The sequence below is a fragment of the Phyllobates terribilis genome, unplaced genomic scaffold (genome assembly GCF_046119375.1).
Source record: "Phyllobates terribilis strain yellow unplaced genomic scaffold, ASM4611937v1 Scaffold_8__6_contigs__length_399053987, whole genome shotgun sequence".
NCBI lineage: Eukaryota > Metazoa > Chordata > Amphibia > Anura > Dendrobatidae > Phyllobates > Phyllobates terribilis.
This window is the reverse complement of record NW_027362768.1, coordinates 186,126,623-186,198,711: the sequence shown is the minus strand read 5'-3', so window position 1 is coordinate 186,198,711 and position 72,089 is coordinate 186,126,623. Positions and strand designations below refer to the sequence as shown.

The 72,089-nt window shown below is 42.1% G+C and overlaps 2 protein-coding genes and 1 long non-coding RNA gene across 9 annotated transcripts in view; 2 read left to right on the top strand and 1 right to left on the bottom strand.

Moving 5' to 3' along the window:
- Nucleotides 1-15,475, top strand: part of SLC44A5 (solute carrier family 44 member 5) — a 160,594-nt gene extending 145,119 nt beyond the window's left edge. For 5 of the 6 annotated variants that reach the window (XM_073643911.1, XM_073643915.1, XM_073643913.1 and 2 more), the window contains 5 exons: nucleotides 127-200; nucleotides 1,649-1,719; nucleotides 1,804-1,892; nucleotides 2,295-2,379; nucleotides 7,545-12,627. In XM_073643911.1, coding sequence (XP_073500012.1) covers nucleotides 127-200; nucleotides 1,649-1,719; nucleotides 1,804-1,892; nucleotides 2,295-2,379; nucleotides 7,545-7,657 — 432 coding nt within the window. In that variant the 3' untranslated portion in view covers nucleotides 7,658-12,627. Of the gene's footprint in view, nucleotides 1-126; nucleotides 201-1,648; nucleotides 1,720-1,803; nucleotides 1,893-2,294; nucleotides 2,380-7,544; nucleotides 12,628-14,830 lie in introns of those variants that run through there. The other variant, XM_073643912.1, reaches the window with a different exon arrangement.
- A 4,965-nt stretch (nucleotides 15,476-20,440) lies between these two features.
- LHX8 (LIM homeobox 8) lies at nucleotides 20,441-40,777 on the bottom strand. Of its 2 annotated transcripts, XM_073643916.1 has the most exons (9): nucleotides 40,455-40,759; nucleotides 37,715-37,792; nucleotides 33,476-33,643; nucleotides 28,660-28,781; nucleotides 27,559-27,779; nucleotides 27,373-27,476; nucleotides 27,102-27,197; nucleotides 23,311-23,494; nucleotides 20,441-20,980 (listed from the first exon to the last, which is right to left on the bottom strand). In XM_073643916.1, exons 1-9 carry the CDS (start codon nucleotides 40,527-40,529, stop codon nucleotides 20,904-20,906), a joined length of 1,125 nt encoding a protein of 374 aa, XP_073500017.1. In that variant the 5' UTR covers nucleotides 40,530-40,759; the 3' UTR covers nucleotides 20,441-20,903. The 2 variants fall into 2 exon arrangements, with proteins under 2 accessions (XP_073500017.1, XP_073500018.1); XM_073643917.1 differs by lacking the exon at nucleotides 37,715-37,792 and having other exon boundaries at nucleotides 40,455-40,777.
- An 854-nt stretch (nucleotides 40,778-41,631) lies between these two features.
- Nucleotides 41,632-60,914, top strand: LOC141156477 (uncharacterized). The gene is made up of 3 exons (XR_012247634.1): nucleotides 41,632-41,956; nucleotides 46,082-46,146; nucleotides 59,911-60,914. It is a non-coding gene; the product is annotated as an uncharacterized lncRNA (long non-coding RNA).
- Nucleotides 60,915-72,089: the final 11,175 nt, after the last annotated feature.

Below are 72,089 nucleotides of genomic sequence, written 5' to 3'. Positions count from 1 at the left end.
ATTATTCAGCTATGAAATTTGAGCTGATTCAGATAAACTAAAATGCTATTATTTATTAGTGATGTGCATCTACTATGTGTTATATAGACATGATTACACAGAGCCAATAATCACTCTCTATTTCAGATTGCCATCTATGGAAAAAACTTCTGTACTTCAGCTAAGGATGCGTTCTTTCTATTAATGCGTAATGTCGTGCGGTATGTCGCCAATTTCCATTTTTGAACCTAATTATTGTCTTTGAATGATAACGCATCTCCGACAAAATCTCAAATTTACATGTAATTAACCCCACCTCAGTTACAATTATGGGAATCCTGTGTACATTATCCCTCCATACAGCATCTAAATAACTCTACTATATAGTGTGTAAATAACACCGCATACGGTGTTGAAATAATACCAATATACAGACAAGTAATAACACAATATAGTGCCTAAATATTACTTCCATAGAGTTCCTAAATAATACCACCATACAGAAGAGACACCATGTCATATAGTCCCAAATAATAGCAGCATGCTTTGTATAAATAATATCACTGCATTCCCTAAATAACACCACCATACAGTTCCTAAATAATATCAACATATAGAACCTAAATAATAACATAATACAGTGCCTAAATAATATTCCATAGAGTTCCTAAATAATACCACCAGAGGCTAAACAATATCATCATATAGTTCCAAAATAATACCAATATAATTGTATAAAAATGTCACTATACATTCCCTGAATGACGCCACCATGCTGAACCTAAGAATTACCATCATACAGTGCCTAAATAATACCACCATACAAAGTCTAAATAATACTACCATATAGTCTCTACATAATACTGTCGTAAAGTACCTAAAAAAAGCATCACAGAGTGTCAAAATAATACCACCATACTGTATCTAAATAATGTGTACCTTAATAATGCCGCTACACAGTGCCTAACTAAAACCACCGTACAGCAGCTAAGCAAAAAGTTATATAATAGAACGGAATCCTAATGTGTCACTCGATTCTTCAGGAAATGTTTAATCATGGCCCAAACCCTCTGGCCTTTGAATTCTTGATTCTTAGTGATTACATGGTGGGCTAAGGCAGACAGAGACAGAAGGGGGCCCGTGAGCAAGATCAGTATATGGGCCCTTTGGAGTCCACTATCTCATGATAATGCCGCTCTTCATGTGTCTGTGAGAGAAGCTGCTTCCTGCTTTGGAGGTAGTAGTGGCCCCCTTACATCCTGGGGTCACCATGTCACCGCCCCTGATGGTGGGTATTAAAAGGTGGAGGCCCAGGGGCAGTTTCCCCTTTAAAAATCCAGTTCTAGTTTTGAAGCATCACGGATAGGATCAGATATAAGAAAGGAAAGATTTTTAAGGGAAGAAGACGACTTATAGACCTGGATTGTGTGACGGGCCCCCACCCACCATGCGGCATTCATGCTGGTGGCTTTAAGGCCCCCCAGGCTTCAGGGCTCAGATGCAGTACTGCACCCCTGCTCATTATAAGGCAGGTGATGCTGCACAAGCCACCTCCGGAGGTCTTCATAGTCCAGTCTGTGGGCGAATGGAGGCAGTCCGGAGCTGATATCAGTATACAGACCAGTGACTGACACTCCTGACCCTTCACTTTTGTCTCTTCTGCCCCCAGGGTCGCTGTTCTGGACAAAGTAACCGACTTCTTGCTCTTTCTTGGGAAGGTTCTTGTTGCGGGTTCTGTAGGCAAGTGATTCATACATTCGTACCTCTTTCCTACACACGACATATGAGCTCGACCTCACATTGTCTTGTATATTCCATGTCCAGGTGTCCTGGCGTTCTTTTTCTTCACAAGGAAAATACCAGTCATCACCGATGAAGCCCCCGCACTGAATTACTACTGGGTGCCGCTCCTGGTAAATCTATATTTGTTTTCTAGAATAATGATATATATCATTCCTTTATTTTGGGTACTCAACCAGAAGCTCCTTTTCTAATACAAAGCTCCAAATCCCCTGCATAGATATAAAGGTAAACGATCCAATTCTAGCTTCCTGCAGCTGCCACTAAGGGGAGCTCAGGAGCTCACTGCATACACGTAACTCCATGATAAGATAGTGTGCAGGGAGCTCCCCCTAGTGGTGGACTCAGGAAGCATTAATTTTCTCTATTCTTGCAGGGAGTTTTGTGTAAGAATTCAGGGCACAATTTATATTTATTTGGATAAAAAAAAAAAAAAAAAAACTCTTACTTTTTTTATCTTTTGGCAAATTGTGTGAGAACAATCAGTTTCTTAGTTTTCCTCTTGTTTCCCACAGACGGTGATCATCGGATCTTATCTCGTTGCACATGGATTTTTCAGTGTCTACGCAATGTGTGTCGATACACTTTTCCTGTGTTTCTGTAAGTATTGCCTCTTTATGGTTTTATGGCTTTTTTTTTTTTTTTAAAGGAATTGTCCAAGAAGGGTGTAGAAATAGTTAATATTCCCAGTAGTGCTTCCCCGATGCCCCTCACTGGTATACTGTATGCATTGGGTAGACATCACAGCCCGTATACTCCACGTATTGTCCGCAGCCAACCACCGGCCTCTGCCGAACCTTCGCCAGAATTTACCGCTATAAACCGTTGCCTCCACTTTGTTATAGAGCGCAGTCAGCGCCCCAAACCTGGTGTGAATAAACTCCTGCGCTGTAAATGACCACTCAAGTGTCCGCTGCTGTGTCTGGATAAACTAAGGGTTCTGCTAAATCTTCATTCAACCTTCCCTCTGGTCATTTCATCGACTTGAATGATGCTCTAACGTTATCCAGTGACAACCGACCATCTTGCCCTTGCGTGGTAGAGCTGAGGAGTGGTGCACGCTCATTGTTAGTGCACCCTTGTGTGGGTACCATAAATGTTTTTGATCTGCAAATGCTAAGACAGAAGGTGAGTTCAGGAGCTGCGCGTACGCAGAATAAAATAAATGATCGCTATGGCCACAGAAGAGCAAACATGTTGCTGGAACAGGCGGCCACGAGAGGTGGTGAGGTCTCCTTCAATGGAAGTCTTCACACAGAGGCTGGACAGACATCTGTCTGAGATGGTTTAGTGGCTCCTGCATGGAGCCGGGGGTTGGACACGAGGACCCTGGAGGTCCCCTCCAACTCTACCATTCTAGGATTCTATGATTCATGCGCTGTTTTTTGGTGTGTGAGATCTTAGATCTGCGCATGCGCCAGTACCAAACTCACACTCGCTTTCGAGAGGGAAACACGCCGAAAAAATGATTACTCAAGTGAACGCCCGGTCCTGAAGCCACTTGCAGGTCGTTGGTTTCCCTATTCTTTCTTTATGATTACTCTGCCCACAGTAGAGCAAACACTGCGAATGCTCCATTTTTTGGCTCTACCGTGCAAGTGCGAGCTCTTTGTCCTCCGCATGCGCCAGGCACACAGTCACTTGCAGGTCGTTGGCTATTACTCTGCACGCAGAAGGGAACAACTGCAGAAGTCTCAGATTTTGGGGTCCTATGGGTGATGCTGAAGGTGAGTGAATATTCAGCAGCACTCGTCCTTCACTCGGACTCGCCCAGCTGACACTTGAGAGGTTATTGGCAATCAGCGCGGGAGATTTTCAAGCTTCAGTATGTAAAGGGTTAATCGACGCTGCACTCAACTAATCTCTATAACCTTAAAGAGATATTTTCAGTTCAGACTAAGTGGTGGCGTTGGCTTAAAGGGGTAAATCCTGGTGACAGGTTACCTTTAAAGGGGTATGCCCATCTCCAAGATCCTATCCCAATTTGTAGTTGGTGTAATAATAACAATAATATTGGAAATTCTTCCAATTAGAAATGTAGTATAGTTCTTCTGATTCCCTATGTCTCTTTCCTCATGTGCAGGCATTGCAGGACCTTAGGTATCCATGGTTACAACCACTGATATAGTGACAGTTAGTTAGTTAGTTAGTTGCTAGTGGTCGTAACCATGGATACCTAAGGTCCTGCAATGTCCTGCACATGAGGAAAGAGACATAGCAAATCAGAAGAACTATAGTACATTTCTAATTGGAGGTATATGCTATTACTATTATTACTACACCTACTACATATTGGGATAGGATCTTGGAGATGGGAATACTCCTTTAAGTCACCTGTCAGGAGGACTAAAAACAACAGGATTTCAGCCCCTTTTATGATGGGTTGTCCCTTGATCAGACCCCTCCAGAGCTGAAAGCATCCATTGACCTAACTGATGTCCACTTTTTATATGGGGTATTGTGGAATATAATTTATATTGCCATTTCCTGATTAAAAATAGCTCTCTTAAATACTTTGTATTTTTTACAAGATCTCTGCTTGCTACCAGTGAGTGAAAACATTCAGAAGCTGAATCCTATCCTGCCGATCTGCTGCTTTTGTAGGATCGCTGCTGCTGATTTCGTGTATCAGAGCTTTTACAGTGACAAGCCGGGTAGCTCGGGGTTAAACCGAGTATTCAGCTTCTGAATGTAATCAGTGAAGGGTCCATTTTACTGAAAGCAAGCAGAGATCTAACAAAAAAAGGAGCAAGAACTGAAATGCTAAATTTATTAGAAAGTTACAGAACTTTTTTAATTTCTCAACAATAAAACTTTACTGTATGAGATTGGAAGGAAAATCATATTCAGGTGAAGTCGACAAGAGCAGAGCTGTCACATTACGCTCATTCTCCGCTGACTGTCTCTTTGCTTTTTTGCGCTTGCAATGATTTGCTTACTTGAGGCTCTTTCTCATTTGATGCAATTAATCTGCAGACTCCGGGGCTGATTTACTAACACAACCTGTAAGTCCTGGGGCCCAATGCACATGGCTCTAACATGGATCCATTAGCCGTAAATTGACATGGACCCCAATTGTGCATCTAATTTGGTCTAAATTCATAGGTAGAAACAAGAAGGATTCTAGCAACAGACAGATCCGGTAAAAGATTCCAAAATGTATTGACATAATCATAAAATCCATAGAAAAACCTACCGCACCACCACTTATAAAACTAAAAGGACTAGCAGAAGTGTTTCAGATACATGTCCTTCGCCCCTTTACAACCTTGGAGGTATAGGAACGTTCAAGGTCGCCTCCCCCTCTTTAGTGCAGGCTCGGGCTATGAGCCCGCAATCTTTCCCGACACATGATAGCTGACCTGATCATTTCTGCTACACATAGCAGAACGGAAGCCCTGCTATGTGTAACACCGGCGATCTGACGATCGCAGCTTCAAGTCTCCTGAACCAAGTATAACATTTTTTTAAAAAAAATATAAAAAAAATTTAAAAATAAATATAGTTCAAATCACCCCCCTTTCGCCCCATTCAAAATAAAACCATTTAAAAAAAAATCAAAAATACACATATTTGGTATCCCCACGTTCAGAATCACCCGATCTATCAATATATAAAAAGAATTAATCCGATCGGTAAATGGCGTAACGAGAAGAAAAATCAAAACGCCAGAATTACAGTTTTTGGTTGCCGCAGCATTGCATTAAAATGCAATAACAGGTGATCAAAACATTGTATGTACCCCAAAATTATATCAATAAAAACATCAGCTTGGTGCAAAAAAAATAAGACCTCACCCAGCCCCAGATCCCGAAAAATGGAGATGCTACGGGTCTCGTAAAATGGCTCCATTTTTTTTTATTTACAAATTTTGGAATTTTTTTTTCACCACTTAAATAACAAAGAACCTATACATGTTTGGTGTCTATGAACTCATAATGACCTGGAGAATCATAATGGCAGGTCAGTTTTACCATATAGTGAACATGGTAAAAAAAAAACAACAATTGTGGAATTGCACTTTTTATGCAATTTCACCGCACTTGGAATTTTTTTCCCGTTTTCCAGTATGCGATATGGTAAAACCAATGGTGTCATTGAAAAGTACAACTCATCCCGCAACAAAACAAGCCATCACATGGCAATATTGACCGATAAATAAAAAAGTTATGGCTCTGGGAAGAAGGGGAGCAAAAAACTAAAATGCAAAAATGGAAAAACGCAAGGTGGTAAAGGGGTTAAATGCACTAGACAGAAGTTGTTTATTGAGACACCTGTCTAAGGCCTCTTTCACATGTCAGTATCTCCAGTAAGAGTGGTGACAGTTTCCACACGTGCCGGAGAGATTGACACACGCAGACCCATTCAAATCTATGGTTCTGCGCACATGTCGTTGTTTCCATGGACTGTGTGTCCGTGTGAGCCACCCGCTGACATGTCCATTTTTTTGTGAATACACGGTCCGCAAAGTGTCTCATGCTGAACACACACGGATGACATCCGTGTTTGTCATCAGTGTGACTCGGTCCAGCGCCTGGGAATCAGAGGTACAGTTAGCGTTGTTCCCAAGAGCCAGGTGCTGAACGTTGCCCTCATCATGGTTTCCTGCCGGAGCTGCGATCAGCACCAGCAGGGACAATGATGAGGGTAGTAGTGTCTGCTCCCACAGTGTCCACCTGTAAAAATAAGAATAAAATAATAAAATCCATATACTCACCTGTCCTAAGTGTCTCCCGCTGTAACCCTCTGACCGCTGACGTCGAATAGCCGGGGAGAATGAGCCGCTCCAGCGAGTGGGCCCCAGAGCTGCGCTCAGTGAGTGACAGGACACCGCTCCTCAGCGCAGCTCCGGAGCCACTCGCTAGAGCAGCTTATTCAGAGGATTACAGCGGGGGACACTTGGGACAGGTGAGCATAAGGATTTTATTATTTTATTCTTATTTTTACAGGTGGACACTGCAGGAGCAGACACTACTACCCTCATCATAGTCCCTGTTGGTGCTGACCGCAGCGCCGGCAGGGAACCATGATGAGGGCAGCGTTCAGCACCCAGCGCTTGGGAACAGCGCTGACTGTAGCGCTCAATCCCAGGCACCGGTAAGTGTGAACCTGATACGGCACATGGTTGCCACACGTGTGACACACACGGACACACAGGACACGGATATCTCCAGTACCGATTTTTCCGGTACCGGAAATATACGGACGCGTGAAACTGGCCTAAGTTTACATGCAAAAGTTGCAACAAGCAGCAATTAGCTAGAAGTGAAAGAATTTTCAGATGTGTCCATCCTCACCTTTTCTTGAATTTTGGTCAAGGATTCTATTTTCCCACAATACAGCATTAATACAATATCAAACATGTTAGAAAAACTCTCAACAGGCTGCAAAATACATATAGACACATGTAGGAGAAACATCTCCCAACAGAGTACTACAAAATCAATTTACTTTCTTTTAAAACCTGGCCATCTTGTGTCACACATCTCAGGACATGTCGAGCCAAGAGGAAAGGTAAGGAAAGTCACATCGTTCTTTAGTGCGCAGGTTTTGCATTGGTTTCCATTGTTAGTAAATGAGCCCCCAGAAATCAATTGTCATAGAAACTGATGCATTTCACAGCCTTGGATTTGATGGCTGAGAAATCTCCCAATCTTCTATGTTACAATGAATTTCTGTCTGCAGATCTTCTGGAAATCTGCTACTCATTTTCTTCCTTCTCCTCCCCCTTTTCTGTCCTTTCACTTTGCTACTGCAACCTCTAGGCGAAGATCTCGAGAGAAATAATGGATCCTCCTCCAAACCTTACTACATGTCCCCGGAACTCCATAGGATCCTAAGAAAGAAGGAACTTGGCTCTAAGAAGGCAAAGCGTTAATTTCTTGCACTTGCTTTCTCTAAACTAATGCTCTTTCTAACCAAATAACTAAGCATTGAAGAGGTACTTCGCGAAGGAAAGAAGATACTTTTCCATGTGAGGCCCAGAGATGTCTGTGGGAATCTTAGGAGGTGATGGGTTGCTTGGTGGAACAGAGATGAGGACCTGGTAGTGTGAGGGAAGCGAGGAACACCCATCTGGAGGCAAAGTTTTCAAGTTTTACAACAACTTGTGAGGGAGATTCATTGAGCGAGGATCTTCTGTTGAGGCAGAGTAGCTGGAATCTGGTCTTGGGAGAAGACCAGGAAGGACCTTCTATCAAGGGTGCCCTTGGATGAGGAACACTATGGGAAGTGCATCTGGCATTGTAGACCTTGACTTACAGACCTACCGGTGAGGAAGGTCTGGACTACACAAGAGTATGACCCTCCCTGTGGAGGAAGTCCATCTCCACCATCTAAGACCTACTAAGAGAGTCCTTGATGCAAATCATGAGAAACCGTATTACATTTTAGTGCCTATGAACAGGAAAAAAAATGTCAATATTATAGCTTTTCCTAAAATTGCTTTTAGGGTTTTACTATTTTTCTAGAGCCAGCGTCTGTACGAAGGGCCGGCACTTTTTATAAATATAACCTTTCACTTTTCATAGAGGGAGATAACAATACTTGATATTATGGTACATCAATAGAATTAGCCATATCTGCTTTTCTTTCCTATTTTTGTCATTGGTTAAATTTCTTGCTTTTTTTTTCGAATGAACATTTTGGCTACGCAAACTTGACTTTTTCTCTGAACATTTGGTGCTAAGTGATATTTGCACTTCACAGTACAACCATTTAAACTGTGATGTCACGTTCTCCGGTTGGGTATCTGCAGTCGGAGGAATTGTATGGCGCGTGCTACATTATCTGAGGGCTTCTCTGAAGTGTCCATGTTGTGTCCGTGCGGTCGGGGCAGGCAGCCGTTTTGTATGCTCCGGTGCAGCCTATTAATGCACTAGGAGCTTGGTCATTGACCAGCGTCCATCACAAACCGATGACATTTCTCGTTTTACTGCCATTGACCAACCTAGAAAAACCCATTTCTATACATCCAATTACTAGAGAGAGTGTCCTCAGGATCCTCATCTCGTGGCCAGAGTGGAGAGCGGTTATAAAGAGCGTCTTTCTCTGGAGGACCCGTCCTGTCCTGCATTACTCAGACAACCCATTGATATGAATAAGCACAGTGTAATGCTTCATGTCTCCTGTGATGGCGCTGCAGGAAAACTGGACACTTACTGCCATGTTTTTGCACAGATCATCGCTGATCACTGGAGGACCCACTTTGTGGTTTGCTTACTGTCAAGGGATCCTTCACTACAGATCTAGCAAAAATTACCTTGACTCAGATCACTGGGGTACCACCACACAAAAGAAATGTAATTTGTCACATGTCTTGACATTGTGTTAATGTTATCTCAACCCCTCCAGTGAGAGAAGTTTCAGTGACAAGTTATCTACTTGGTGTGTTGTGAGTCATGATAACTGTTGCTACATTTGAGGTTATGGCAGAAAGTGGACTGCCCCTTTAAGTAAGTGGTTCCTGCCCCCCCAGTGTAATACCGCAAGCCCTGGTGCAATGGTGCTGGAGCGAGGGAGATTAAACAGGTGAGTAATGTATTCCCCCTGTTTAAAAGCATTACTTTCCTTTATTAAAAATTAGCAATTTCTAAGATTATCCCCGGTCACAGGCTCCTTACCAAGCAGTATTGCCATAGTACATTGGATTTGGGTAAATAAAAGGCTAAGTTGAAAACCCTGAACTTACTTTTTAATAAGTGCTACGACTATTGTAGAAAAACAAGCACCTGTCAAGTAAGCACTTGCTCTTCCCCATGCTTCATAATGCAGCTCTGATTTTTCATATCGGCTCCTGTGTTTGAGCAGCAGCCCACCATAAGTTGACAGTAAGTTAGAGCATGGAGGGCTGAAAGTAATGACAATGTGATTATAAATCACAGTTAAGTAATCCACCAGTGACACAGATCTGTGATGTGGGTCATTTCTTGTTAATTGATAGACTGAGGCACAACACACCACCTCTAAAACTGGCTGCCGCAACCGAACGCGAGCAACAGGTAACAAATCCAAAAAGGTGCGGTCAGATTGTTTGGGGTATTTTTTCAATTAGGCCTTAAACTACTGTGATGTCTATCACATTTTGCCATAATTACAAGAAAAAAAAACTCAACAAGAATCTACATGAATTGGGCAAGTTATTGACTTTTTTTTTTTTCAAATTTAGCGTGCAGCGTACAGGCTGCCGATTACAGTCTACAGTCTGTAACGCGACCACTGCAGAATAAATGTAGTATTACATGTCAGCCATTCAACTAAATGGGTAACCGTAAGCAGTATAACGACGGACCAAGTCCACAGGAGAAGAGAAGAGAGTACTACTGTTTATTAGTGACTATCTGCAAAGGCTACTATGGATTGGAAGAACCCACCTCTATGACATCCGTGTCACTTACACACATAGACAGAGGTTTATTTATTTTCTAATCGCCCAAATATATTTAATTTTATGCTTTACAATAAATATTTTAGTACACCATGAATACAGCACACGTGTGTGAAAAAAGATACTTTGTAATATTGAAAAAGTAGACCCATCAACGGGCAACAAAAAAAAGAAACACATCTAAAAATGTACAAACAAAATGAATAAACCGAGGCTCAAACTTATGTTCAAGTTAAGAACCCCCAAGTGGAAGCGTAAAACAGGTAAGAAAGAAGTAATCAGTTTGTGTAAAAAAAATGCTAAATAAGTAATCAATGGACATAGTAAGAAATATACCAAAATGAGAAGTATAACCATGAAGAGTACTGCCAGTGGGATTCCTTTATCACATGGTGACAGGAATGAGCTTTCCTTCTGGCGACCATGCACCTGCTATTTAGGGCACATATCCGCCTTTGTTTTTTATGCTTTATGTTTCTCGTATGTTTTTTTGTATGTAACCTATTTATTTTTGCATTTTATTTTTGCATCTCTCACTTTTTTCCATATGTTATTAATTTGTTATTTATAATTACCAAACCTTGCATGTATCGATTGCTTCATTAATACCTACATTTATGTTTCCATGTGTGCATTCCGAACTTCCCCTAAAGTTTCCTACTTTATGTATATTTTGTGCATTTTTAGATGTTTTTGACTTTTTTGCCTACTGATGTGTCTAGTTTTTACAAAAATAGATCAATCTGTATCAGTGGATGTGCTTTATTTTTGGTGTTCTAGGATGGTTTGTTCACAAGAATTGTTGTGCACTCCATTGAATAGCGGAGCTCACTTTTAATACAGTTTACATATTAAATATTTTATTCCGGAAAGTCCTGCATGTGGTTTTCGGTAATAAAGGCTATTCATAACATTGATACTTACACGAGATCGCTGCACGGAAAAATTTTGGTGAAGAACTTTCATAACTTCATATTTTTTATAGCGTATTTTGTTGGTTTCTATTATTGTTTATTCTACTTTATTTATTAATCACCTGGTTTGGGACATGGGGGCTCACAAACCTTTGTCTGTGATGCAATTACTTTTTTTCTTGGTGGGATGTAACTTTTTCTTCTCACAGCTTCTAAGGCTTTTTTGTGTTTTTGTATTCAGAAACATGTAAGACATATTTTTGTGAGGCTGTTTACATGGGCTCCATAAAGGCTTAATAATTGGTTATGAGATATTACCAGTCCCTTAAAAGATAAAAAAAAAAAAAAAAAAAAAAAAGGAAATTTAAAGGAGAACTCTAGCAATTTTTTTTGGGCACATATATTGCTAAGTCACAAGCAATATTCTAGTTGCATAATTCCTTTCATCCCAGCTCAGTTCCTTCCCTACCTTTTCCTTCTTTCATTATAGGCAGTTGTGTCATCTGATCCATCCCCACCCATACAAGCCTAATGCATAAAGAGGAAACCAGTCACCTCTTATATTAGATCCATCCTGGCAGCTCTCAGTCTCTTCTTCCCCTTAGCTCCGCCATCCTTATTCCTCTATATGTCCTCCCATGCTAATGAAAGGATCATTTCCAAATTTTTAAAGGAAACTGTGACATAATTGGTGGATTTCTAGCATGTTTAGCTACAGTTATTAAACTCTGCTAACCCATGCAACCAGTCTATTTCACTGACTATTGCTGTGTGCTGATTCTTCAGTGTGTCCAATTGATGCAATTCTACACTCCTCTCCTCTGCCTCCTGCTTGTAAGTGCTGATGGGGAGAAACCTGTTACAAGTGGGAGGCAGAGGAGACAGGCTGAAGTTGCATCACATAGAATACACTGTGTACTAGAAGTCACTACATTATTATTTAATAGCCTATGCTGGAGTGATACTCTAAGGGACTTTTTTTTATCTATACTCTTGAGGAAATTGTAATAACCTTTTTTCCCTTTCTTTCCTTTTTTTTTTCTAGAAAACATGGTGTTACCAGTTATGTATTTTGTAGTTTGCAAACAAAAATTGCAATAAATTTTGTAGCAAAAAATAAAAAAAAAAGCATTATTTTAGGATTTAGTTATAGTTAATTTCAATACTTGCCTATGTATCGTATCCAAACCTTAAGGAGCAATGTTTTTTCTTTCCATGTAAGCCTGACGATTCAGTGTATCCCAACATGGTTCTCTTTGGCAACTTTATTCTGACATGATAAGTGCACTTAGGAAATTGTATGATGTTTCAAGTGACACAAATGTAAAGCTCTATGGAAAAATATAGGTGATTTGTAGGAACGCAGTTCTGCCAAACAATTTTTATGCAAGCTTCAGATCTCACACTTTCATAATAATGGTAACATTTTTATAACTGGTGGTTAAAAAAATGTAAAAAAAACTAAAAAAATTTAATTATTGGAAAATTTTGTACTTTACAGTGTAAATAATTAGGACATTACTTTTATTGAATAAAATATTGGATGGATTTATTGTTTCAAATTTTATGAAATAGGGTTTCATTGTACAAAATATGTTTAGAACAGAAATCTATGAATGTTGGGAATGTATTTGGAATCTATATTTAAGGCAAACATTCCATTTTGGCAAATTCTATGAAACTTGGTGGTAAGTTGGATTGAAATTTATAAAAAAAATTAGGTCTAATTTGAAAAAAATACATTTTATACAGTAAAATTAGAATAAAATCAATCATTTTTATAGCTCTATATGTCTTACTATATCTGTCTATTTATTGTATGTCTTCATATGTAATAAATCATATTGCTCAGCAGTTTTTAGAAGTTAGAGCTCTGATCAAATTTTTTTAAATTAAGTCTTGGGAAAGTAATCTGTAAATACATAGAGATTTTTCTATATAAGGCTACAGCAGGAGGAACTTGAACTATATCAAAATTATTCTACTATTTCAGTTTTTCTCTGCAGCACACCCATTTAAGTAAGTGAATGACCATTTGGTGCAAACACTTTTCTCTTCGGACCCTTTTCCGACATCCGATATATATGTACAGCAATGTTAGGAACTATGTCCCATACATGCATGGCACTGAACCTGCACCATTGACAACAGGTGACAGTTGTATATTATGGCTGTTTAAAGAGGACTTTTCACCAAATTTATCATGCTGAACTGGACACATGATGTAATAGATGCTGCAGAGCATAGTAAAACTTTTTATTTTTTTTATTTTGCTTCTCCATTGTGTAGCTATTAGCAAGTGTTTGGCACCTAATGAGTTTTTTTTTAAGCCAAGTGGGCATTACCAAAGAGATTTCACTGGGGGCGTGTACTTCTTCCTCTTTGTGATGCTGTCTACTTATGATTTGTCAGCATCAGAAACAGGAAGAAGTAAACGTCCCCAGTGAAATCTCTCTGGTAATGCCCACTTGGAATTAGAAAAAAATTAACTGTTTAGGTACCAAATACTTTGATATCTCTGCAAAAGAGTCTAAATTCCAATAAATTCTTAAAAAAAAAAAAAAAAAAATTGGTGAAAGGTCCTCTTCAATCCCCTAAAATGCTGTGGCTTATAGTCACCGCATCAACTAAGTGGTTAAACCTACTGAGGGTACTCCTTCTGACACTCCATCAGCCCCTTTCTGACACAATCATGGGCCAACAGGCTGCTATGGCCCCTTGGATTTAACATTGGTCCAAGATCTGCCACATTAATATACCTGTTTGGCTTTAAAAGTTCATAAACATAATTATTTTTTAAAGCATTAAAAGAAAACCTTTACATAACTCTTATTGTTGAGTCCATAACCCCCCCCAACTAAAAAAAAGTGACTTAGTTAAGAGGGTTAACAGGAACTGAAGGTCTTCTAAGTTACAGAAATGCCCATTCTAAAAGATAAAAAGGGCGCTGCTCTTGGTGGATTGACATGATGCCCTTAACCTCATGGTCTTACAGTAATGCCATTTTCTGACATACGGCGTTAAAAAAATGTTTCCCCGCTGTCGATCAGGTCCTGCTCTTGTGAAGAGTAGATAGTTGCTAGATTGTTAGGAGTTTGATCTCTGGAATCCTCAAGAGAAACAAAGGACCCCCAATGTGGCGGGGTTGTGCATGTAGTTGGCGATCTCCATCACTGGAGACTGTTAATGAGACAGCGGCACACGATCTCAGCTTTCTTTTCTGGCAATCAGTAGGAGTCCTTTTGATCTGACCCCCATAGGGAACTGTGAGGGGAGAGGTGGCCAAGAGCACAGAAACAATGGAGCGTGCTGTGCCCCCATAGCAGTGGCTGGGAGTCCTGGAGGCTGCATGGCTCTGTTATCTCTGCTGTAACTCCCATTCACTTCTATGGGAGCAATGCTTCCTGGAGCTCTCCCTTCACAGCAGTCTCAAGATGGAGGTCAGGGGGCCACGATCTATAAATTTATGTGGGTCTCTGGCATTTAGTAATATTTTATTATACTATATTATGAATGCCTAGGATGTGAATATGCATCACTCTTCGTCTATACAGCGGATTTGGAGTTCTGCGTGAGAAAAACGGAGGTCCGACCATAAGAAACATATATAATTCAGAATTTAGATGCCACTAAACACAATGATTTTCAAGGACAAGCATTCACCTCAGGGGGACAGGGACATTTTACAAATTGTGGCCTTTGTTTTTGTGTCTCCGGGTCACTTAATTGTTTATTAACTTTTTACTCCTAGTGGAAGATCTAGAGAGACACGACGGCTCCGCAGAAAAGCCCTATTTCATGAATAAATCATTGATGAAGATCTTGAACAAACACAATGTACCGGCCAAACCGTAGTGACATCCACAGTCCACAATCAGAGTGTATACCAAAGGTGAATGTTACCATAAAAGGCCTAAAAAAACCTAAATACCGTCATGTATACAAGGGCTGAACTGATGGAATAGGCTTCAACTATGAAATAGGCCTTGTTGTCCATAGCAACCAATCACAGCTCAGCCTTCATTTCTAAAACTGCTGTGGAAAATTGTAAGGTGCGCTGTGATTGGTTGCTATGGACAACAAGACCGGCTATGATTCAGTATAATGTCAAGTCAACACCACCATGAAAATGTACTGTTTAATCATGGAGGCCAAGAAAATGTCCTGTTTTTCCTTTTTTTACTTAATCAATGTAAATAAATTGTGTATATACAGCTCTGTTCCTGCAGGGTTATGCTTTAGATATTTGTACATAATGATTATTTCTTAAAAAGGGTCAAGTAGATGCACTGGTTTACCTTTCATGTGGCGTTTTAATGTATCTAAGTGCCTTCGGACTTTTAAGGAATATTTAAAAAAAAAAACAAAAAAAAAAAAAAAAAACACAAAACTAAAAGTAGACAGATATAGAAATTGGTCTTTTTTTATTTATAGTTAAAAAAGAAGGAATTTTGTGTAAATTATTTATATATTTTTCTTTTCTTTTTTTGTTCCGCAAACCAGCGCGACTTAAATCCACAGACCATGTCTAGTATTGCAGTTCTCCCTCATTCAAATGCATGGATAGAAGTGATTGTGTATCTTGGAAAAAAAAAAAAAAAAAGTAATAATTTATGAGCAGATATTTCAAAATATTTGATGCCTACATGTGGAGGGACATTTACCATTGTGTTTGCACAAATGGCAGCATTTAAATGTCGTAAATGCCGAAGCCAAGTTTATCAATGTTTTAGGCCACGTTCACATGTTCATTATTTGGAAGCCAAAACCTTGGAGAGGAACAATCGGGAAAAGTATAATAGAAACTCGTCACCACTTCTGCATTTACCACCCACTCCTGGGTTTTGGCTTCCAAATACTGATGGAAAATACTGACCGAATACTGAACGGTGTGAACGTGGCCTTTCACATTTAGACTACTTTTAGTACTCAACTTAAAAAATACAAGAAAAGTGGGCATGGTTAACGTTGTCCGTGTGAAATTACATATTTATGACTGCATTTCTACATAAAACTTGCGTATTTTAGAGAGGCTATATTGGTCCTAAAACCCATCGAGGAGCAAATAGGTTACAAAAATGTTTAATCTGGATAGAGAGTCTCAATTTGCCAAAAATTCTATACATTAGCATGCAACATTTGACGCTTTGGTCTCCTGCACTTTTCTAACACTGGGAAGTGTATATGCTTAAAGATTTGCACTGACATCTTCTGTGCCAAATTTATCATTAAAGTGTGATATCAAACATGGAGCTGTGGAGTCGGAGCGAGTTCACTAAATATTTGGTGCAAATTGGGCCATTTTTGCTGAATGTGGGCCACAGTCTCTACATTATATAAGGGCGGTCCCGCACAAGCAGAAATACTCCTGTATTATGGCTGCAAATCCACCAACGACCATAGGGACATACGAGTAGGGGCTGGTACAGATGTCACATTAGGACCTAGAGCGTTGGAGGGGCCCAAAGGCCTCATAAGGAGACATCAGTATGAAACATGGTAGGAGAAAGTCATTACACATTTCATATGAAGGATCAGGAGCTTCTCGTTCCACTCTTAGGTGGGTGCCTTTAGCCCCCCCCCCCCCCCCCCCCAACTTAAATTTGGCTCTGTTACTTACAGAGGTTGTCTCCTCTTTCTCCAGAACTTTGTCATCTGATCCATCAGTGAGTGGAGTTTGCCATGCATGCACCGAAGAATAAATGTATGATCTCTGGGGTGACAGAGCTAAAACTCCCACCTATCCTTATAACAAGGGTCCCATTTACCTATATGCAGAACATGGTGGTCATGCACATGCTTTGCTGCTACATCCATGGTCCATGGGAGCGATGGCGATAAACTATTGCACTCTGCCATCTGTCTGCTTTCATGCACAAGCGCCGCCTTATGCAAGCCAGGTACATGGGATCTTTATTACTGTGGGATCCCCAGTGATCAAACATCTATCACAAGAAATGGTTCAAGTCAATTTGCAGGACCCGATCCAGCAGCCACATCGGTAATCTGAGGTAGCTGCACAGGAGCAGTCAGAATCACGTCTTACCCATCAGAATCCACAGCTCCTTGTTTGATTAGCCAACTTGGCGGGATGGCGTAGTTACAAAATGTCACGTCCCACCATGCTGGCTGATCAAAAGAGCTGTGATTGTCATGGTTGAGGATCCAAGTCACATGAATTGATTCACACTTTTTTTTTTTATTGTCACCTATTTAGTGGATAAGCAATGTATGTTAGTGGTCTGTCCCAAGTAAATTCCCACTAAGAATATAGTTATTGCAAACACGTTCATTGTGCACACAGGGTTTTTTTTTTCCAGAAAAATTTGAAATTCGTAAAAAAAAAAAAATTTGAAATAGAAAGTCCTGCAATTTTTCCACATATGAATTATTTTGTGAGTTTTTACTGCTGATGTACTCATTTAATAATAATAAAAAAAAAAATTGCTTTGAAATATATCTGTGAATTCTTCTTTGACCAAGAGAAATCTACCATTTATATAGAAAATAGGCTATGGCCAGAAAACTTAACTTTAGTGACCAGTGCCAGGCAGCTGCTGCCAAATCAAAACCATTGGATGTATTTAAAAGAGGTAGAGATACTCATGGCAAGAACGTGGTTTTTCTCTATACAAGAGATAAGTACGGCAACACTTCAAACATTGTGCAACTTCAGGCTCCAGTGTACAAGGAGGACATAGCTGATCTACAGCTGGTGCAGTGACCAAGGTTATTCAGTGCACACCCACCATCGTATACAGTGATTTCTATTAACCTCATTAAAATTGTCGCTGTTATGGGAGACTTTTCCCTGACATTCTTAGTTACGTTACATTTTACAACAAAAGCCATGGTCCTTAAACAGCTTTAAAACACAGCAAAGGGATCGCACAGTGGAAACTTAGTCCGGAGAAGAGCATATAAAAAAAAATTGCCAAGGCATTAAATCTACCATGTAGAACTGTGAAGAAGTCTTCAAGTGGTGGCTTAAAATTTGGCATAAGAGTAACACGACATAGAAGTGGACAACCCCCAAAAACTGATGAAGAAAAAATTTGTCTAGGAAGCTGCCAAGAGGCCAACAGCAGGATTAAAGGAGCTGCAGGAATTTCTGGCCAGTCCTGGTTGTGTCCTGCATGTGGCAACAATCTCCCATGTTCTTCATATGTCATGCCTGTGGGGTAGGGTGGCAAGACAGAAGCATTTTCTTGTAAAGACAAACATCCAAGCCCAGCTATGTTTTAACAAAACCTAAATCAAGTCTGCCAGAAGCATGTGAGAAAACATGTTATATGTCTAGGGAGACCAAAGGTTTAACTTTTTGTTTAGAATTTCAAAAGGTACACCGCGCATCACCAGAATGACACCATAACCATAGTGAGGCATGGTGGGGGCAGCAGTGCGCTTTGGGGCCGTATTTTTCAGCAGCTGGGGCTTTAAGCCATGGTGGAGGGAAATTATGACAGTTCCAAATATCAGTCAATTTTGCATCAAAATCTTTAGGCCTCTGAAAAAGAGCTGAAGAGGAATTTCACCTTTCAGCACAGCAACAATCATAAGCAACCGCCAAATCAACAAAATAATGGCTGAACCAGAAGATGAAAGTTTTGGAACACCCCAGGAAGAAATTAGACCTGAATCCAATGGAAAATCTCTTAACCTGAAGAAGGCGCTGTACACAGAAGATGCCCCCCCCCCCCCCATCTGATAGACATGGAGCTACTGCAAAGACGAAGGGGCAAAAATCACCAATTCTAGATGTGCCACGCTGATGGACTCAGATCCAAGACTAAGTAAACTTTGACAGCATTTAAACTATTAGTTTAAGGGTGTGCAGATTTATGCAACCGTTTGTTTTTTGTTCTTTTTTTCTCTTCCCAACTGAAAAGATTTGTTTGTTTTTTCAATGGATTTGTACAAATTATGGGCGACATTAAAGTTATGGAAAAAAAGTTCTGAAGGGATTCTTCTTACATGACAAAAACCGGGTAGTTTATAAGGGGGTGTAAACTTTTTATATCCACTGTAGCCTAAACAATTTCAGTTACATGGTAAATATCCCATGATGCAGATTTGGTCGCATAAATTAAAGGGTACAATTTCCCCAAATCTGAAAAATGCAATAAAAGTATTTTTCGTGTAAATTGCCAAGAGCTGCAGATTTGAGATCTGCTGGATGTCAATTCATGCTCAGATCTCAGTGTGAATTTCACATGTGTGGCTTCCCCATAATGATATTCACAGCTGTATTTAGGTCTGTAGTAAATACATTTCATGGCAACGTCCCCCGAAGGGTATTTTCACACTTGGCTTATTTGCTGCAGATTTTATTGCAAGTGTCCATTCCAGATGAATGGAACAGATTTTCAGTTGCAAGAACTTCCGCAACTAAATCTGAAGCATGAGAAAGCACCTAAAAGAAGTGTAACCTGCAGTAAATCCTTTCCATATAAAAATCTGCAGCTGTATTTGCCGCTATTGCAAGGACCCATGTGCACATGATCTAAAAATTATAACAGTGCTAGGCAGGGGAGGGTTAAAGCCAGAAACCAGATTCAGTTAGCCTTGTGCTCCAGCACTCTCTACTCCAAGCATCCATCCAAAAGATCACTAGAGTTTACAAGGGACACGTGTAATTGCCCAGATTAACATAAATCAGCACACACAACAAGACATAAAAAAAAAAAAAATTGCTTGAAGAAGAAAGTTTGATGAATTGGGCTTTAAGACTTGCAATTTGCATGACCATTGACGCAGGGCATGTTTAAAACAGATTTAGCTTGCACCTATCTAGCATGGTGGGCTTGTTCCCATGTGGAATTTCCGATGCTGGCCTCCTAAAGAAGGGATGACGCAATGGTAACCATCATGAGTTGCAGTGTGAAATCTTCTATAACTTATGCAAAGTGTCCACAATAGGGCTTAAAATCTCAAGAACAGCGCTGGTACTGCAAGACCCAGCATGGGAACCTAGCCTTAAAAAGTCAAAAAAAATGTTGACCGACTTCCCTAGGGGAAAAAAAATAAATAAATACAAGTCTGCCTGCTGCCACTAATGGGAGCTCACTGCATGTGGATTAAATACAGTGTTAAATGAGTTGTACAAATCCCTGTGTAGCGAGCGCGCCTTGGTGATGACAGCAGGCAAACAAATCTATCAGCTAACTGTGGCTGAAGGAAAATTGGAGTTTTCCCCCATAAACGAAATGGATAAAACATTTTGTAACTCCAATCTGTATAAACTGAGATGTAATCAAAGCTTTATTCAGTTTACTCGAAGAAAAAAAAAAAAAAAAAAAAAACAATTCAACTGAATTTTGTCAGTTCACAGATTGGAAAAAAAATCTTTAGAACTGTTAAAGCAAATCAACATACATATGTACTTTAGTAATAATTTACAGATACATACTAATGAAAAATACAATTTCACAAAAAAAATTGTAAACATTGTTTGCACACTTGTCAGTCTTTTTTTTTTCTTCTTCTTTTTGGCAAAGTGCTCTCTCGATGACAAATAAATAAACAAACACAACGAAGTTTGGACTAATTCCAGACAGTACAAAAAAAAAAAAAAAACAAAGATGCGCAAGGTGAGAACTTAGTGGCGCAATAATACTCATAAGGACGGGGGAAGGGCAGCGACACGGTCATGGCTCTGGCGTGCATTTGTGGTGGTGGCTCCGGCTCTCCGGGACACGAGCTGCACCGCTGGTGAACTTCAGCATAGAAACAAGTTATAAAAATAACTAAATGATCTTCTATTTTATACACAATAAATGATCTGGAATTTACCCAAACATTTACAAAGAAACGGAAGTGAAAGTTTATGCGTGACTTATAGGTAGCTGTGCCATGGAGTGAGGCAGGAGTGACTGGAGACCAATCGGATTTGGAGAGTGAGCTGTGAAGAGAAGGAGATTGGAGTTATGTTCTACATCAGACCTAGAGCAAATACAAAACCACTGAGGAATCTACAGTAGAATCAGATCTACTCAAGATTATCCAAGAAGTCACGGATACACCCAAATAAGTCAGATTTCCTGGAATTTTCCCTAGTTTATGTCTCTGATCTGGGACCACCATAGATTTCCAGAACAAAGTCTTTATAGCATGATCAAGCAATGTCAAAGGGGGTTAAATGCTCTCCAAGTCTTTGAGGGACCTCCACTGGGTCATAGTTACATAGTTTATAAGGCCGAAAAAAAGACAAGCGTCCATCCAGTTCAGCCTATTTCTTGTGCACTGCAGCTATTCCGCAGCGTTGATCCAGGGGAAGGCAACAAAAACCCATGCGGTATAGGCCAATTTACATCATTGAGGAAAAATTCACTTCCCGACACCAATCTGGCAGTCAGATTAAATCCCTGGATTAATTAACTATCACTAAGCATAAGATGTAATTTTATTGTTCTCAAGAAAGGCGTCCAGGCCTCTCTTGAACTCATTAAGTGAGTTGGACATCACCACTTCCTCTCCCAGAGAGTTCCAGAGTCTCACGGCTCTGACCGTAAAGAATCCCCTTCTATGCTGGTGCAGGAACCTCCTTTCCTCCAGACGCATAGTGTGCCCCCTCGTCTTTGTCACCATCCTTGGTATAAACAGGTCATGGGAGAGATCTCTGTACAGCCCCCTGATGTATTTATACATGTTTATGAGGTCTCCCCTAAGCCTTCTCTTTTCCAACGTAAATAGGCCTAATTTTGACAACCTCTCTGGGTATTCTAGTCCCTCCATTCCCTTTATTACCTTAGTCGCCCTCCTTTGTACCCTCTCTAGCTCCAATATGTCTTTCCTGAGCACCGGAGCCCAGAACTGTGCACAATATTCTAAGTGCGGCCTTACCAGCGCTTTATACAGAGGAAGAACAATGTTCTCATCATATGCCCCTATTCCTCTTTTGATGCATGCCATGACTATTTACCTTCGCAGCTGCTGCCTGACACTGGGCACTCCAATTTAATTTGCTATTAACCAAGACGCCCAGGTCCTTCTCCATGTCAGATTTCCCCAACGGTTTCCCATTTAATATGTATGGGTGACTGCAGTTTTTCTTTCCCATGTGCATGACCTTACATTTAATCGGCATTGAACCCCATTTGCCATTTTTTGGCCCAACTCCCCAATTTATCTAAATCCTCCTGTAGCTGTGCCCTATCCTCATCTGTATTAACTACTTTACAAAGTTTAGTATCATCTGCAAATATTGCTATTTTACTATGCAACCCTTCCACTAGATCATTAATAAATATATTAAATATAGGGCCCAAGACAGACCCTTGAGGCACCCCGCTAGTAACCCTGAGACCCCCTGAGCTTACTCCATTGATAACCACCCTCTGCTTTCTATCACTCAGCCAGCTTTGCTTTGAAGCAAAATTCCATGTGGAATCCCACCATAGAAATGTCAACTCCAAGATTGCAAAAAAAAAAAAAAAATGAAATTTGAATACAAAAATTGGACAGATCTGAAAATCTTGTTAAAAAAAACGACTTTTTTTAATTTTCTCCACTTCAAAAAAAAAAACATTTTTCATATTGCTTGGGAGAATTGTTTGGATGCCTTACTTATTGTGCAATATGTACAAGACTATGACCACCATCTACGTATTTGGTCAGATTTAATATTACCATCCTATAGTTTGACTATAAAAAAAAGCAGCTAGATGAGCCATGCAGAAGCTGCACTAGTTGTCTAGACATCATCCTTACACCAATACAATGGCGCAAGCGACTAATAAATCTAACTACTTTTCTGTCTGAGGCACAAAAATAGTCACCCGACACTTACACCAGTTTCTAGCAGGATCAATCTCTCCCATAATGTCACCGAAACTTGGAGGATCTTTTATGGATTCAACTTAACAGCTGAACTATGTTAGGGAAAGGGACTTTAGGGGGCATCATTATCTCTTCGTATAGGGAAAACTTTGCCGATCGCTGGGGGTCTGATTACTGAGAACCCCAGCAAAGACCAAAATGGGTCTCTGGATATAGAGGAGTGCTGTACGCAGATTTCCCCGGCAGGTTCCAGCTAAGCCGTACATAGATCCAGATACAAACTTTAGATTCTAGTATTTTATTAATTTTCTTCAATTACCCTGTAAAATGCAAATCTCATCCCATCCAACTGGAAATTCTGCTCTAATGTCACCACCATGTATTTCTATATCTAGGGAGCGGTCAGCAACTAATGATGATGTTGTCAGGTTTAATGCTCTGACATTAACTCACCGTCCATGTAACTGTGCAGGGCGGTCAGCATGGGCCCATCTTGAGGTACGTAGGCGGAGTAGGTCATTTCATCCATCATCGGTGGAGAAAGCCTTGAGGACTGAATGGCTGTAACTGGTGCAGTGGAGGAATGGGTCGGACTGACGTGCTTCTTGTGACGAGCTCTACAATTCTGGAACCAGACCTGCGAGATGGAGCATCAGAGTATAACAGCGCTGGATGCACAACTATGGAGGAGACATTACTGGGTAAACCCTGACTTTCCTGAGGTGCCACAGAAACCAGCAGGACGCATTGCATTAACTTATAGCTCATTCCACAGAATCCACATGTCTGCTGATGATTATACGACATACTAACATTTTACATGAATGGGAAATTCACATGCAAGTCTGCTGGGAAGGTGTTGTAGAGAGCATACTGATACACTGTACAAAACTCAATAGGAAAGCACCCAAGATAGGATAAGTAATGTAATATATGTAAATAGTGACTGCACCAGCAGAATAGTGAGTGCAGCTCTGGAGTATAATACAAGATGTAACTCAGGATCAGTAATGTAATGTATATACACAGTGACTGCACCAGCAGAATAGTGAGTGCAGCTCTGGAGTATAATACAGGATATAACTCCGGATCAGTAATGTAATGTATGTACACAGTGACTGCACCAGCAGAATAGTGAGTGCAGCTCTGGGGTATAATACAGGATGTAACTCAGGATCAGTAATGTAATGTATGTACACAGTGACTGCACCAGCAGAATAGTGAGTGCAGCTCTGGAGTATAATACAGGATCAGTAATGTAGTGTATGTACAGTGACAGCACCAGCAGAATAGTGAGTGCAGCTCTGGGGTATAATACAGGATGTAACTCCGATCAGTAATGCATCTACAGTGGCATGTAAAAGTTTGGACACCACTGGTCAAAATTACTGTTATTGTGAACAGTTAGGCAAGTTGAAGATTAAATGATCCATAAAAAGGCCTAAAGTTTAAGATGACACATTTCCTTTGTATTTCAGGCAAAAAAAAATATGTATATTGTCATTTTGTAAATTTTAAAGATTCCAAAAAGGAAAAATGGGCTGATGGAAAAGTTTGGGCACCCTTGGAGATTTGTGTGCTCAGATAACTTTGACCAAGGTTCCAGATCTTAATTAGCCTGTTACGATTATCGCTTGTTCACCATCATCGTTAGGAAAGGCCAGGTGATGCAAGTTTCCCAGCTTTATAAAAAACAGCCTCCTCCAACCTTGTGCCAAAAAACTGCAGCCATGGGTCCTTGTAAGCAGCTGCCTACTTACTCCAAAAATGAAAATGGTGGAGACCCACAAAGCAGGAGAAGGCTATAAGAAGATAAGAGTTTTCAAGTTGCCCTTTCCTCAGTTCGAAATGTAATTAAGAAATGGTAGTTACCAGGAACAGTGGGAGGTTAAGATAAGGTCTGGAAGACCAAGCAAAATTTCAGTGCGTGCTGCTTGTAGGATTACTACAGATGCAAAGTCAGAACCCCCGCTTGACTGCAAAAGACCTTCAGAAAGATTTAGCCGACCTGGAGCTGTGGTACATTGTTCTACTGTTCACAGACACCTGCACAAATATGGCCTTCATGGAAGAGTCATCAGAAGAAAATCTCTCATGCGTCCTCATCATAAACTCAGCATCAGAAAGAACATCTAAACAAGCTTGAAGCATTTTGGAAACAAGTCCTGTGGACCAATGAGGTTACAATAGAAGTCTTTAGCCACAATGATCACAGGTATGTGTGGAGAGAAAAGGGCACAGAATTTCAGGAAAAGAACATCTTGCCAACCATTAAGCATGGAGGTGGATCAATCAAGCTTTGGGGTTGTGTTGCAGCCAAAGACACGGGGAACATTTCACAGGGAGAGTGACGAATGGATTCAATGAAATTTCAGCAATTCTTGATGCAAACATAACACCATCTGTAAAAAAGCTGAATATGAGAAGATGAAGATTCTACAACTGAATAATGATCCTAAATGCACATCAAAATCCACAGTAGACCTCAAAAAGGCACAGGCTGAAGGTTTTACAATGGCCCTCACAGTCCCCTGATCTGATCATCATGGAAAATCTGTGGCTAGACGTCAAAATAGCAGAGGATGCAATACGCCCCAGGAATCTCACAGAACTGGAAGAATTCTCCAAGGAAGAATGGAGGAAAATCCCTCAGACAAGAACTGAAAGACTCTTGTCTGGCTACAAAAAGAGTTTACAAGCTGTGATACAAAAGGGGGCGCTACTAGGTACTAAGTGCAGGGTACCCAAACTTTTGCATCGTCCCATTTTCCCTTTTGTAATTTCTAAAATGTAAAAGATGAAAAAAAAAAAAAGTAATAATAAATAAATATATATCATATATATATATATATATATATATATATATATATATATATATATATATATATATATATATATATATATATATATATATATATATATATATATATATATATATATATATATATATATATATATATATATATATATATATATATATATATATATATATATATATATATATATATATATATATATATATATATTAAAATACAAAGGAAATGTCTCATCTTTACCTTTAGGCCTTTTCGAGAATTTCATCTTCAACTTGCTTAACCCTAGAACGCATGACCATAAAAATCGACACTTTCACATACCTGGGGCCTTTTAGGCCCGTGTGCAAATAATAAATAAATGACCAACTGGAAGTGACAAACAACTATATACCTGAGGAATACCTATAGTTTCAAAATTCTAACTAAAGAAATCTTGCAGAAAATAGAAAACAATTAACAGGGTGGGCCTGCGAGGCCCCAGGTATGCGTTAACTGTTCACAACAACAGTAATTTTGACAAGGGGTGCCCAAACTTCTACATGCCACTGTACACAGTGACTGCACCAGCAGAATAGTGAGTGCAGCTCTGGAGTATAATATAGGATGTAACCCAGGATCAGTAATGTAATGTATGTACACAGTGACTGCACCAGCAGAATAGTGAGCGCAGCTCTGGAGTATAATACAGGATGCAACTCCGGATCAGTAATGTAATGTATGTACACAGTGACTGCACCAGCAGAATAGTGAGTGCAGCTCTGGGGTATAATATAGGATGTAACTCAGGATCAGTAATGTATGTACACAGTGACTGCACCAGCAGAATAGTGAGCGCAGCTCTGGAGTATAATACAGGATGCAACTCAGGATCAGTAATGTAATGTATGTACACAGTGAGTGCACCAGCAGAATAGTGAGCGCAGCTCTGGAGTATAATACAGGATGCAACTCAGGATCAGTAATGTAATGTATGTACACAGTGAGTGCACCAGCAGAATAGTGAGTGCAGCTCTGGGGTATAATATAGGATGTAACTCAGGATCAGTAATGTATGTACACAGTGACTGCACCAGCAGAATAGTGAGCGCAGCTCTGGAGTATAATACAGGATGCAACTCCGGATCAGTAATGTAATGTATGTACACAGTGACTGCACCAGCAGAATAGTGAGTGCAGCTCTGGGGTATAATATAGGATGTAACTCAGGATCAGTAATGTATGTACACAGTGACTGCACCAGCAGAATAGTGAGTGCAGCTCTGGAGTATAATACAGGATGTAACTCAGGATCAGTAATATAATGTATGTACACAGTGATGCAGAGTACTGAGTGCAGCTCTGCAGTGTAAGATTCTGCACTAAACATAAGCGCAAGAAAATGAAAAAAAAAGCGCCCAACTTTAACCATTTAATACAAGGGCACATTACCTGTATTACACGTCTGCTAAGACCTGTCCTTTCTGACAACTTCTGTAGCGTTTGTGCGTCAGGGTTGTTGTCTTGAGCAAATTGCGCTTGCATAACCTAAAAAAATAAATATTGAGCGATAAATGTATTTATTTTACGAATTGTAAGAGTACATATGTATTAGTTACTCTGACAACACTTCTGGGCCTATTGGCTTTTCCTCCATTTTAATGACATCATTCACTCTTTACTTTTGGTTAGATGCGTACATAGAGCCCCACAAGAAACTTACTTGGAGCTGGTCTGCAGTGAAGCTGGTCCGAGCCCTCTTCGCTGGTTTCGGTTGATTAATATCCTGCTCTGTCAACAAAGCCCCTTCCACACTAACCCGATTCCCTGAAAAAAAAAAAAAAAATTACATTTTTGTTGCATTACATAAGATCCCAGCCCTGCAGCTCAGAGTGATGGAGACACGCACCGTTTTCCACCGCTCTCTTTAGGTTGTCCAGCATACAGTCGTAATGCACACGGCAGAGAACCTTCTCCTCCACCAGGGCAAACTCTTCCCCCGTGGAAAGCTGTCTCTTGCAGGAGTAGCAGGCAAAGCACGCCAGGTGGTAGACATTGCCCTTCGCTCGTCTCACCCAGTCTGTGGAGTGTATGTGTCTGCCACAACGTGAACACCGCGTTCCATATCGCCTGAACAATGGAAAATGGGTCATTAACCAGTCGCAGGACAAGCAAAACAAAAACATGGCACAAAAACATGCATTATATCCATCAGTATTTGATAGAACTTTATTCCCCCTAAACCATCTTCCAATATCCTATTGGAGAGTTGTGAGGACAGAGAAGGTGTGAGGTGAAGCATTCAGGTGCAGAATTGTGCAAAAACAATGACCCACCATGACCCAGGTCGTGTGGCCACATTGGTGGTCCATGGCCGTTGGATCATAAACTTGCCCACCTCCTACCTGTCCTCCGGTAACCCTCTGATTAATATGACCAGTACAACATCATATGAGTGTTGTCCCTACTAATCAGAAGAGGAGTCTTTTTGCTTAAATGTCTATTAGCTAAAACAGAGCATGGCAAAAACATGCAGCAATGATCAGGAGGACCAAACATTGTAATGCATCCCTTCTCCTGCGGAGGCACTGCAGAGAAATGAACACTTGCTGCAGAGTAAAACCATATCCTGCAATCAGCCCAACTTGATTGGGTGCTTTGAACACAAAATTAGCCCCCAGATCTCATCAGCTGCAATATTAACTCAACTACATCACTTATTTGCAGCAATATGGTATACACAAGAAAAGCATCTGCAAGTGCAAGATGGGAAACCAGATATACTGCAATGAGCAAAATCATGCAAACAGACAAAACTGATTCATAGGAAGAGTAGGGACGTTATCCACCGTGAACGGGCATCGCTCCACTTTTCCTTTGCACCAATTTTGATCTCTCCAGCGTGTGATCAACCTGAACATGCAGCAATCACTAAAAAAAGATGAATACAGTGGGCAAATATGGAGTAAGACAGTCACACGGTCGTGATGAATACATACATGAATAGTACCTAAAATAATCAAGCTTGCAGAATATGTCTTTATCTTTGATGTAGCAGCTGGTGTGCCTCCCCAGGGATGTCCGGCACACGCTACAGGACAGACACCGGACGTGCCAGCACAGATCGTTTACCTGCAGGAAAAAGGGAGTCCTTCGTTATCCAGGACTTCGGAAAAGTTATTGTAATAGGACATCAGACAAGCTGCACTTTATTACTGAGCGATATATAACGGAATACACAGAACGGTTCCCGTATGGAAGGTGGAGCCAGAAATAACCTTTGCTTTACAGTTAGGTGTCAGGCCATCAGATGTTGTGTATGTAGATATTATGTGGTCACTATGAGCACGGTATGGCAGCATTTACATTACAGCAGCACTGGCATGTTATTCTGGCACCACATGGTTTGTTATTCAGACTATGGCATGATAATGCAACTTTTCCAAAATGTGGCATAGTTATTTATGCACCATATAGGTATATGTTATTTGTGCACTGTATGAGAGTGCACCACATTGGGGGACAAATAGAAGACCACCATCCATCAAGACTGGAAATGGTAATAGCCATTGATGTGTGAGGTGTAATACCTGCAGTGAGATGCCCCAGGTATTATTCTACCTTCACACCTTCTTATAAATCAAATATAACAATTCTAGCCCTTCATTTACGACTAGATTGTGACAGGTCACACGAGTACAACTCCCAGACAAGTCTCATGACCAAAGCCTTTTATGTAACCCGTCTGCACCTTGCTTTCATACAACCATTTTAGAAATGCAATTCTGCCGTTAAAATATAAGAAAAACAATAAACAGGTCTGCAGCATACAACTTGCACTGAGGTCCACGAGAAGAGCGTTGTGTGCGACTTGTGGCAGAAAAGTGAACACATTTGTAAACATTTGCGAAGCCGCTGCAGTCGCGCCAGGTCGCAGGTCACAATGTGACACCATAGGAAGTCATTAGAGGCAATGTCACAATGTGACCTCAGCTGGCGTGTAGCATTACTCGCCTTATTCTGGCTAGCATTTGTAAAGGGTTAACTTAACTGTCACCAAAATGACTAATAGCAGGAAACCTCAATTAGGCGCCAGATCTCTACACATCGGCTTCTCAGGTCTTAGAAAACCCATCAGTAACCGTGCATTTATAATAATGCTAATAACAGATCATATAACAGATAATCCAATAAACCACAAAACGGGATTAGGAAGGCGAATAAAAAAAAAAAAAAAAAAAAAAAAACACACTTAAGTGGCATAACATGGAAAACGAGTAAAATTCAAGACCACGAGTCTATACTATGACACGACAATAATTAGTCTGCAAATCTAGAAGCATCGTCTATAGAAATACTGAGACATCTAACCCCGAACAAGCATCACATGTTCATGGGGCAATTTTGTAACTCCGACATTGCTACGTTCTCTTTGCACATCCAAATATCCTTCACATTTTGGGAAAAAAACAAAAAACAAACAAACCAACTTTCCAAAGCTATTAACACCCAGTGGCCACAAGTCACCCAACACCTCTGCCAACCTGTGTTCTGTGCTGCACAGGGTCAATCTGCAGAGCGGAGCAGCTGTTCACAGATCAACATGCGGCAGAGATGAATTTGCATCATCATCAGGAGCGGTGCCAACTGGTAACATTGCACAGTACCATGCCCAATCTGTGGGTTTACTGTGTTCTTGGAATGATCAGAGAAAAACCAACACCAGTGCAAAGTGACAAATCCAGTTCTGCTGTATCTGTATACCCAGAGTACATGCATGGTCCCCTTCCCCCAGTATGCCCACAGAATGTATGTTGTACGATGCAGCCCTCCATTCCCTGCATGGAGCCCCCTGTACAGGCAGTGTTTATTTATACATGCTGGAATGTATGCCGCTGTTTAGATGCCAGAAGGAACAGATTTGGAATTATGTTCAATTTAATTATCGCTGGATTTGATGATTAGGAACGGTGCACATAAATCGGGGGTAAGTTCTTAAAAGGGAGTTTTCACTTTGCACAATATTTTCATTTAAAAAAAATAAATAAATTTGCCTACATAAAAGAAAAAAAAAAAAAAAAAAAAGCTGTGATTGGTGGGGGAACCTGGAAACTAGACCGTGAAAAAAAAAAAAAAAAAAAGTGTGCCACCACAGGAGAAATTAGGTGTAACACAGGTCCCATTGAAATACTTTGACTGTATGTTTAAATGCATGGGGTATGCCCGATCCCCCAGAATGAGAGCCCTCTACAAATGTTAAGAGGTTCCAAATTAGCCACCCCCCTTAAACCAGAAACTCCCTATTAGTGTTACATGCAGCTCAAAAACCTTTCCTCCTGCAAATCATATCCTGGATGCCTGAATGATTTGCATTTCACATGCACTAGAAACGAGCCAAATCTCCTAACATGTGAATGAGTATAAGGCCACAGCCCCACTATCAGTATTCGGTCAGTATTTTTTCTCAGGAGTGGGAGCCAAAACCAGGAGAGGAACAATCAGAGAAAAGGTAGAATAGAAACAAGTCACCAATTCTGTATTTATCACCCACTCCTGGTTTTGGCGTTGTAAGGAGGAAGCTGCACCAAAATACTAAGGCCATATAGCAGGAGCGCTGCCTTTTTTTCCGCATGTTTGCACCAAAAATATACATCCTCCCTGCCCTGTTTATTGCTCATTTTTTTATGCATTCCTAACACAGGACACATTAAAAAAAATACATACTTTCAAGAAATTAAATTTATTAACATTTTATGCAATTGGAATCTAAAATTACTTCAATATGATTTGCATAATTTGCGACGCAAAGGTTGATGCGCGTTACAACATTCTTTTATAGTTAATTAAAATTATAGCTAATGAGAATTCCTGTGTGTCCAGACTTTAGGGACACCCTGTATACATTTTATATATTATTGTATAAGCGTTTCCCCCCCTTCCTTAGAATTTCTGCAATTTTGAACTTAAAAATGCTTGTTAAATTATGGACACAGCATTTTTTGGAGGGGGGGGGGGGGGGGATTGCCAGAAAAATGCAGCAGCAATTCTGCATTAACACGTGTATTTATGTTTTTTTCCCCTGTGCCTTATTAATGCTTTTTTTGCTACTCTGTCTCAATGATATCAAGGGGAAGGGCTGGAAGGAGAGGATGGAGTTATACATCTCTGAAAGTAGTAACATATATCTTTAAAAAATAAATACACACACACACGTCAATAAATGCAGTTAAACAGAACATGTTAATGCGATTTTTAGAAATCTTATTCCTTCTGCTGCTACAGTATGAAAAAGATAAAACTACAAAAGATTCTCAGTATCGCAGCATCTTTAAAGGCACAGTGGGTATTCGTTTTATTAGTTTTCATGAAACCACATCCACTTTGCTTGGATCAGAGTCAGTTCTGTGTATAAGGAACAGCACAGATTTCTGGTAGGGGGTACGAGCTGCTCGCTTTTTGGGCTCTGTATCCTCTAACCTGCAGATTTCACACAGTTGTGGGAATATTGTAACACTTCACAAATCAATGTGATAAAATAATAGCAAATTACCACCCATCTATTGCTAGTCACTGGGTATTCTATATTTGAGTAATGACCCTTTACTGGAGATTCACTCTCCTCTAGGTAGTAAAGGGGATCTATGTTGTGCCATTATTCATTTTCACAACTTTGCTTTCTTGCTGCATTGACCCCCCCCCCCCCCCCCATTATTGTAGGAGGGCGGTAACAATCCCAAATACAATACCGTGCGCTATCTACGGGGCAGCTCTTTCAGGCTGTAGAGAAGACAACAAAAGTTCTGTTGAATATGTCAAAATAGAACAGAACAGGCAGATCCCGAGTCTCAAAAGGTGCCAATACCAGAGATCTCTAGCAAAGATTAAAGGGGTATTCCAAAACTTTAACTTCAGTGTAGTAATATATAAAAAAAAAAAAAAAAAAAGCTGATCCTCCACAACTTCCCAATTCTGTCATTCTCTTCTTTCAGTGAGGTCAGTGCTTCACCACTGCAGCTAATCATTGCAGCCACTGATTGGCTGAAGCGGTCACATGCTGACCAGAAGCGAGGAAGAGGAGTTGAGACTGTCTGCGGGAATCAGAAAGCATATGCCAATTTTTTTATTTTAATTTTAGCCACGCAGGATGAGTTTGTAAAGTTAGAGATTGGAGCTGAAGACCCCTTTAATGATTATGGGAAGTTTTCTATCACCTCAGAATCAATATGTATCTCACATGTTCGGTCCTGAGAAGCTCCAGAAACACGGACACAGCTCCCTCTACAGGCTTTGGGCCCCTTTACATTTGGAACCAGATCCTATATGGTAATTATTACCAAGTCTGCCGCCTGCGCCCCGGGGGATGCCAGCCGTGCCAACGCCATTGATCAACTCATCTTCCCTCTTAATAAAACACAAGTTTTTATCTTCTATGACAATGAGATAATATACGCAATGCAAGACGAAAACACTATTCTTGTCACCATTATTCAAGTAATCACAACTCAAAGTTAATGCCCTGCGGTGCTTGGAGCAGAAATTGTGCAACAGATGGAGAGTCACAAGTTGTGGAACATTGCCCAGTGGGGAAAATCAATATATATTTCACATATATACTAGAAAATTAGACTTTTAAAGTGGCTTCAGGGCCCATTCAACAAGAGTATTGTAGAAAACTATAAATTATTAGCCAACCCAAAAATGATATCTGCAAGCTGTGGGAGCACAGAGGGCCCTTCATCAGGACGGTTTAGCAATGACAGAAGGGCTGCAATTGTTGTGCTGCACATCATGTCCTCTAATCTTATATCTCCTGTCTGGGTTCTTACCTTGAGCAGGTATTTATCTACAATTTCCATCCCGCAGCTGGTACAGAGACTTTTCCCTTGAGTGAGACCTGAAGAAGGCATGGAATGAGGAGACAACGAAGACACCGGAGACAGAGGAGCCGACGAACAAGAATCCTCATCCAGCGCCACCCCGGGGCTTCCCTGCAGCTGAGAGGAGACGAGTGGGAAAAGTCAGCCATGAAATGGACTAAAGATGCATTCTGTCATTATGTACTGCGGTATACACAAGTATACATTGCACTGAGAGTCTGCAGCAGCCTTGTATGTGATCATTCCTCAGGGAGTAGGCTATGAGAAGAAATGTATGAATATTTGGGTCAAAAAAATAAAAATAGAATGTGCAGTGATTCACAGATCTTGACAGTCCTTTAAAGCCAAGTTCCCATAATGAGCATTCGGTGCTGCACATTTTTTGCAGCATGTTCACATGCAGCGTTTAAGTGGGTTTTTTTTTCTGTAGTCCAAACCTCTTGGCAGTAGAAATGTTGCGTTCAAACCACTGATTTTGCTGCATTTTTTGCAGTGTTTAACTGCACTTAACTTGTGATTTGTCAACAGTACGTTTAATAAAGTACGTTTTCACCAAAAAAAACACTGCAAAATCGCAGCAAAACCAGTTCATTATTTTTTTATTTTTTTTTTTTTAAGTCATTGCTTTTTATGGTTAAAAAGTGCAGCAAAAAATGCTGAAAGAACTGACATACTGCAGAGATCAAAAACGCTGCAGTTCTCAAACTCACAGGAAAAAAAATAAGCATGTGCACGAGATTATAAAACAGCTTATTTCCATAAAAAAAGCTGAAAACAATTCTGCATGTGAACATGGCCTTATTTAAAGTTACTTTTTTCTATGCATATTTTTTTTTTTTTTTTTTTTTATATACTTTTGCCTCCCTTCGGTTTGTTCCAAATAAAACTGTTCTGCTTTTTATACTTCCCGTTCCCTTTGATTAAACTATTGATACAGTCATGTGCAGAACATACATTTTATTGTATTTATGCTGTGGAAACGCTTTAAAAAAAGCATATGCATCTAGGATGCTACTAGTTTTATTCAAGTCTATGGTGAAAAATCAAAAAATAAAACTCATGTTTAATGCAAAAGAAATGGATATGTAACGGATTTAAAAAACGCAATTGTTGGTCAGTTTACGCAGCTATTATTAACAACAACGGGCACGAGATCTCAATAAATCCCATCCAATTTTCTGAAACTAATACACAGCGTCAAAATTGCAGCAAAATACTCATTGCTGGAACTTGGCCCAACAGGAGGAAAAATTGTAGATAACAGGCGGCTCATCCTTGGATATTAGAAGTCAGTACTAGTTTACTTGCATCACACTAAAAATTGAGAGATTTTCCCTGAAAACGATTTTTTATACAATTTGTTTGCACCCCTATTTTAGTCTCCATCAGAAGTGACGGACAGTTGTGGTTTATATGAGGAAATGTGCCGACAGCCGATGTGATTGCTGACAATCATTACCTGTAATCTAAGGATCGACTATTGCGCCTTGTAGAAGGCCCTTTACTAGCAGCCAAGTCCCCAGGATCGGGGGAGAATATCCTCGTTGCTATGAGCGGATTTCCAGGCTTTTCACTACATTGGAAGCCATACGCCACTGCTATGCAATACTAGAATATCTCTTCAGGCTGACCTTGCTTTGCACACTGGATTTTTATGAATCTGGATTACTTACAGGCGACTTATTGCAAGATGCATTAATCAGATCATGTGCCAAAACTTGTAAAGGCAGCGATACAACCATGTAATGTACAGTATTAACTACAGCTTAGTATAGCCAGTCAAGGGTACAAAACATATTTTTTATAAAATATATATAATATTTTATAAAAAAAAAATATTTTTTGTACCCTTGACTGGGTTGAAATTTATATACATACATCTCCCAAATATTGAGGATCCACATACAGATTAATAACTAAGGTCCGTTTTCACCTTAGACACAAGTAACAATCAGTAAACCCATTAACAGTCACACCATTAATTATAAACAAACAGCGACACCTCTGAGATCTCATCATCCAACCAGATCCCCATCATACATTACACATAGGCCTGCTCTGAGAAGTCCCCAGTCCCTCCGACACCCCCAGAAGACCACTTTCTAATGCAATTTTGGCTAATGGTTTAAGAAGTTGCACTGCATCTATTACTACTGTACTTCTATCCACACACACAGCAGAGATTATAAATAATATATATTGTCACTGCTCTTCATATCTTCCTATGGTCTTAGACAGCACACGCAGGTGCAGCAGCCTTTGGTATCCAAATCAAGGCGCATAAATCATTGGTACAACCTTTGCAGCCGCACAGGGGCCCCAAGAGCTTAGGGGGCCACTACCACCTCCAAAACCACAAGGAGTTTCTGTCTGTCACAGGTACATGATTGGACTGCAAAGGGACCATATACTCCACAGACATTCTGATAGGGAATGTACAGTAGATTGTGAACCCCAATGGAGGCAGTGATGATAAAGTCTGTACAGCAATGTGAAATATGATGGCCCTACATAAGGGATATACATACATACATATTCTATATTTTTTAGTACACCAGAAAATAGGTTTGTATGCAGCTCAAGGTTTGGTTGTTTGTTTTTTTTAAAAACTACATTGTCATCTTGTTTTTTGTTGCTCTGGATTATTTATCACACAATGTAACTGTTCATAATTGTTACAATATTCCTATCAAGTCTATATTATGCACATGCATCCATATCACATTAACAGCTGTGATGTACATATATGTGCTATATTATACATAATTATATACACACTTGTTATACCAATTGTGATGAATGATGAAAATAATTTATGAATATATAATTCATCACAATAGGTAAAACAAGCGTGTACAGAACTATTCACCTGGACAAGTACATTATACACGCATCATACCATCACAGCTGTAAGCCTTAGGCCACGTTCACACATTCAGTATTTTACATCAGTATCTGTAAACCAAAACCAGGAGAGGAACAATCAGAAGAAATGTATAATAGAAACACGTCACTGCTTCTGTATTATTCACCCACTTCTGATTTTGGCTTACAAATACTGATGTAAAATACTGACCAAATACTGGACATGTGAACGTGGCCTTAATATGTGATATTGTATATATGGTAGAGGCGGTGTACAATGCAGGCATCTCACACAGACACAATTATTAGTTTGCACAAGTCGCTGTGTCTCCAGATATCTCCTCCAAAGTATATACTGCATACACGCAGGTGTACCCCCACATCCATGTGTCGGCCCCTGTAGTATATACACGCATGTGTACCCCCACTGTCAGTATATCACACAGTACCCCCGCATCCATGTGTCGCCCCCTGTAGTATATACTATATACACGCATGTGTACCCCCACTGTCTGTATATCACACAGTACCCCCTGCATCCATGTGTCGGCCCCTGTAGTATATACTGTATACACGCACGTGTACTCCCACATCCATGTGTCGCCCCCTGTAGTATATACTATATACACGCACGTGTACCCCCACATCCATGTGTCGCCCCCTGTAGTATATACACGCACGTGTACCCCCACATCCATGTGTCGCCCCCTGTAGTATATACACGCACGTGTACCCCCACATCCATGTGTCGCCCCCTGTAGTATATACACGCACGTGTACCCCCACATCCATGTGTCACCCCCTGTAGTATATACACGCACGTGTACCCCCACTTCCATGTGTCGCCCCCTGTAGTATATACACGCACGTGTACCCCCACTGTCTGTATATCACACAGTACCCCCCACATCCGTGTGTCGGCCCCTGTAGTATATACATGCACGTGTACCCCCCGCATCCGTGTGTCGCCCCCTGTAGTATATACTGTATACACGCACGTGTACCCCTCCCTGCAGTATATACGCACGTGTACCCCCTGCATCCATGTGTCGCCCCCTGTAGTATATACAGGCACGTGTACCCCCCACATCCGTGTGTCGGCCCCTGTAGTATATACATGCACGTGTACCCCCCGCATCCGTGTGTCGCCCCCTGTAGTATATACTGTATACACGCACGTGTACCCCTCCCTGCAGTATATACCCACGTGTACCCCCTGCATCCATGTGTCGCCCCCTGTAGTATATACACGCACGTGTACCCCCCACATCCGTGTGTCGCCCCCTGTAGTATATACTGTATATACGCACGTGTCGCACTCACCAGGCTGCCCTCGCTCTTGCGGCTCCGGCCCGTGCTCAGCGCTGCTCCCCCGCACTCCTCGGACATGAGGGAGGTGAACTGTGAGAAAACAGCAATAAGAGAGTGAGATTCCGGGCTGCAGCGCCCCCCACACCCGCCGCCGCCGCCGCCGCCCTCCCTCACGTGCGTGTTCTGCGCTCCGCGCGCGGCTGTTTGCGCCTTTTAACCCCCTGCGCGCTGCGCCCTCACCTCCGCGCCCGGCGCAGCCGCTCTGTGCACCGCTCCGCTGCGGGGCGACCCCTGAAGAGGATTTATAATCCAGGAGGGAATTGTCGCGGGTGCGGAGACTCCGGGGGGACGATTTGAATGAAAATGCTGCAAATTAACCGGAATCACAGCCTCCCCTCCCCCCGGCGATAAAGTGCACCGGTCCACCTGCCGCTGATTGCGCCGCGCCCTCCACCTGGAGATCGCCCATTCAGTGTGTTATGGGGGCGCAAAAATAGCGACCAACAAAAATGAAAATAAGGCCTCATTCACACTATTTTATTTTGCATCAGTGTTTCTATGCCAAAGCCTGGAGTGGAGCAATCAGATAAAAACTAATTGAAAGGTTGACACCTGTTCTGTCTTTTGGCATACAAATACTAATGTGTGAATGAGGCCTAAGTAAGTGAGAACCGATCATCAGCGACACCGCACAACTAATGCAGAGGCGTCACATTACCGGACACAAGGCTGAATACGGACATTACCCGATTACTGATTAATATGCATGCAAACACGATCAGTGCAAAATAAGGAATCCGCATCCAAAACGCACATACAAAACCGTGTGAATTCAGCTCCGCGCAATCCGCTCTGCTACATTTGCACACAACACTGCACCATCCAATCACCTCCTGTACACAAGCAGATCGGCACACATGCGTTTTGTTGAATTATTGCAGTTTATCCAATCATAATGAAAGGGGGTGAGACACTACATGACACCACAACTGTAAATCCGCGGGTTTATACTGAGGAAATAGGGATTATCCGAATCACAGGTGATGTAAACACTCGGGACAGAAGACACTGGTTAAACGCACCGGGAAAACGCACCGGAAAGTAAGGAGATAGAACAGGAGGCAGCGGTCACCTATAGAGGAGATCGCACTGCAGGCAGCAGGGAATGATGGGGAACCATTATATACAGGAATATTAGCTATAAAGAAGAGTTCCCCATAAATATCTGCTGCAGAACTAAGGATAAAAAAGAAAAAAAGCCAAAATAAAATAAAAACAGCGATGTGATAGAGTGTTAGAATTACCGCGCTGCAGACTTTGGCCAAATATTATATTGCGGCTTTATTGCATTCTGCCCTTTTTTATCTTTTGGTAGTCAGATCTGCAGCCGATATTTATGGGAAACGACTTTAGAATTAAATTCATGAACAAATCAGATATGGATAGATATAGCTATATATCTCTTACTGTAAACACATTTTAAAGGGAAGGTTTAAGGTTTTGAGAAAAGTGATAGAAAACCTCTAGCTGTCATTTAATGAGAAAGGAACACATGAGCCATTTATCGAATATATAACCCTAATACATGCACCATAATTATATATATATATATATATATATATATATATATATATATATATATATATATATATATATATATATATATATATATATATATATATATATATATATATATATATATATATATATATATACACCATTTTTTATTTTATACATACGCACAATTATGCATGTGTGTATATATTACCTACATATCGAAACAGGCATGAAATGATAAACTGACATGAAAAAGAGTTCGGTGGAAAATGGGTAAATATATACCAATTCAAAAAAATCTTTTAGCTGATGTAGACGACCATGCATTTTATTCTCCATGCACACACATCTGCATACTATCTCATTAGTTTTAGTATGTGAGTTATGCACAGAGGTATACAGGGAAAACGCAAAATACAGTAGTCTGAATACACACACTATTCTAGACTTGCGATATAAATTGTGCAAAATTCTGAGAACAGAATCTGCACGAATTCTAAATTCTATAATTTCAGATCTGCTATGTACGTACAGCTACATAGATGTATATTAATATTTAGTAGCAATATTAGACTACAGCTACATAGATGTATATTATTTAGTAGTAATACAGCTACATAGATGTGTATTAATATTTAGTAGCAATATTAGACTACAGCTACATAGATGTATATTATTTAGTAGTAATACTAGAATACAGCTACATAGATGTGTATTAATATTTAGTAGTAATATTAGAATACAGCTACATAATGTATATTAATATTTAGTAGTAATATTACTATTAATATAAATCTTTGTAGCTGTACATACATAGCAGATCTGAAATTACAGAATTTAGAATTCGTGCAGATTCCCTTCTCAGTTTTGTACAATTTATATCGTAAGTCTAGAATAGTATATATTTATTTAATCAGACTACTGTATATTGCGTTTTTACCTGTATACCTCTATGCATACATACTAAAACTAATAAGATTCTGCATTTTAGAGTTCTGTGCAGATCTGAACATACAGGAATCTGCACAAATTCTCCAAACGAATGAAGCATTTCGCACAGATCTGCAGTGCACCAGTATATATACATGGCTGATGTATCAGTATATATTTCGGATCTAACAGTGGAGGTCTACAGCTATGGTGGTACACAGGATTCTGCCCATGCCAGGAGCCAGCTCGGCTGCACTGCCCTCACCTTGTCAGCTGGCACCGCAGGGATATCCTGATCTTCCAATTTACATAGGAACATCTGCTCGCTCTTCCAATACATGGCACTGCCAGGGCCAGGCTCTTACATCCCAACTCCACAAGGTCCACAGCTCCAGAGGTAGGGTCCAGGGCCCCTCACTCACCCCCCAGCACCTCACTGCCTGACAGCCGCTTCCACTGCCTCTGCCCTCCCAGATGAAAAGTTTTTGTTTGCAAGTGGGTGGTACCAGAGAGCACAACATGAGGTTTCACCAGCTGCATGGCCGCACCTCCACACACTGAGCCCCCTCCTCCTGCTGGGGGTCTTCACCAGGACAGGGCCAATGTCACCAGAGCTGAAAAAAAAAATTAAAATTAAAAACAAAGGGAATGTGAACAAAGCATTTATCTTAAGTAACCAATGTATTTACTGCATGCTGTGACTTGTAGTTCCCCAAAATCCAAAGAACTGCGACCATTTATATAGCAAAACAGATCGGCTGGGGCATGTAGTCCCTCTGCTCAGCGTGGTGGAGAGGTCTCCGTCACCAGTTTACAATTTGAACATTTTGGGGGCTGGAACCTCAATTTCTAAGTTCTGCTGTCACCTGTAGTTCCTCACCAACACCTGGTGGTCAAGGACTAGTCTTCCAGCAGTCTGGTGCTGAACTGCAGGTCAGTAAGCTGCCACCTCCAGTCACCCAGAAGCCTAGTCTTCAGCAAAACCTAAGGGTCAGCTACCCATGTCTATATATCTCAAGCAGCTGCGACTTGTAGTTCCCCATTGTCCAGAGTGCCAAACAAAGGCAGATGGACATGTACAATGTGATTGAAGACAAGGAGTCACAGGGTGCACAAAAGCAAGGAATAGGGAATTACAGGTCACAGCATGCCATCAGCCATTTGGGGGATCTAAAACTCCCTGTATTCCCTAGTAAGACTTGCTGCAACTTTTAGTCCCCCTCGTAGTCTGATACGCAGTAAAGAACTACAACCCTCACTTGCTGAAATTTAACCTGCTAAGGTCAGTAGTCCTGTTCCATCATCTCCCCCTATACTGTACTTGCTATCAAGCTGAACCCCTCCAGAGACCCCCGGGAGGAGCAGTAGGAACCTCTGCCTTTCTATCCCTTTGTCTTATTCTCCCAAAAAAACCTTATTATGAAAGCTTTCTCATTAGGATAAAACACAACATGTGAGTGACCCCAAATCATATGTGAGGAACTAGCAAAAATCAAGCCTACCCCAAACAGTGTGGTGCTAATTAACATCCAGCTCCAGCCTGACAGGGTAAAGCCCAAATCACTGAGCTGCAGAGCAGAGACCTGGAGGGGAGAGCAGAGGCTCAGGGCACAGCTCCAGCTCCAGCACCAGCAGCAGCACCAGCACCTTCATCATCATCATCATGACCTTCTTCTTGACTTTTAGGGGGATCATTACTTCTGGTAACTTAGTTATTTTTTTGTAGATTTGCAGCAGTATTCAGGCATAGCAGGAGTTCAGCTGCAGGTAAGGACACAAGGTTTGCAACTTGGATAATAAATAGATTGTGTGTTAATAAATGCAGCAGATCTGGGTTTGTCATTAAGCTCTTTGGGGTTGTAATGTTTGGGCAGTTTACAGTTTGCATTGGTTGCTGGCCAAATGATCTCTGTTGCAAAAGATGCTCACAATCTCCATTTGATTCATGGGTTTTGTGCACACTCCAGTGAGGTGCAGCCCCATATTATATAACAGATCAGACTGGATTTAGGTTATTTTTGATGCATTTTTGTAATTAAGGAAAAATATATTTTTCTGCAAACCCTTCCGAACGAATAAAAAATATAAAAAGAAATCTACATTATGATAGATTCCTTGCATGATCCATTAGGCTGGATCCTCTTTAATAGCATTATTTATTAATAATCATATTTAATATGAAATTTGCTGTGGCAAGATGTTGAATTAAAGTCTGTAGTAAAATATTAAAAATGCAGTTTATTATATTACTTGCTATATGTTTATGCATTATCAAGATCAATTTACTTTTTTCTTTCCATAATACAGCATCCTCTGTTAATGGTTAAGATGGTTTTTTTTTTTCAGTTCCATTTCTTTTCCCCATAGGCTTTTTTACATTAGAGCAAAAAATATGCATGTGCAAAATAAATAAGTCACCTAAAACACAGGATAAATAGCAGGTTATAGAGACCTTTAATGCTAGGAATTCAGCTATTTGCAAATAAAGGATGCAATGACTTTTTTTTTTTCCCCCCATTTGCAATATTTCGGACACGTTGTACATTCTAGTGTTAGGTCACGAGTGGAGGTTTTTTTTCCTCATAGGGAACTCCAGTTTTGCCATCAGTTTTTAAAAAAAAAATAAATAAATAATGAAGAAAAAGCACAGCACAAAAACACCTGTATCGATAAAACTCTGCTGCAGTTTTTATGTCAATGCCAGAAGTAAATCCAGCAGGAAGGATTAGTAGCAGTCCTTACTATATATATTTCCTATTTTTTACAAATCCACTTCTCACTTTGGCTAAAAACATTACATCAGAAACTGCAGCGACATTTTTCCAAAAAGTGTTGTGTGTGAAAGCATCCCAAGACTGCACAAAGTCACAAAAAGTAACTTGGCTCTGTTATGTCTGCATGACTAGGTGTATTTAGGAATAATTCTATACCAGCGTATTTCCTAATATTGGTTAACTAGACGTCATAAATTTATTACCATGGTGCAAGCTGTGTGATAGATTTGTCTCGCCTGTCTAGAAGTTAAACACTTTCTCTTACTTATGCCAAGAGTATGTGCACCAAAGGTTTGTAGACATTTCTTTTTTTTTTTTTCCTCTCCAAAATCCTCTAACTCTTGGGAAAACTCTTCCAATTCATTTCTATAGGAAATCCACTTCTATTTGTAAGCATGTGTGCATTCAATGTCATTTTCAGGTGGATACTGCCTGGGACCTGCCTAAAAAAAAGTGCTAAAAAAACAAAAAGCTCCAAAGAATCAAAGAATGAACATAACGCACAGCAATAGGAAGTGACTGGTCCACCAGCATTTTCCTAAAGCATCTTCTTTTTCAAAAAAGATGCAGGTTTTGATAAATGTCTGGTGGAAAAAAGAAAGTGAATGTCAGTGTCACCTCTTTGCCTACTTTGGACATTGAAGGAGATGCCACCAATCAGAAGTCTGCAAACAATACTTCAGGAAAAAATGCTTAAAAAATCACTCTGGGCTATGTGCAAACAGACCTTTCTCAAGGAGTTTTTAGATGCAGAAACTCTCAAAACTCCGCAGAAACTTTCCTTTTCTACTCTGAAAACTGCAAAAAGACTGTGTGCACATATCGTCAGGAATAGACAAACTCAAGAAAAAGGAGCGTTTCCTGGGGTTTCTGCTTGAAAAACTCATGTTTTTTGAATGCCTCATAATAAAATTCCATGTGCACATACCCTTTAAACTTAGTATTTTTTTCATGAGTTTTGTTATCATGGAACTCTCCGAAAACCAAAAGTTTGCATTGGAGAGTTTCTGCAACAAAAAGTGAAAAAAAGAAAATAAAATATCATAGTCCACGCTGCCTTCTCTGAATAACTGTAGACCATTAACTTGAACCAAACAACTGACGCGTCAATAATAAATTTGGTGCAAATCATGGCTTCACCTTTCTATTTCACATGGCTATTTTTGAGTATGCAGCAGTGCTGACTGAGCGTTGTACACCGAGACACCAAAAATGGTCCAATTTCTGGTACATTATGGACTATTGAAATGATGCATTTGGTGCAACTTGCTACTTATGTTAGAGATGTAATCATCCTTACACCACCCACCACTTCATGACTGACATACATATATCCAAAAATTCCATGGCAAGAACCTGTGCATGTTTTATGGAACATTTTATGTTATCCTATTAGTTACTTCTCTTTTTCCTACTGTTCAGAAACATCTAAAGCAAATACATGTTTTTTTCATGTTGTGTGCTCAATTAGGGATACAATTATTTTCCATTTTGCTTTATGCAATATTGTTTACACATGAGTCTGCGGGTAAACCCATTCATTACATTGCTCCATGTAGATAACCTCTAGGTAGCTATAGCATATAATCCATACTAGATGACACTTTGTCTTATATTGTTCATATGTAGACTAAATGGTTGTAATTGTGCATGAGACCTCATGTAGACAGTAGGTACGTTTTATATATGCTACAGATATAATATAATCAGGAGTATAATGTATAGGACTAATGGATAAGTACCGGTACTGAAAACCAGATAATACCCTGTGCTTGGTCTGCATCCTGGTTCATTGCCCTCTCCTTAGTTTAGCTGGTGTATATAATGTAATATATTAGAGATCTTAGTTAAATCAATGATCATTCACTAGGCTGTAATATATATGATCTGTTAATAACCTGAAAGGAACACTTTGACAAATGTTCACCCAAAACATGAACAATCCCTATACTTTGCCCTTCCTTGTACTCTGCAGGCTCTATTGACAGCTCCCATTCATTTCCAGGGCACTGTGCTCTGCCCTATCTGCCCCCATTGAATCTTGATATTTTAATGAAATAAATGGGAATTAGTAAATTATGACTCTGGAAGATTATTTAGGGTTGATGTAAGCATAGCACACAGAGTAAACACAGGTTATTAGGAGAGGGTCTGGGGTGCAGGCAATGAATGGGAGGGCACAGAGGATTAGAGGTCCTGAAGTGTCCTACAAACTGAGGCTGTGGCTTTAAGCCCTGCACACAAATGTGCCAACCTGGGGCAATGTTCTGAATTCATATTAAAATAAATCTATTTTTTTTCTTATTTATTAATTTTAAACTTTTTTTGTTTAAAAAATAAATAAAACAATTCAAGATTTTTTTAATTCTTTTCAAACTTGGCAGGAATGTAAAATCCAGGAATTTTTTTTTAATTTTGCTGCAAAAATATATTAATAAAGTAAATTCGGAATTGAGTCTAATCAAGTTTCAGAACTGGCAGTCATCACGGTCCACAAACAGTTAAGTAATCATATTAGCTCTGCTGTGTGTGTGTGTGTGTGTGTGTGTGTGTGTGTGTGTGTGTGTGTGTGTGTGTGTATATATATATATATATATATATATATAAAAGAAACAAATCTATACAGGTAAAACACATTTATATAAGGTGAGATTCTTATTAGTTGCTCAGATTTGTTATTGACATGAGCCCCATTCTGGCTAAATATAAGCTCTCTTGGATTCAGGATCCTGATGTTACAAATCTGCACTATACTTGGAACAATATATTCCATAGGTAATTATATCAACAGAACTTGTGTTTCAGTATACAAGACCCCACTGAAGATCTAGAAGCGTGATCTCCCAATGATGAGTGAATTTTTTAAATTTATTATTATTATTTATTCACTGGTCATAGGGAAATAATAGGAGTAGATCATTGGTTTCCTTTATACTGTGCTATAAGTTCTATAGATAAAATGACCTATGAAATATTTATTATATATTCCTAGGAAAAGTGTATAAATAAAATAATGCTAAAAAAACACAGAACATTTTAACTATGAATGTATTATAACAAAAAAAGAAATATAAATATTTCCAATAATAATTACATATTTAATCTTTCCTGTTCCCAGACATTACACATATATCCACCTCCCTAACTTGACTTGTCCCAGTGGTGTATGCACTGAACATGCAGGTAGGTTTATGCAGTATACAAATGTGAACTAGTGTATTTTGCTCTGTATATTTACATATATAGCTTATATTGATATTCATAATATTATATTAACTATAAAAACTAATGCTAAACTTGTTTACCTGCAGTCCTATGTAATATTGTGGATAGTCACTATTCTGCAGTCACTGTGTACATACATTACATTACTGATCCTGAGTACATCCTGTATTATACTCCAGAGCTGCACTCACTATTCTGCTTGTGCGGTCACTGTGTACATACATTACATTACTGATCCTGAGTTACATCCTGTATTATACTCCAGAGCTGCACTCACTATTCTGCTGGTGCAGTCACTGTGTACATACATTACATTATTGATCCTGAGTACATCCTGTATTATACTCCAGAGCTGCACTCACTATTCTGCTTGTGCGGTCACTGTGTACATACATTACATTACTGATCCTGAGTTACATCCTGTATTATACTCCAGAGCTGCACTCACTATTCTGCTGGTGCAGTCACTGTGTACATACATTACATTATTGATCCTGAGTACATCCTGTATTATACTCCAGAGCTGCACTCACTATTCTGCTGGTGCAGTCACAGTGTACATACATTACATTACTGATCCTGAGTTACATCCTGTATTATACTCCAGAGCTGCACTCACTATTCTGCTGGTGCGGTCACTGTGTACATACATTACATTACTGATCCTGAGTACATCCTGTATTATACTCCAGAGCTGCACTCACTATTCTGCTTGTGCGGTCACTGTGTACATACATTACATTACTGATCCTGAGTTACATCCTGTATTATACTCCAGAGCTGCACTCACTATTCTGCTTGTGCGGTCACTGTGTACATACATTACATTACTGATCCTGAGTTACATCCTGTATTATACTCCAGAGCTGCACTCACTATTCTGCTGGTGCAGTCACTGTGTACATACATTACATTATTGATCCTGAGTACATCCTGTATTATACTCCAGAGCTGCACTCACTATTCTGCTGGTGCAGTCACAGTGTACATACATTACATTACTGATCCTGAGTTACATCCTGTATTATACTCCAGAGCTGCACTCACTATTCTGCTGGTGCGGTCACTGTGTACATACATTTACTGATCCTGAGTTACATCCTGTATTATACTCCAGAGCTGCACTCACTATTCTGCTGGTGCGGTCACTGTGTACATACATTACATTACTGATCCTGAGTTACATCCTGTATTTTCCTCCAGGTTTGCACTTCTGCTGGTTGTTATTGGAAACAGTCAGTAAGTTGCACTCAGATGCGGTTCAGCTTAGCTGAGCTCCAATTATGAAGTGGGGGGCAGTTTGATTTTTCTACATCAGGAATAAATGCAGAAATCACAGGTCATTCATTACAGGATTATGTTATGTGGCTACTTTTCTTACCTGACATTGAGAACAATACTGCGGCTCATAAGCAGTTGAAGAATTATTCTAAGTAGCCACTTTCATGTTGAGATATTTCTTCAGTGACCTTTACATTGGATTTCACTCTCACGGCCACATATGCAATGGTAAAAATGGAAAAAATGCATGATTTACCTTCTATAGATATTGCATTTTTACTATATACTAGAATGGATGTAAATTTCATTTGTCTGCATAATAAGTTATGCTCCAGAGCTGCATTTCTAATTCTGCGTGTGGCTAATAAAGCAATTGACAAACATGTTAACAGACGCACTCCTAACCACTTTTTGCTTATATCTTATGGTTCTCTCTGTACTCTGTACTTTTTTATAGCAAATGGCAATCTACTGTAAACAGTCCCATTGTTATCAATTTGGTTCTCTTTTGAACCAAATGGGACAACTAGATCAATACATGAGAAAGATATGTCGTTCCCATGAGGCCAGGCCAAGATGGATGTGATTCTATGCACCCACCCTTCTCTTCTGCAGCAATCTCCAGGGCAAGCCCCATGAGAACTATGCATTCAACAAACTTTGCATAAATCAATGGTACAAATTAATATAAGAAAGTTTTGTAACATGTATTATCATAAAAATGTACTTCTCTCTCCACTTATGAGCCTCTTCTTTGCTTTCTCACCCCTCCTGCCTTCTGAGCTCAACATCCACTCAAAAAAAACCAGCTCAACTCAGTCTTGCTCAAGACAAGAGGGATTGCCATCACAGTGAGGTGTCAGTTTACACTCCTTATTGTATTTTATGGGGAGGAGCAGAGTGAGAAAACAGAAGCAGACAGCGAGAGACACCGAAGATAATGCTGAGCTTTCTAACAAGTCTTTTACCTCTCCCTAGAGCTGGATTCACATCCACACAGCTTAGGAGTTCTTTATAATGTCCTCAGTGCAGATGCTTCTGTCTGTTTGCTAATTAAGGAATGAAGAGCTGGAATCCCTAATATTTGTGAATGAGAGACAGCAAAGCATCTCATTTCTACCTACTAGCTGAGAGTCAATTGCAAATTTAGTGATTGTGCCTGCAGAGGGGAAAACTGGTGAAAATGCAGGATACATGTAATATAATTGCCAGAACTAGTGTTATTTCTCATGTACACGTACGACAATGTATTCTGCAAAGTTACTTGATAGTACAGTTTGTAGCATCGGCGTCTCTGCCCCCTGCCAGGCAGAGACGCCGTCCCTCTCACCTCCCCGCTCCCCGCGCGGCGTCCTCCAGCGCTCCTCTTCCTGCAGCGGCCGGCGCGCGCTCTTTCCCGGGCACTGTGCTTAGGGCGCGCGCGCTCCCTCTCTCTTAAAGGGGCCGCGCGCGCCGTCCTAAGGAGTCCCCGGACAATAGCCGGAGGACCTCCCATATTTAAGGCACCTCCTCCAAAATGGAGGTGCCCGAGCAAAAGTTGTTGCACAAGTATACTTACCTCTGCTTCAGCCCTCAGGTCCTGTTGCCAGCCTGACTATCAGTACTGTCTGCCAGCTTGTCTACTCTCCAGCCCGACAGTCTGTCTCCGGTCATCCGCCAGTCGGTCTATGGGCAAGTCCACCTGCTTACCAGGAAGCACCTGCCAGTTACCTGCCTGCTACCTGCCGTACCTGCTAATCCGCTCACCTGGGAGCGCTCGCCTGCTACCCGTCTGTTACCTGCTAGCCTACCTGGAGACTCTGCCGTCACTTGCCGTGACCACCTGCCTGCTAGCCTAGAGACTTCAGCCTGCTTGGCCGTCACTTGCCGTGACCACCTGTTTGCCTACCTGGAGGCTCCTGCTGTCACTTGCTGTGTCCACCTGCCTGGTAAACCTAGAGACTACCACTTGCTCTGCTGTCACGTACAGTGACCACCTGTCAGCTAACCAGAGACTTCTGCCTGCTTGCTGTGTCCATCCGCCATACCGGTCAGTCCCAGCCATCTGACCCGTGGGAGCTACCTGCTCTCTTACAAGGTTGTCCCCAGAGTAGCACCTGGTCCCTCTGACCGGATCCTCCCTGGTCACGGAGTCGTTAGCCGCCGTCCGACCAGGGTCGGTTCGGGTTGAATCTTAGTTACGCCCCTCTGGGTCCCTCCTTGCACCGCGGCACAGAGGTTCCACCACCCGGACCCGTAACAGTTTGCTCGGGCCATGGAACCCGGTGGCACCCAAGCTCCCTCGCTCTCTGACCTATACCACGAAGTCTCCCATCAGAGATCCCAACAGGAATCCATCCTGAACCACCTGCGGAATGTCAACTCCCGCCTGGACACACTGACTACTCCACCAGTACCCGCCTCTAGTTGTACGACTCGCACCCCGGCAGCACCGCTGCCCATCAATACCATGGTATCTGGCCCCGGTCCCCGGCTTTCTGCACTGCCTCGTTTTGGTGGAGACCCCGCCTTGGCTCGAGGTTTCATAAACCAGTGCACCCTGCACTTTGAACTCTTGGCACATCAGTTTATCTCCGACCGGGCCAAAGTGACATTCATCATGTCCCATCTCACTGGGGAGGCACTGGCTTGGCTAAATCCCCTGTGGGAGAGAGGGGATCCCCTGGTGTCCGACCTGTCATCTTTCCTCACTGCTTTCCGGAAAGTCTTCGATGAACCAGGACGTAAGACCTCCATCTGCCTCCTCTCTGCTACGTCTCCGCCAAGGGAGTCTCACCGTGGGCCAATATGCCATACGGTTCCGCACCCTCGCTTCTGAGCTTGCCTGGGATAACGAGGCCCTGGTGTCAGTCTTCTGGGAGGGCCTTTCCGGTCGGATTAAAGACGAGCTCGCTGGTCGGGACATTCCTACCTCCCTGGATGACCTGGTGTCGCTGGCTACCCAGATTGACATCCGGTTTCAAGAGCGCACCAAAGAGACCACCCGTGAGAGAAGGTTTCCCCGCCTTGCTCCTACTTTCCAGAGACCTGTCTCCTCATCTGTCACTCCCCGGGCGCACTCACCCGAGCCCATGCAGATCGACCAGACCACTATTGTCAAATCTCGCCAAGAGTCACGCCGATCCGTGGGGAGCTGTTTCTATTGTGGCAGTAAGGAGCACCTGATCCGTTCCTGCCCGGAGAGGCCGGGAAACTCCAGTGTCTAGGACCGCTCGGAGAGGTCGCCCTGGACAAAAGTAAGCCCTCTCCATCCCTGACTTTGGCTGTCTCTATCTCCTGGGGAGAGAACCGTCACTTTGAACTCGCCCACCTGGATTCTGGAGCTGCTGGAAACCTCATTTCCCAGTCCCTGGTTGAGAAATACCGTATTCCCACCAAGTCTCTGGCTGAACCATTGTCTGTCGCCTCCGTGGATGGAAGACTCCTTCCGGTGACCATCCTGCTCATCACGGAACCCATAACCCTGCAGGTGGGAATGCTACACTCTGAGAAAATCTCCTTCCATGTGCTACCCAGACTCTCTCACTCCCTATTGCTAGGCCTACCTTGGCTCCAGACACATGAACCCGTGTTGAACTGGCAATCCGGTGAAGTACTCCGGTGGGGGCCGGACTGCCATAAGACCTGCCTGGTTCCGGTTCGTCCACCACCTACCACAGCTAATTTACCCGGTCTTCTGGCTACTTACTGGCCCTATGCTGACGTCTTCGGTAAAAAGGAAGCAGAGACATTGCCACCTCATAGGCCATATGATTGCCCGATCGACCTGGTACCTGGCGCCACTCCACCCCGTGGCCGTATTTACCCGTTGTCTGCGGCCGAAACCCGGGCCATGTCTGAGTACATTGAAGAGAATCTGGCTAGGGGATTCATCCGGAAGTCTACCTCCCCGGCTGGAGCCGGATTCTTCTTTGTCAGAAAAAAGGATGGCTCGCTACGCCCCTGTATTGACTATAGAGGACTCAATCAGATCACGGTAAAGAATAAATACCCCCTGACACTCATCTCCGAGTAGTTTGACCGCCTTAAAGGCGCCAGGATCTTTTCCAAGCTGGATCTACGTGGAGCATATAACCTGGTCCGTATCCGGCAAGGAGACGAGTGGAAGACGGCATTCAATACCCGGGACGGTCACTATGAGTACCGTGTGATGCCCTTCGGTCTCTGCAATGCTCCCGCCATCTTCCAAGAACTGGTCAACGACATCTTCCGTGATCTTCTTTACTCCTGCGTGGTGGTATACCTGGACGACATCTTGGTCTTCTCTCCGGATCTTCCCACACACCGGAGGGATGTTCGTCAGGTCCTGCTTAGGCTCAGGCAGAACCACCTCTATGCTAAATACGAGAAGTGCCTCTTCGAGCAGACCTCTCTTCCATTCCTGGGCTATGATATCTCCCAGACAGGCTTGCGAATGGATCCCGAGAAACTCTCTGCTGTCCTAAAGTGGCCCCGTCCGGAGGGGTTTTAGGCGATTCAGCGATTCCTGGGCTTCGCCAATTACTATAGTCTCTTCATTCCACACTTCTCGTCCCGGACGGCTCCCATATCTGCGCTCACCCGTAAGGCAAATCCCAAGGTATGGTCGCCCGAAGCCGAGGAAGCCTTCCTTTCCTTAAAGCAAGCCTTCTCCTCTGCCCCAGTACTGCACCGTCCGGACTGCAATAAACAATTCTACCTGGAGGTTGATGCTTCCTCCTCCGGAGCCGGTGCGGTGCTCACCCAAAAATCTTCTTCCGGGAGAATGGTAACCTGCGGCTTCTTCTCCAAAATCTTCTCCTCATCTGAGTGCAACTACTCCATAGGAGACCGGGAGTTGCTAGCCGTCAAATTGGCGCTGGAGGAGTGGCGCTACCTGCTTGAGGGGGCTCTATACCCGGTGATCATCTATACAGATCACAAAAATCTGGCATATCTCCAGAATGCCCAAAGACTCAATCCGCGTCAGGCCCGGTGGTCTTTGTTCTTTGCCCGCTTCGACTTCCTCCTACATTTCATCCCGGCGGACAAAAATGTCAAAGCCGATGCCTTGTCCCGATCCTTCCTGTCCTCCGATCTAGAGGAGGAGCCTATGCACATCATCGACCCCTCCAAGGTGATGAAGCTGGTCCCCTTGGATGTAATTCGTCTTCCACCCGGTAAGACGTTTGTAGCGGTTCCAGACCGTGAGAAGGTTCTTCGCTGGGGTCATTCTTCTAAACTTGCTGGCCAAAAGAAGACCTTCCAGCTCATTACCCGGCATTACTGGTGGCCTACCCTGCGTAAGGATGTGGTAGACTTCGTCTCAGCCTGTTCATCTTGTGCCCGCATCAAAGTTCCCAGACACTTACCAGCCGGTCATCTGCTGCCCCGTGGCAACACATTGCTATGGACTTTATTACGGAACACCCTGTTTCTGCCGGTTGTACAGTCATTTGGGTGGTCGCGGACCGCTTTTCTAAAATGGCCCACTTCATTCCTCTGCCTGGTCTCCCGTCTGCATCTGAGCTAGCTAAGGACTTCTTTCACCATATCTTTCGTCTCCATGGCCTACCCCTCCACATCGTGTCGGATTGAGGGGTTCAGTTCACCTCACGCTTTTGGAGAGCTACCTATAAGCAGCTGGATATCACCCTGGATTTCTCCTCCGCTTACCACCCTCAGTCCAATGGTCAAGTAGAGCGGATCAACCAGATCCTTACCGGCTACCTCCGGCACTTTGTCAATGCCCACCATACTGATTGGGTGGACCTCCTACCATGGGCCGAATTCTCTTATAACAATCATGAGAGCGAATCCACTTCCAAGTCCCCGTTCTTTATTGTCTATGGCCAACACCCCCGGACTTCGTTTCCCGTCTCCGCTTCGGTAGACAACCCTGCTGCAGAGTCTCTGGTCAGTGATTTTTCCACTATTTGGGAGAATACTAGGTCCGCACTTCTTCAGTCTTCCGAGCGGATGAAGAGATTTGCTGACAAAAAAAGTCTGGATTCACCTCAATTCCGTCCGGGAGACAAGGTTTGGCTCTTCTCCAAACATGTGCGGCTCAAAATACCTTCCTACAAGCTGGGTCCTCGGTTCATCGGTCCATTTGAGGTCCTTAAACAGATCAATCCAGTGGCCTACAAGTTGAAGCTTCCACACACCTTACGCATTCCCAACTCCTTCCACGTATCTCTCCTCAAACCTGCTGTCTTTAACTCTTTCTCCAATAATTCAGGCGCGCCTCCTGCTCCGGTTGCTGCTGAGGACGTTTTTGAGGTAGAAAATGTTCTGGCCACCAAGAGGGTAAGGGGAAAACTTTTTTTTCTGGTGGATTGGAAGGGGTTTGGCCCAGAGGAGAGAACTTGGGAACCCAGGGAGAACAGCCACGCCCCGCTTCTCCTTGGAAAATTTCTTGTCAGCCTAAAAAAGAGGGGGTGTAAAGGGGGGGGTACTGTAGCATCGGCGTCTCTGCCTCCTGCCAGGCAGAGACGCCGTCCCTCTCACCTCTCCGCTCCCTACAGCGCTCCTCTTCATGCAGCGTCCGGCGCGCGCTCTTTCCCGGGCACTGTGCTTAGGGCGCGCGCGCTCCCTCTCTCTTAAAGGGGCCGCGCGCGCCGTCCTAAGGAGTCCCCGGCCAATAGCCGGAGGACCTCCCATATTTAAGGCACCTCCTCCAAAATGGAGGTGCCCGAGCAAAAGTTGTTGCACAAGTATACTTACCTCTGCTTCAGCCCTCAGGTCCCGTTGCCAGCCTGGCTACCAGTCCTGTCTGCCAGCTTGTCTACTCTCCAGCCCGACAGTCTGTCTCCGGTCATCCGCCAGTCGATCTATGGGCTAGTCCACCTGCTTACCAGGAAGCACCTGCCAGTTACCTGCCTGCTACCTGCCGTACCTGCTAACCCGCTCACCTGGGAGCGCTCGCCTGCTACCCGTCTGTTACCTGCTAGCCTACCTGGAGGCTCTGCCGTCACTTGCCGTGACCACCTGCCTGCTAGCCTAGAGACTTCAGCCTGCTTGGCCGTCACTTGCCGTGACCACCTGCCTGGTAAACCTAGAGACTACCACTTGCTCTGCGTCACGTACCGTGACCAACTGTCAGCTAGCCAGAGACTTCTGCCTGCTTGCTGTGTCCATCCGCCATACCGGTCAGTCCCAGCCATCTGACCCGTGGGAGCCACCTGCTCTCTTACAAGGTCGTCCCCAGAGTAGCACCTGGTCCCTCTGACCGGATCCTCCCTGGTCACGGAGTCGTTAGCCGCCGTCTGACCAGGGTCGGTTCGGGTTGAATCTTAGTTACGCCCCTCTGGGTCCCTCCTTGCACCGCGGCACAGAGGTTCCACCACCTGGACCCGTAACACAGTTACTCTTTAAACAAGCAATGACTGCTGGGAGATTAAAGCTCTGAAGCCTGCATAAATGTGACTGCAGCTCTTATGTTAAATAGAGACTGTAACTCTGGATAATTACAGTCACAGAATGTCAGGGTTTGCTGGGCGTTGTAGTTCTGCGACAGCTGAAAGGCACCCCTCCACATTTGAAATATTCTGTTAGGACATTTCCCTGACTGTGATGCTGCCATGTGCCGGTGTTATAAGCCTGACAGGTGTAATGACAGCTCCGCTGGATATCCCCCCCATCACAGCCTGTCCTGTTTATTTATGTGGCTGCTTCAGGTGCTGGAGAAGTCTGTCTGACATAGGAAATCTCCAGACCCCAGGACTCTGCAAGTTGCTTAGGTAATAGTTCCCTTCTGTTTAGTAGGAAGTGGGTTGACCTAGGCGGTCAAGGTCTGATCTCCATCCCCCTCCAGTATGAGGGGTGGTAATTGCTTTTAGACCTTGAATATTGGCATTTGGCATGAAGTGGATGACGGCTGATTTAACGGTATAGTGAGGATATCAATTACAAATAACTGTGATTAACGCCAAAGCAGCAATTCGACACCCAACTAGAACCATGTACAGGTCTCCATAATTGGAATGGGACCCGTGCACCCAGCCGTGCAGTGGCATCGCTCCCATACGCCCGCACAGCCCCTTCAGTCTGTATATATGGAATTGCGTGTGAATAATCCACAATGTACAATGAGAACATTGTGGGCAAGAGTGCACCACCAAAATTATACAGAAAATTAAGGGCAGGTCTCAGTTAGTTAGAATATAGTCCAGTAACCAACAAACGGATAACGAGCAAAATACAGGAAAAGATGTGCTTAATTACAGAGCTGAGGGAAAAAACAAAAGGGAGGAAAAATTAATAAAAATGATCTACTGACGAAACCAACCTCAAGATGTCTGCCCCGTGTTATATACAGTAGGGAGAATAAGTATTTGATACACTGCCGATTTTTGCAAATTTTTCCACCTACAAAGAATGGAGAGGTCTGTAATTGTTATCGTAGGTCACTTCACCTGTGAAAGAGACAGAATCTAAAAATAAAATCCAGAAAATCACATTGTATGATTTTTACATACTTATTTCATGCAATAAAATTCAAATTAATTAGTTGATACAATAGATAATATTTGGTCCAGAAACCTTTGTTTGCAATTACAGATGTCAGACGTTTCCTCTAGTTCTTGACCAGGTTTGCACACACTGCACCAGGGATTTTGGCCCCCTCCTCCATACAGATCTTCTCCAGATCTTTCAGGTTTCGGGACTGTCGCTGGGCAACATTGAGTTTCAGCTTCCTCCAAAGATTTTCTATTGGGTTCAGGTCTGGAGACTGGCTGGCCACTCCAGGACCTTGAAATGCTTCTTACGGAGCCACTCCTTAGTTGCCCTGGATGTGTGTTTCGGGTAATTGTCATGCTGGAAGACCCAGCCACAACCCACCTTCAATGCTCTTACTGAGGAGATTGTTGGCCAAAATCTTGCAATAAATGACCCCATCCATCTTCCCTTCAATACGGTGCAGTTGTCCTGTCTGTTTTGCAGAAACACACTCCCAAAGTATGATGTTTCCTCCACCATGCTTCATGGTTGGGACGGTGTTCTTGGAATTGTACTCCTCCTTCTTCTTCCTCCAAACACGGCAAGTGGAGTTGATACCAAAAAGTTATATTTTGGTCTCATCTGACCACATGATCTTCTCCCATGCCTCTTCTGATCCAGATGGTCATTGGGGAACTTCAAATGGGCCTGGACATGTGCTGGCACGAGCAGGGGGACCTTGCATGTCCTGCAGGATATTAATCCATGACGGGGTAGTGTGTTACTAACGGTAATGTTTGAGACTGTGGTCCCAGCTCTCTTTAGGTCATTGACCAGGTCCACCTGTGTAGATCTGGGCTGATTCCTGACCTTTCTCAGAATCATCCTTACCCCACAAAGCGAGAACTTGCATGGAGCCCCAGACCGAGGAAGATTGACAGTCATCTTGTGTTTCTTCCATTTTCTAATAATTGTGCCAACAGTTGTTGCCTTCTCACCAAGCTTCTCGCCTATTGTCCTGTAGCCCATCCCAGCCTTGTGCAGGTCTACAATTTTGTCCTTGGTGTCCTTAGACAGCTATTTGGTCTTGGTCATGGTGGAGAGATTGGATTGTGATAGATTAAGTGTGTGGACAGGTGTCTTTTATACAGGCAACAAGCTCAAACAGGTGCAATTAATCCAGGTAATGAGTGCAGAGAAGGAGGACTTCTTAGTTTTTCTTTAACAGCTCTGTGAGAGCCAGAATTCTTGCTGGTTGGTCGGTGATCAAATACTTATTTCATGCAATAAAATGAAAATTAATTATGTAAAAATCATACAATGTGACGTTCTGTTTTTTCTTTTTAGATTCTGTTTCTCACAGGTGAAGTGTACCTACGATAAAAATTACAGACCTTTCCATTCTTGGCAACTTGCAAAATCGGCAGTGTATCAAATACTTATTTTCGCCAACGTATGATAGGTTGTCTATCGTATTTCTTTATCCAATCAATAATAAATATATATTAAAGGGGCTGTCCAGTGAAGATGAAGATAACTTATCACCTAACCAAAAAGATAATTTATAGATAGGTGGAGGTTCCAGAGGTCAGACCGCCACCAATCAGCTGAACGAGACACTTTTATCGTTGTTAAAGTGGAGTGGTAGTGCACATGGCCGACCACTGCTTCTAGCATTCATATTCTATGGGGCTGCTGGAAAAAGCCAAGATCAGTTCTTAGTAGCTTCTTAGAGAATGAATATATTTAATATTTTTTTTATTGTGGATTTTAGGATATGTTCACATTTCCATTCAGTTATTCTGTTTGTCTGCTCCATTCTCAAGAACTGACAATTGGAATTAATGCAATTGCACCCATTTTGCAATGGATACGTTTTTACAAACGGAAGCAGAAGTGCCCTATTGATTTATTATGGGGTCCATCTGAGTGAGAATAGAAGAAAAGATGCATTAATCAGCAAGCATTTCTGCTTCAATTTGCATCCGTTATGTAATGGGTCCATTTTTACATTTAATTCCATTCGCCATTTCTAAAATGCAACAAACAAAATGAATGTTTGAAAAAGTGAGTGTTCCCTAAAATCCAGAAGTAAAAAAGCAAACCAATGCAAAACAACCCTAATACAGTTTTCTATGTAATCTCTGCAATGGATACTTTAAAAAGGGTTGCCAAATGGATGGTGTCAGTATGGTATGTGTTACCCATTGAGTTCTATGGGCGCGTCTCTTCAGACAATTGATGCTGACCACATTTTATCTGTTTTGTACAAAACAATTGTGGAATTGAGGGTTGTGTTTTTTTTGTTTGTTTTTTTTTTGCACAATGTCAAAAATAAATCCTATTGATGAAAGAATCAAAAAGTAATAACTCTTGGAAGGTGGGAGAGAAAAAAAACGAGAAGTGCAAAAACGAAGTATTGCTTGGGCAGGAAGGGGCTAAGTATTGATAACTTTGTGCAATTTATTGGTTTCCATAGGGATTTTCATAGTTCTCGATTTTGCACTGGGCCCAAGAGCTTCACATTACGTCTGTCTAAAGCCATGAAGCCATCTGTCTGGTTGGCCATCCATTGTAATGAAGCAGCATGTGCACAGCTGAAGTTTTTTTTTTTCTCATTCATTTTGAGAATAAATATTATTTTATTTCCCTGGAAACTGAAAATGAGAATCAGCATTTACCAGATGTCCGATGAGACATCACAGGAGTTCATCGTACGGCGCGCTTCGCCAGGTCAGACGAGACAGCTCTGCAGCCCATCAAATAGTGGACAGGGTAAAGGAGAGGAAGTGAGAAGGGCAAGCCCCAATTATAGGAAGCAATTAAAAATCTCTACTCTGTACCATTCATGGAGTCTGGATAAAGCCCCTGGGCCCCACGTGCTGCTGCATGTGATCATGTAGAACTACAAACCCCAGAAAGCAAAGCTTTGACTTGGACATGACTGGAAATCTAGTTCTAAAAATAAGCTGCACTTATAACTTTACTGACAGTATTGAAACAAAAATCTGAAGCTACCTGGAAACTGTCAACAAGCAGGCTCAGGACTTACTACTGCTGGACTTTACCCCTTGGCTCTAAATATAAGCATATTCACATGCAGAAAATTACTATTCGTGCCGCAGAGAAAAAAATAACCTTTACAGGCACGTAGTAGATCTGCCTCATGTGAATAAGACCTAAGAATGTTTCCATTCGCTGACAGTAAGCAGATTTGAAATGCAAAGTATATTGGAAAGTTGGGCGCTACCGGATCAGCCGTCACTGTATAGAAGGAGGAGGGATTGTGGAGCGCGGAGAGCGCTGCAGCATTGTGAACCGCCTCCTGGACACTAGCGGAAGCGGAGCGCCAAATTTAACTCTTCACTTTCTCATTCATGGGTGCTGTCAAAATCCTACACAGTTATGTTTAACCCTGTTGGCACTGGCCTATTTTGTGTTTTTTTCCTTTTTTTTTTTTTTGTCATCTCCTGGTGACCTGGCCATGTCCTGGTTTGATTTTTTTTGTAAGACAAATTGTAGTTTTCAAGGATACTATTCATTTTACCTTATAATGAACTGCAAGAAAAAATTCAGAGTGTGGTGACATTTGAGGTTTTGTTTTGTACAGCAGCCAAAAGGACTTGGTAACGTTATTCTTCGTATCAGTACCATTGAAGCGATAGCAAACGTGTATTTATTTTTTTAATTATTATTATTTTAGTAGCATAAAAAAAAAGATAAACTTTGTGGGGGGAAAAAAAAATTTGGTTTATATTACAGTTTTCCAAGACCTGTAACTTTTTTTTTTTTTTTTTTCTCCATCAGTGGAGCTGTGTAAAATTTGTTTCCTGGTTTGTTTGTTTTTTTACTGGTACCATCTTGGCACACGCTCATTGATTGATTGCTTTCGGACAGGTGCGAAGACTGGAAAAAAAACAAAAACAGCAATTCTGTCCATTTTTATTTTGCAAGAAATGTTTTATTTTTATATTTATTTATTTTTGAATTGAGAAAGTGGGGATGAATCAAACTTATACTTATAATCTCTTTATCTTTCAGTCCCCATAGGAAACTATTGCTTGATCTATATACTACAATACTTTATTGCAATAATGTAAAAGAAATGACGATCTCCTATGAAGCCCAGATTACGACTCCGCTTAATGGGAGTACAAAGATGGCCACAGAGGTGTCATGGCTGACCTCCACCAGATAACATGCGTCCTGATCGTATGATGTAACGTATCTGACCCCGCACACAAGGGCCAGGTGACGCCTGAAGAAAAGGCTCCATTTGATCCAGTGAGGATCTTGGAAGTTTCGTCTTTAGGAAACCTCAATTCTCTAAAGAGATTTTCACCTGGTAATGGATATATGTAATTACAAGAAGAGGAGCCATCAATCATGGAGAACAAAAGAAGGAAAACAGGATAGAGTCACAGCTGCCAATAAACTGCGCGTCCAGCCGCTGTGCAGCGACCTGTGGAGAGGGCAGCAATCCGGCAACGTGACTGAGGCCTTCATGGTACAAGAAAAAGCATCGCGAAAACATAGGCCTCATTTATCGAAACAGGAAAAATGCTTGTTGCTCATAGCAACCAATCAGAGCTCAGCTTTCATTTTATAAACTGCCCTGGAAAACTGTAAGCTGAGTTCTGATTGGTTGCTATGGTGGCAACCAGGCCAAATTCCTGTCATTACAGGCTGCCAATTTAGCCCAAAATGATTGTTTAATACGTACATGTTTTATTAATGTTTGATAAAAAAAATACAGCAGGCGTCCCTAAAAAAAATGGTTATAATATTAACCTCTTCAAGCTCCAAAATGTATATATCCGTTATGGAGTGGTGAGGCATCCGCTTAATACTCCTCAATCGCAGAGTGTCGTTTAGTTGCTATGGCAGCCGAGGGCCTTCTGAAGGACCCAATCACCACCATCTTAGTACTCCTGTGAAGCCCAGCCTCAAGCAAGGCTCAGTAGGAGTCTGTCATTTTTACTACATCCTGCAATACAGAATAATTGCAGGATAGTACAAGCTATCAGTCGCAGGTTCAAACTCCTAGAGGGACTAAAAAATAAAGGAAAAAGTAAAAAAGTTTCAATTTAAAAGTTTGAATCATTCCCTTTTCCCATCCAAAAATAAAGTAGAAATAAAACATTTGCTATTGCTGCATCTGAAAAAGTCTGATTTTATGAAAATATAAAATTATTAAACCTATAAATTAGAATGACCATTGTTTTTTTTGTTTTTTTGAGCACTGCACCTACTTAAAAATTGCAAAACTGCGGGATATAAACTTCTATATGTACCTCAAAGTGGAATCTATGATGAGTATATGTGTGCTCCCAAAAAAAAACAAGCCATCACGCAAGTCTGTCGATGCAAAAATAAAAAGTTACAGGTCTCAGAAAATGAAGACACACAAGTAAAATTATTTACCGGTATTTTTTATTTTTCTATGAAGTTCAGAATTTTTTTTTTTTGTTTTTGAGCCATTAAAATAATACTAAAAAAAAACCCTATGCTGGCAGGTAGAAGGTTCGCAGGGCTATGGTCCAGCAGCTGCTTTGATCCTGATAATCCTTTTACCTAGCTCTAATTCCCCCCCCCCCCCCCCAAAAAAAAAAAAATCTGAATGGTTAAAGCAAATTTTTGGGGAAATTCATAGCAAAATGTATTCCTATAGAATTGATTCGCTTATCTTCACTGGCTACATATTCACCAATATTTTGTACTGAAAAATAAGCACTCAACATCTTCAGTAATTTTTAAAAAAAAAAAAAACTCATCATAAATATTGCATACTTTTTTTCTCTTTAACAATTTTTGACAGAATTCAGTCCTATTTTTCTTACTAAATCCTCCCCACAAGTTCTAGATCCAGGTGATTATATAGAAAGCCTCACAGAAGACAGAAGAGTACACCCTCATGCCTAAAAATCAACAACCATCCCAGCACTTGAGTCTCCTGCGCCCTGTAGGTATCGGCTGCTGTAGGTCTGCATTGTGCTGCACCTCATCCCCCTCCACCAGCGATACACTGTACGCTCTCCTCATTCCATTAACTCTGACAGCTTCGCCTTTCCCGGCCAAACACAACAATCTGAGGGTCACTAGCATTTTGTCATATTCCTTTAAGACTGCCACGCTACCTTGACAGCTTCTCCCATTGTCTCTAGAGCCCTCTGCGCTGGGTGATGTCTGCTCTTAACCGCACAGGAGAGCAGCTGCCGGAGGGACCTGTTACCCACCCTGAGCCTGGAATGTGAGAACTATCTACTGAGATTTGTTCATGCAGTAATGTGACATTCGGGAAATGCACCCAATAAAGACCTCATTCAGACGGCCAAGTGGCGGACGCCTGGAGCGGACACAGACAAAAGAGACCCCAGTGCAAGAACTATAAATGAACCTTTGCAGTCCAATGGTTCATCATAATGCACAATTTCACCTGGTTTGGAGGTAATAGTGGCCTCTTTCCTTCTTGGGCCCTTGGTTGCACCACTTTTCTGTCCGCCCCTGGAGGACACAGTTTATCAACCGTACTATGGACGGATCCCAAAATTTCACTTCACATGATCCTAGATCACTGCACAGAACAATTGTTCCCTTTTTCCTCTGCTGTTGTTACTGTCCTAGTCCTGCCTATCTAGTCTCCAGCAGCATTTCAACAGCATGCAGTCCACTCTCACCAATAAGGAATGACCTCTTCTATATGCCCTGTCTGCAAAGTATAGAGGAAATAAGGTGGGATGGTGTGGCTTGAATACGTGGAGGCTTTGCCTTGTAGCATGGGTGCTGAGGGGCACCTGGTTTGCATCTCCCCGCTGGTGCGGTATCACTACTGCGGTGGTTGGCGCACAATGCTGCACCTTTAAGGTCAGGGACCCACTTAGTGGTATGCCATGACGTGGTATTCGTCTTCATACAGTCTGATCAGTATGCTAGCTAAGTATCTCATGTTCGGGTTTTGTACATTTTTGCTTAGCCACAATAGATGAACGTATACATTTTGGTTTTCCGATTCATGCATTTTTCGACAGTTATTTATTAAAAAAAAAAATCAACATGTAACATATAATCCTGATTTAAAAAAGTATTTTTCTTATGAAACTTTTCCTTGAAACTTTTCCTTGTTGTACAGGATCAGAAAAATATGACTTCTGTCCTACAAGAACAGCTCCTCACCTGTCCACCTGTTTGTGCTATTGCAGCTTGGCTTCATTCACTTCATTGGAGCAGAGCTGCAATACCAGACCCAACCAATGGACTGGTGTGGTGCTGTTCTGAGGGGAAAAAAGCTAATCCTGTATAATGTCTTGAATATAATCTACACAATCTTACATGATGCAGCAGGTCGTATGAAGATTGTATCCTCGGAGGACAGTCCCTAGGGTTATGAAATCCCGCAGGAACTTGTCATTTTATCTCTACTTCTCAAATGCAGTTCCCTCATTGCTAGAGACACCATTTCTACATCTGGTGCCCCATTGTGCTCTTCATAGGTTGCTCTGAATTCACATCCTGAATGATGTTGAACTTGGCGTCCCTCGTCTGTTTGTCTAGAGATGCACTGGATCAACATCACGGTTCCTTTACCTGGTTTACATAGGAATTAGCACCCTCGTTCACACTGCAGAAAATATAGCAATAGAAAAAAAAAGTCAAATCCCCTTATGGGTGGTATCGCACACAATATGGCAGATTTACTAATCCAGTCCAATATTTAGAGTGATAAAAATCTGACAGTCTGTAAATGTAGATGTCCTAGTGGCTCACACTGGATGAAGAACTTTAGACCTTTTTTGTCTACTTTGTACCACCTCTTTCCTATTTGTTCATTTCTTGCAACAAAATTGTAGTACAAGTTGGCACATTAAAGCCCCTTTTTTTTTTTTTTTTTCCAGATGCCATTTTCCTTCTGTTCAGTCACATCCCCTTGTCGGGTGCGATGCAAAAATTGTCCGAAATGCCTATCAAATAGAAGCAGCACTCCACCTATTAAATGCTTCTCGCATGTCCTGGTTCCAGCGCCGAATGCTGCGTCTCTCCTCTCTCCTGACCCGTCCCATGTGTTCTCCTGGGCATCAGACTCATTTGACATCAAATGACTGGGTCATCTAACCTGGCTTCTGTCGCAGGTCACCTTCCTGCCTTTACACATCTCATCTTCACCAGTATCGCTGCTCAGCTCTGCTACATCCAAGTCTCCACTGCTTCAGTACTGATGTCCAGCTCTACTTGATTGGTCTCCACTGTTCCAGCTCTGCTACGTCAGTTTGGCATCACTTTTACAGTTCATTTAATCTTTGACACCTCTGTGTGCTGACTCCTTTACCCTGCTGCCACTTGTCCATTACTTAAGGTATGCTCACCCAGACTGCCTTTCTACACCAATAGAACCCTGTAGCAAACCTAACTCTGTGTTAAATTGTTGAGAATCTGCAGTTCCACTGTTGATTTCTTGCATGGGTTCTGTGACAAGCTCAACTCTACTGCTAAATCACCTCTGCTATACTACAGTGCCAGTTCTGCCCGGACCCTGTGACCAACTCAGCTTTACTCTGCTCTTCTATACCACTGTGCCAGGTCTGGCTGGACTCTGTGACAAACTTGGCTGTGCTGCTGAGTCGGCACTGCTTTCATTTGGATTCTGCATGATTGATGGCTCAGGCCCCAAATGTTTTATGCTGTATTCCAAGTATGGACAATTTCTTTTCCCTGCCAGTCGGGACACTCGATGGACCAGTCCTGCTGAAATCTGCTAGCTTGGCAAACATTAGTCTATTGTCTATGGCTACCTTTTTGACCCCTACCATTGGAAACAAATTACTTCAAGAAGGCCTAAGTCACATATTACATGCCTGTAACTAAACCGGTCCAGCTCCCAATTATCACCACCCCAACCAGTCTGGAGCTGTCCTTTTTATATTTAAGAGGGCATTCTGAGACTGGTGTTTTTTCAAAATAACACTCTTCAGCAAAAGGGTCCATAATGACTTCCTAAAGGACCTTCTAGCAAAAGGTGCGTACAAATTTCTGAATTGTAGGATCCTGGAATACATGGCTGCCCTCCTCGATGTGAATGTGTGAGATCTCGTGTGTCATCACGATGTCTCGCTCTTTGTATTAATCCAGTGCTTCCGGATTCTTTACAAAGTGCTTAACGAACTGAAACATCATTAGAGTGATTATCGTTCGTTAAGCACTTGCTAAATTATGTAGTAGTACAGGGCAGCACGGTGGCTCAGTGGTTAGCACTGCAGCCTTGCAGCGCTAGGGGGGGGGGGGGGGGCTGGGTTAAAATCCCACCATGGACAACATCTGTAAGGAGTTCTTCCCGTATTTGTATGTTTTTTTTTTTTTCGGGTTCTCTGGTTATATCCCACACTCCAAAGACATGGTGATAGGGAATCTAGATTGTGAGCCCCAATGGGGATAGTGATGATGTCTGTAAGTGCTGTGGAATGATACTATATAAGCAAGTGTAGCGCCCAGAGGGTTCGGTCGCTACAGAGGTATTGCATCTCAACCAGATGGGCGATATCTCACTTCCAGGTAAGGATGGAGTGTGGATCAGGACCCTGACACCTGCATGCATTACACCACATTTCCGGGGGGCAGGGCGACCGATATGCTCCAAGTAGAGCATGACAGTCCCTGTCCCTGGCTGGAGTGGGGGGAGGGAACACCGAGGAAGGGGGGACCCTGTGGTGCTGGAGCAGGGAGGAAGTAGATCCTGGGTGCACTGTGTAGGACCATATAAAAGGGAGGAGCCATCTTAGAGTTCAGTCAGTTCAGGCCAGTCTGAGGAGAAGTGACAGGGAGCAGGGGCTCTGCATGAGCTCTGCTCCAGAGGCAGGCCTAGTGAAGAGGCCTGAGCCTGGAGGAAGGAGAAGGAAGGAAGAGGAGCGGAGAAGGCTCCAGGAACAAGGAACGAAGGGACCCCAGGGGTGTGGACCGGCGAGTCGCCACCGCATGCCTGAATCTACCTGCGTAGGGGGGTCAGGCCAAAGGGGGAGACCGGTCCCTGAAACTAGTGGAGGCGGGGAACTACCCTCAGCTAGAAACCGAAGGCTGTGACATTTTATGTGGCGCAGCCCCTTGCCATACCCGTTAGGAAGGCACCACATAGGGTCAGGGGAAACGGAGGCCAACGTTTACCCGCCAAGGCCCGAGGCAGCCGGACAGAAGCGTGGTCACTGGTGGGGTATGATAGGCCAGAGAAAGGACACACAAAGGGGGTCCTGTTAAACATTCCAAAGTTATCTGGGAGTTGGCCGAGCCCCTCACCTGGTGAGCACAGTGGGACGTTATGACCAGCTGGAGTAACGTGGATAAAGAACTGTGAGTAAAGCCCCTGGACTGCATTACAGGACTCTGTGTCATTACTGCTGCTCCCACTCACCAACACCCCCATCATCTCTATTTACTGCCCTGAGTTATACTACCCTCTGCTGCACCCACAACACCAGCCTCAGCGGTCTGCCTTGCAGCGGCGGTTCATTCTGACCGCAATGCGCGGGTGGCGTAGTCGGACATTCAACATATAGATTGGCCATTTGGTTTGACCGCCCTGAGCCACGGAACCGGGTCTCCGCCACGCAAGGACTACAACCCCCAGCATCCACAAAAGGTCCGGTTCCGGGTTCCCCACACGGCCCAGGGGGCGCGTCACAAGCATGATAAATAGTAGCACTTGGTTAGTGCAAAGAGCGAGATCTCACTCTTTAATAGCGAGGAGGACCAAGGAGGTCTGTGGGATTTCTCTGCATGCCAGAATCCAACAACCTCGAAGTTTGGTCCTAACTTTTCTTAGAAAGTCCGCTCCTTTTTCGAGGGCTTTAGGGACACATATGGCCATTTTTACTGATGAGTTTTAGTTTTGAAAATCACCAGTCTGAGGCTGCCCTCTCTTTTCTTATATATAGCTCCTGACTGTGATGGGTATTCTTAAATCTCGAGTCACACCCCATCTGTGCTGAAGAAGAACAAACTTTTCTCCTTTTTCAGTCAGTTCCCAAATTTAAAATTTCAAAAGTAACATTTTTTTTTTAAGTTTTGCTCTCTATCAAGTTTGTGTTCTCGCAAATAGCCAGATGTAGCTTACTACGAAGCACCAGGAAATAAGAAGGGGAGCCACTCATGGGTGATGAAAATACAATGATAGGATCAACCAGGATGTAGGAAGTAGAAGTCGGAGTAAGACTCGAGGAGTCCTGTCTACTAGAAACATTATCTGCAGCCACCAATTTCCATTTATTTTTGAGATTTCAATCAAAAAGGACGAATTGTAGCAAGTACTTAGCAGGCTTAATGGATCTGAGTTTGGAGAAGTGTTGACTAATATCTTCCTTGTGCGGCTCTGTAGATTGTACTTCAAAGATTAAAAATACCCAAACAATAAGACACTGGTGAAAGCTAAACAAGGAGTTTCAGCCATTTGGAAACGTTCAAAGACAAAAACTTCACAGATCCAAGGCACTTATTATGGAGTTTTTTGCTTTTGATGCTTTTTGGTTAACACATTTCCCCTACAAACTTGGAAGTGGGACAATGGCTTATGGAACGGATGAAAATCGGATGCAAGTTTTGCTTTTATCCCACACAATCTGTAGAAAAGGAACATTCAAAACAAACATCTAAACGTCTACAAGTGCCCGAGATCATAGAAGTTGTTTCATGTGTCTGGTTTCTGGTGGAGTAATGTGTAACCATATTTCAATTTTGTGGTTCCGGTTAAACTTGAGGAATATTTGGGGGAAAGGAAAACCACATAAAGAAAGATTAGACCAAATCCTGGCTATATCGGTTTAATTACTTTTTACAATAATTGTGTTCTCTGCTGCTGTGGTTTTAAATGTAATGAATTAATCATTATTGTAAAAATAATGGCCTGATTACAATGTATTATTGATGAGCAATAATTGTAACAAACAATAGATAAATGTCTGATAGGTAGGGGGTCTTATCTCTGGGACTTCAGTCGATCGACACAACAAGGGTCTTCAATCGTGGCAAGATGAACTAGTCTCAGTCCAAATGGACCTTCACTGTTCCAATATGTTGGGATCTTGGAAGTTGGACTCAGATAGTTATTCTTATTCAAGAAGTTTGTCTTCTGTTTTTTTAGCAGAATGTGAATAAAGTCAACAACAAAAAAATTTCTAATTTTGTACACAAGCCCAAAAACCATGATTGCCGGAAGTACCACTCTCTTTGTAACCATGGGATGTGTTGTTGGCAATATGGAAACTGTAGCAGGATCCGATGATTGTATGGGGACAAACTACTGTCAATGCAGTTTGTATTGGTCCATGCAAAGACTTTTAAACAAATACCAATAGACTTTTTCAATCGGCGCTCTTTTGGGCAGGAAATCTTTAGAATCGGTGATAGATTAATACAATGTATTCACAAAGTTACTCAATATTTTCTGTAGATTTTTAGTTTCCATATGTAAACTGTAAAATGGCGCTTAAAGGTCAATTTACCCTTGTAATATTTCTATTTCACTATACTTCTTTGGCTCTGGTTCCCGCTGGACCTTGCTATCTATTTTTACTTTTAAGGCATGTGCACACTCCCACACGGGCTCAGGAATTATACACTGCTCAAAAAAAATAAAGGGAACACTCAAATAACACATCCTAGATCTGAATGAATGAAATATTCTCATTGAATACTTTGTTCTGTACAAAGCTGAATGTGCTGACAACAAAATCACACAAAAATCATCAATGGAAATCACATTTATTAACGAATGGAGGCCTGGATTTGGAGTCACCCCCAAAATTAAAGTGGAAAAACACACTACAGGCTGATCCAACTTTGATGTAATGTCCTTAAAACAAGTCACAATGAGGCTCAGTATTGTGTGTGGCCTCCACGTGCCTGTATGACCTCCCTACAACGCCTGGGCATGCTCCTGATGAGGCTGAGTATTGTGTGTGGCCTCCACGTGCCTGTATGACCTCCCTACAACACCTGGGCATGCTCCTGATGAGGCTGTGTATTGTGTGTGGCCTCCACGTGCCTGTATGACCTCTCTACAACGCCTGGGCATGCTCCTGATGAGGCTCAGTATTGTGTGTGGCCTCCACGTGCCTGTATGACCTCCCTACAACGCCTGGGCATGCTCCTGATGAGGTTGCGGATGGTCTCCTGTGGGATCTCCTCCCAGACCTGGACTGAAGCATCTGCCAACTCCTGGACAGTCTGTGGTGCGACGTGACGTTGGTGGATGGAGCGAGACATGATGTCCCAGATGTGCTCAATCGGATTCAGGTCTGGGGAACGGGCGGGCCAGTCCATAGCTTCAATGCCTTCATCTTGCAGGAACTGCTGACACACTCCAGCCACATGAGGTCTGGCATTGTCCTGCATTAGGAGGAACCCAGGGCCAACCACACCAGCATATGGTCTCACAAGGGGTCTGAGGATCTCATCTCGGTACCTAATGGCAGTCAGGCTACCTCTGGTGAGCACATGGAGGGCTGTGCGGCCCTCCAAAGAAATGCCACTCCACACCATTACTGACCCACTGCCAAACCGGTCATGCTGAAGGATGTTGCAGGCAGCAGATCGCTCTCCACGTCGTCTCCAGACTCTGTCACTTCTGTCACATGTGCTCAGTGTGAACCTGCTTTCGTCTGTGAAGAGCACAGGGCGCCAGTGGCGACCATGCCAATCCTGGTGTTCTGTGGCAAATGCCAAGCGTCCTGCACGGTGTTGGTCTGTGAGCACAACCTCCATCTGTGGACGTCGGGCCCTCATACCACCCTCCATGGAGTCGGTTTCTAACCTTTTGTGCAGACACATGCACATTTGTGGCCTGCTGGAGGTCATTTTGCAGGGCTCTGGCAGTGCTCCTCCTGTTCCTCCTTGCACAAAGGTGGAGGAAGCGGTCCTGCTGCTGGATTGTTGCCCTCCTACGCCCCCTCCACGTCTCCTGGTGTACTGGCCTGTCTCCTGGTAGCGCCCCCAGCCTCTGGACACTACGCTGACAGACACAGCAAACCTTCTTGCCACAGCTCGCATTGATGTGCCATCCTGGATGAGCTGCACTACCTGAGCAACTTCTGTGGGTTGTAGAGTCCGTCTCATGCTACCACGAGTGTGAAAGCACAACCAACATTCAAAAGTGACCAAAACATCAGCCAGAAAGCATTGGTACTGAGATGTGGTCTGTGGTTCCCACCTGCAGAACCACTCCTTTATTGAGGGTGTCTTGATAATTCCCAATAATTTCCATCTATTGTCTATTCCATTTGCACAACAGCAGGTGAAATTGATTGGCAATCAGTGTTGCTTCCTAAGTGGACAGTTTTATTTCACAGAAGTTTGATTTACTTGGAGTTATATTCTGTTGTTTAAGTGTTCCCTTTATTTTTTTGAGCAGTGTATTTTTGGTTTGTGAATGGAAACCACAGTTTCTTGGTGAAGCTTGAAGAAACCTCCGTAAATATGTTGCCTGGTTGAATTCAAGGCCATTGATCCTGCATCACAAGAAAAAACTGTTAATTGCTTATCCAATCGGTTGCTCGACTCACGGTATTATTATGACTATTCCATATTAACAGTTTACTTGAAAAAAACTAAGGTTTGCATTAAATCTATGGCTTATAAAAAACCATGGACAGTCTGAACAGCTCACATGTAAGTCTTCTACACAACCAGGACTGGGATCCTACTTCAGGCACAAGACACAAGACTTGCAGAAAAAGACAACCCAATTCGGTGATGACTTTTGAGCTCTTTGGGTCTTCTTTCCTGTGAAATGATTGACACAACCTGAGGCCTTACTGATGATCAGTACATGTCATGGACCTCAGGATAATTTCCTTTGGTGGTCCCAAGCAACCTCAGTCTGAACCTAGTATTTCAACCATATAAGAAAAAGCCAATAGTTTGTGGTGGACAAGTATCCATGTTGTAAGAGTTTATTTTCTTAGCTGTTTTCATAACGGTTCTTCCAGTCACCATGTGCTCTTCGATGATTTAACATTCCCTTCAGTGGAAGATTCTACGCGTGTCGAGGGAATGATTAGAACTTGCTCTGTTGCTTATGTGATGATACTTCGGCTGAGCGCTGACGTTTGAGGTCCCGGGGAGCCTCGTATAAGAACTATAATGTTTTTGCTTTCAATGGATCCATTCATTAGAGTGTGTCACTTGTCCTTGTGTGTAACACGGAGCTACTTGGTTTGATAGATTTGTGTTATAGTTGGATCAGCATCAACTGGTATGTTAATTCTATCTGCCGTTCCAGGGAGTGTAGTATAGTGTGTAATTGTTTGTCTTTAGTCATGACTCTACGATTTAGACACCTGGAGGGCTGGAGTTAGTCTCCTTGAAGTTGTCTGTCTTTCGAATTCTTCCACATCTCCATCCACGCTCTGTGCTTGCACTTTAAGAACTCAACCCAAAGATGTCAAGTGATTTTTTTTTTTTTTTCCTTCACCCTTTTAGAAATATTTTCTTTCCACTGACTCGTTTTTTTTTTTTTTTTTATATACCCTGGATCTACCATAATGGAAGAAATGTATATGTACACAGGAGAGCCCATGAGTACAATGGCATAAAGAGACTTTATTAATTCATAAAATAGCAGTGCATCAATTACAAAAAGTATTACAAAAGGTACAAACATGCGGATATATCAGCCATAATAAATAACTGAGCCTGAGAGTAAGGGGAAGGGAAAATAAAAAGCTATACCCACCGGTGAAACACGCGTCGGGGCTCGTGCTGGCCATTGTTCTTTGCCCTCCTGCTGGTCCCCTCTCTAAGCTGGGCTTCTTTGTCTATTGGGTGAGTGATTCATTGTCTCCCTATGGAATTGGCTATGTTAGTCTACCATATGCATAATTGAGACATAGGTTCACCTGACTCCCATTTATGTCTTTTCCCTGTTTACTGCTCTTTGGGGCTCTTTTGGGGACGGATCTTTTCCATTCACCCCTCTTTTCTCTTTTCTCTTCCCCCTTACTCTCAGGCTCAGTTATTTATTATGGCTGATATATATCTGCATGTTTGTACCTTTTGTAATACTTTTTGTAATTGATGCACTGCTATTTTATGAATTAATAAAGTCTCTTTATGCCATTGTACTCGTGGGTTCTCCTGTGTACATATGTTTCTGAGTAGGCACTATTAGACGGCGATGGGGTATGAGTTGTCTACTTTCCAGACCACTTACCCATTAGTTTTATGATGTGGGCCGAATTTTTTTC

Excerpts from the sequence above, each read along its gene's own strand:
- LHX8 (XM_073643916.1), bottom strand. The coding sequence starts at position 40,529 with ATGTATTGGAAGAGCGAGCAGATGTTCCTATGTAAATTGGAAGATCAG. Across the intron at positions 27,780-28,659 it reads TGCAAGCTTGATTATTTTAG|GCGATATGGAACGCGGTGTT; the intron begins GTACTATTCATG and ends TCCATTGTTCAG. Across the intron at positions 20,981-23,310 it reads CCTGCACAGTTACATGGACG|CTCACTCTCCAAATCCGATT; the intron begins GTGAGTTAATGT and ends TTCTCTTCACAG.